The sequence below is a fragment of the Salminus brasiliensis genome, chromosome 6 (genome assembly GCF_030463535.1).
Source record: "Salminus brasiliensis chromosome 6, fSalBra1.hap2, whole genome shotgun sequence".
NCBI lineage: Eukaryota > Metazoa > Chordata > Actinopteri > Characiformes > Bryconidae > Salminus > Salminus brasiliensis.
In genome coordinates this window covers 21,943,666-22,015,754 of record NC_132883.1, presented here as the reverse complement: position 1 = coordinate 22,015,754, position 72,089 = coordinate 21,943,666, and the positions used below count along the sequence as shown (strand labels likewise).

General features: G+C 39.5%; 2 protein-coding genes across 2 annotated transcripts; one reads left to right on the top strand and one right to left on the bottom strand.

The window, feature by feature from the left end:
- Positions 1-24,962: 24,962 nt before the first annotated feature.
- On the bottom strand, positions 24,963-28,462 carry dgcr6 (DiGeorge syndrome critical region gene 6). The gene is made up of 5 exons (XM_072682028.1): positions 28,272-28,462; positions 27,878-28,038; positions 27,438-27,538; positions 26,205-26,345; positions 24,963-25,744 (listed from the first exon to the last, which is right to left on the bottom strand). Exons 1-5 carry the CDS (start codon positions 28,379-28,381, stop codon positions 25,664-25,666), a joined length of 594 nt encoding a protein of 197 aa, XP_072538129.1. The 5' UTR covers positions 28,382-28,462; the 3' UTR covers positions 24,963-25,663.
- A 1,206-nt stretch (positions 28,463-29,668) lies between these two features.
- Positions 29,669-67,261, top strand: LOC140557534 (rasGAP-activating-like protein 1). Its single transcript, XM_072682027.1, has 21 exons — positions 29,669-30,252; positions 30,440-30,496; positions 31,978-32,091; positions 34,755-34,816; positions 39,066-39,195; positions 42,149-42,230; positions 43,339-43,479; positions 47,379-47,470; positions 47,770-47,887; positions 50,490-50,643; positions 52,679-52,743; positions 52,865-52,977; positions 54,575-54,767; positions 55,882-56,019; positions 56,122-56,266; positions 58,608-58,780; positions 61,865-62,002; positions 62,301-62,436; positions 63,923-64,043; positions 64,893-64,969; positions 65,487-67,261. The coding sequence occupies exons 1-21, from the start codon at positions 30,188-30,190 to the stop codon at positions 65,636-65,638; spliced, it is 2,466 nt and encodes an 821-aa protein (XP_072538128.1). The 5' UTR covers positions 29,669-30,187; the 3' UTR covers positions 65,639-67,261.
- The last annotated feature ends 4,828 nt before the right edge of the window (positions 67,262-72,089 follow it).

The following is a 72,089-nucleotide window of genomic DNA, read 5'->3' as shown; positions in this document are numbered from 1 at the left end:
AAATTATTGCTTAAGATAATTTCTTCCAGTCCCATGGTGCACAGTAGCTTAATCAAGTGTCAGAAGACGTTTAGAGGACAGGCAAAAGTCACTACTGGTCACAGTAGGAATGTAGATTTGTTGCACTGCATATATACAGTGACAAGCAAAAGTTTGGGAACCCCAAAAGGCGTAAATCTAAAGATGAGATGCTCATCATTTTAACATCAGTATTGCAGCCTATTTATCAACCTATGAAAAATGTAGGTTATTATACAAGCGCATATAAGGCTGCCATTTGAAATTCAAGGGAGTCTTGCAAGGTTGTTGTGGTGCAAATACAAATTTCCTGCAACTCTAGGAAGTGTTTGGATGTTTTAGCATGCCATTTGCATACAGAGTAGCCAGACTCATCTGATGAATTGTTAATGCCACCCCTATGATGCACACAGGTTGCATTGTGGGCCTCTTGCTGCAGGGCGTGTCATTCCAGCACAGTGCATTTGCTTGACGCTCCAATTTCATAGAAAACCTCCCACTTTTGTCCTGGGGCCATGGATGACAAAATTGCTCTGTTCTGTCTTTCTGTATTTCCGTATGTATGCATGTAGTTGTTTATTTACTTTCTACTTTTTTTGTTCTGATATAAAACTTGCCAATACCGCACCTGTTTTGGTAGCTGCATACACAAGGGGCGCCACTCTTGGAGAGGAGTAAAGAATGTGCAATGATTACAAGTTTTTTATTTGTTTTTTGTTTTACTTTCTTTCTTTTTTATTTATTTTATTTTATTTGGAACCATTACTACTTTTACTATGCCAGTGAGTCAGACTCAGGCTTTATTGGTCAGATATAATTGCTCATACATCAAGTCAAGCCAAGAGGCTTTACTGTCATTTCAACTATATGCAGAGTACACAGTGAAACGAAACGTACAGAGTACACAGTGAAACGTTCCTCCAGGACCATGGTGCAACATAGACACAGTGCAGACAGAAACACAAGTGCAACACAGAACAAGTGCAGACAGACAGTACAGTACAACACACAGAGTGCAGACGAGAAAGGATACAATAAATCAATCAGACAGACTGAGCTTTGATTGAGATTGTAGTGCAAATAGAAGGTGCATACTAAGTTAATGTGGAGGATCAGCCAGAATACAGTAGAGTGTAGCGCAGGTTAGTGCGGTACTCTACACTGCAAAAATGCAATGTGCAGAAACTATGTGCAAAAGAGTCCGATGACGCATTGAGGTAGTATTTAGCTATATATAATGCTATATATTAATATATAATGCTTTCACATTGTCTGGGATTCACATCTTGGGTGAACGTGTGTGTGTGTGTGTGAGAGAGAGAGAGAGAGAGAGAAAGAGAGAGAGAGAGAGAGAGAGAGAGAGAGAGAGAGAGACGGATTGCTTGTGTGCAATTTGCAATTTTGCGTTTGGCTAAACAGTAGCTCACAGTGCACAGTAACTCACACACTTGTTTAGACACACCCAGACATGCCTGTGAGCATTTAAACATGCATACATTTGTTATTAAAAAAAGGAATTTCAAAGTACAGCAGCTGAAGAGGAGGTTTAATTAACCTAAGAGAATTAATAAGATATAATAAGTGAAATACATTAAAATTGAATGTGCAAGAGTTTATGTGCAGTATTAGTGCAGCCAGAGAAGAGTAAGAAAAGAAACTGGTTATTAATATGCATTACCACATTAACATTGAAGTTGATTGGCTGTTTCTGGTCATGGCTACTGTAGGGGTATGGAAAGAGCAGTGCGCTGAGGACCACCGCCATAATTTTATGAATAAGAGCTGATTATGGTGCAAACCTATTTGATATACCGCAGGTACCGCTGAAAATAATGAAATGCCCAGTACTTGGTATTCACATTTTCTAAGGCATTATCCCTCAAAACGTTAATCAAATTTGTCTGTTTGATGGTGTTTTTTCAAAAGTAGAAATTTCCAGAAATAACTACAACTGTATTTAGTCGTGTTTGCCAGCGGGCAGGAAGCTGAACGGTGTGCAGAGTGGGTGGGGTCTCTGATTATAAAATATAAGGTTGGGGTGAAAATGTCTAGTTTGCAATTATTCAGTTGGACAGCAGTACTAAAAATGTAAGGTATTGTGCAACAACAAAAAAGAAAGTATAAGCATAAACAGGGCATTGATTGTGTTCATGGAGAGTTTCTCAAGACATTACCACCACTGTAGAATGCAGTAACTGAATAATCTTATAATATTCTTGCATCTTTTTATTAGAAATATAAGATGTACTGCATACCTTCAGGACATTTGAAGTTTTAGCTTGCCCATTTATCATTTTGTGGCAGTGTAAAAGGAGGGCAACATTGGAATTAACTGAGCTGTAGTCTCAACTGAGATTTACGCACGTTCTCAAGAAGTCTCTCTGAAGCTGAAGTAGAGGAGAATGGCTTTCTAAAATGGGGCTAACAATATCTGTAGTCCTTTATTTTGGCAGTAAAATGGGAAAATGGATGGATTTGTAAAGAGAAGCCCCCTTGAAGGTCAAGGGCAGAAAAAATCACGACCAAATGGCGGGCGGAGTGTCCAAACTAGATAATTAGAGAGGACGCATTCTAATAACAGACACGCATGATTGGCTGGGGGGGGGGGCAGCCGGAGCTGGAGTGACACACAGATCCTTGAAGACAAGAGAGGTGACATTGTTCTCCATGGTTAGTGTTTTACATCTCACACGCAGAAAGAGATAGAGAGACTGAGTGTCAAGGACAAAGAGAAAGAGAGAAAGAAGGTGAAAGAGAGAGAGAGACATTTGAAAAACAGGTGAAAAAAATGAAAAAAAAAGAAAAGAAAATTCTGTCCACTTTCTTGAGAGCCTGGCAAATGAAAACTGAAGTAGTTAGAGTTTTTTTTTTATTGTGGAGCTGCAGCTTAATTTTCACAAGGCCATCTGTTTGGAAGTCTTGAAGAAGTAATTGCTTTCCGTCTGCACATAAGGAGACTGAGACATCACAGACAATCATGTACAATTAGAAGGCCGGCTGTTCCAGTTTTCAGTGTTGCTTCCAAATGCACAGCGGAGCTATTGTAAATTCTTTAAGTATTCAGCATGTTCTCAAACTTTATTCTGGTCTTCATGGAGTTGTAAATCGTAATAATTATATGTTTACCAGCACGGACAAACATGCCGCTTTACATTTTATTTCCAATATTTTTTTGCATCTTTTTACTTTTTGAAATCATTCAAATCTGACAGTTGTTCTGTACAATGTGTCAAGAAATACAAAGATTTTCAGATTGAGAGTTCTTGTGTGGCAACAACTGCAAAAGTTCCTGAAAATATAATGTAATATAATTTTTAGTGTTAAAAAAACTGAACAACTACATATAGCATTATGCAGAACACAAAAATCATGCTTGTACAGTAAAGCTGTGGTTATACTACTGTATCTCCTTTCCCCAGTATTTGTCATTGGCTGAATCTATGATTTATGTATTAATAGGGACTAAAACTTCATTTAGGCAGCTGCCAAATATTTGTTCATCATGATTATTTAGAGCTGTAACATACATAAAATGAGAAAATATAGATATTTAATGAAACTGGTGAAGTGGAAATCTCTCCACTCAATCACAACATAACAAACAGACAGCATCAAAATAAAAGCCATAAAATAAAAACAATGCAGTAACACAAAACATTTTTTTAATGATCATGCTACAAGTACTGTCTCCTATTCATCTACAAGTACCAGATGAATTGAGAGAAATGCAAAATGATCAACACCATGCAACATTTCACTGACATAAACTCACTAACAAACTTACGGTTACTTCACTGCTGATGTGAAATACTGAACAGAGATACAAGTCAGGAATATTAATTTATTTATATAATGCTGTTAATTGCATTATTTTTATCTAGTAATATTCTCACTATCTGTGTTTATTAAATTTATTTACTTCTCATGTTAACCTGGAATTAGTTAGCGAACAAGAACACAAGAACAGGACCTAGAAGACCAAAAGATTATAAAAGAGAATGTCCAGCTATTTGTTCAAGACCTCAGGCTGAAGCGCGCTTGGGTCCTGCAGCAGGACAATGATCCAAAACACACCAGCAAGTCCACCTCTAAATGGCTTAAGAAGACTTTGGAGTGGCATTGTCAAAGTCCTGACCTGAATCCGATTAAGATGCTGTGGCATGAAGAGTGAAATACAACAATTCTGCAAAGATGAGTGGGCCAAAATTCCTCCACAGTGCTGTAAAAGACTCCAGTAAAAGTGCCAGTTATCACAAATGCTTGATTGCAGGTGTTGCTGCTAAGGGTAGCACAACCAGTTATTAGGTTTAGGGGGCAATCACTTTTTCTCACAAGGCCATGTAGGTTTGGATCCCCCCCCTTAATAATAAAAACCTTCATTTAAAACTGCATTTTGTGTTTACTTGTGTAATCTTTGTGTAATATTTAAATGTACTTGATAATATTATACATTTAAGTGTGACAAGCAAGCAAAAAAACTGAGATATCAGGAAGGGGGCAAACACTTTTTTACACCTCTGTAAGTATCTCATCAGCTACACCTCACCGCTCAGAACCCAAATAACTACTTCACATACCAAATAACACCCAATCGCTCTGGAATCTGAGCCACTCACACAAGAGCTAAATTGTGATGGCTATGACTATTTTAACAATCTTTTTGTTTTCAGTCAGTGGTGCACCTGTGTATCTGTTGCCAAGATAGCAATATGGCAGACGTTTACCAGAACACACCTCATTTCAAAAACCACTTCCGTCAGTGTAGATATATTCGCAAGTACCGTTGCTATTTAAACGACGGTAATGAAAGGAAGGTAGTTTCTGGTATGGTACCTACCCAAAAATGACCCAATGGAGGCCTCACCTCACAACTTATAGGACATAAAAGATCTGCTGACATAAAGGATCTGGTGCCAGGTACCACAGGCTGCCTTCAGAAGTGATGTTGTGGCGACACAAGGAACATCTACTCAACATTAAGCAGTAATAAGTAGCTGATTGGGTGCCACTGTGCTGTGCTGCTGATTTTACCAAGTGTTTAGGTATTTCCTTAAATTTGTTATCAACATTGAATACAAAATATTATAGATATTCTATTTTTTATGTGGTTCTATTGTTTTTCACATGCATTTTGTCCATTTGTACTTGATATATGTTTAGTAGTTTTAAAGAAATTAAATATAGGTTGTATTATGTATCATGAAAATGTCCACAAGTACGATGATGCTCTCCTTTTCCCTGTTTCTCAGACGTAGAGACTGGCATTTGGAAGCTGCTTTTGCATGGGAAAGCTGGGGAAATGGCCTAGTAATGGGGAGAAATGCTTCAGGGTTGTAAATACACAACAGAGGCATCTTTCTTCACATTTCTGCGTTTTTGTCTCTTAAAGGCGCCTTGGGTCTCCAGAGAGTCCATTGTAGCAGACAACAGCTGTGTCTCCCTGATTCTTAATTTAGTTCACTTAGGCTCCGCCTGCATTCATCTGCGACGGACCAACAAGGTTACCTTACCGTGCATCTTCATTTGCAATTCCATAATGTACTTCAACTCTGTTAATTAAGCAGTTAATATTGAATAGAACAGGAATTAAAACAGGGCCCATAAGAAACCGTTCGTTTTGATGCGGGGGGTCCCTGGTGAGATTAGGGTGAATTCTAATGAGGTGAAAAGCAATTATTTCGGGTGCATTTCTTATGAAAGTCTGATATCTGTCAAGATCATTATTGAGTTTTATTCTCCTTGATTGTTGTTGTTATTGCGTTCGTCATCTCTGTAATGACATTAAGCGCATAACCAGTTCGCCCAACGTCAGAGCTGGTTTCCTTTCATTTTGTAATCTAACTTGCTTTTTCATCTCATCCTTTTTAATTATAAAAGTGAGAGGGCTTAATTGTGTTTTTGAAAGCGAGCTATCAGATTGGCGTCATTAAATGAAACACCAAAATTTCCAGGCCACTGATTAGACCCAAAATGTTCATAGGCTTCATAGTTTTAGGCTAGAAAAACATGAGTTCTCTGTTAGCTATAGCTGCAATTACCAGTCCACACTTCTGAAAGCACTTTAGTAATGAATCCGATCAAATAGCTTCTCTGTTTAACGCATGAAATCGAATTAAATTAACATATTCACTGCAAATGTACATACTAAAAGACATGATTCACTGGAAATGTGCATACTGACAGACATGATTCATTCAAAATGTGCATACTGACAGACATGATTAATTCAAAATGTGCATACTCACATATGTGATTCATTCAAAATGTGCAGACTAACAGACATGATTCATTCAAAATGTGCATACTGACAGACACGATTCACTGGAAATGTCTACACTGACAGACATGATTCATTCAAAATGTGCATACTGGCAGACATGATTCATTCAAAATGTGCATACTGGCAGACATGATTCATTCAAAATGTGCATACTGGCAGACATGATTCATTCAAAATGTGCATACTGGCTGAGATGATTTATTCAAAATGTGCATACTCACATATGTGATTCATTGGAAATGTGCAGACTGACAGACATGATTCATTCAAAATGCGCATACTGACAGATGTGATTCACTGGAAATGTGCATGCTGACTGACATGATTCATTCAAAATGTGCATACTGACAGATGTGATTCACTGGAAATGTGCATGCTGACTGACATGATTCATTCAAAATGCGCATACTGACAGATGTGATTCACTGGAAATGTGCATGCTAACTGACATGATTCATTCAAAATGTGCATACTGACAGATGTGATTCACTGGAAATGTCTTCACTGACAGACAAGATTCACTGGAAATGTGCATGCTGACAGACATGATTAATTCAAAATGTGCATACTCACGTATGTGATTCATTGGAAATGTGCATACTGACAGACATGATTCATTAAAAATGTGCATACTGACAGACATGATTCATTCAAAATGTGCATACTGACAAATGTGATTCACTGGAAATGTGCATACTCACGTATGTGATTCATTGGAAATGTGCATGCTGACAGACATGATTCATTGGAAATGTGCATGCTGACAGACATGATTCATTGGAAATGTGCATGCTGACAGACATGATTCATTTAAAATGTGCATACTGACAGACATGATTCATTCAAAATGTGCATACTGACAGACATGATTCATTCAAAATGTGCATACTGACAGACACGAGTCACTGGAAATGTCTTCACTGACAGACATGATTAATTAAAAATGTGCATACTGACAAATGTGATTCACTGTAAATGTGCATGCTGACTGACATGATTCATTCAAAATGTGCATACTGACAGACACGAGTCACTGGAAATGTCTTCACTGACAGACATGATTCACTGGAAATGTGCATACTGACAGACATGATTCATTCAAAATGTGCATACTGCCAGACGTGATTCACTGGAAATGGCTACACTGACAGACATGATTCACTGGAAATGTGCATGCTGACAGACATGATTCATTTAAAATGTGCATACTGACAGACATGATTCATTCAAAATGTGCATACTGACAGACATGATTCATTCAAAATGTGCATACTGACAGACACGAGTCACTGGAAATGTCTTCACTGACAGACATGATTAATTAAAAATGTGCATACTGACAAATGTGATTCACTGTAAATGTGCATGCTGACTGACATGATTCATTCAAAATGTGCATACTGACAGACACGAGTCACTGGAAATGTCTTCACTGACAGACATGATTCACTGGAAATGTGCATACTGACAGACATGATTCATTCAAAATGTGCATACTGCCAGACGTGATTCACTGGAAATGGCTACACTGACAGACATGATTCACTGGAAATGTGCATGCTGACAGACATGATTCATTCAAAATGTGCATTCTGACAAATGTGATTCACTGGAAATGTGCATACTGACAGACATGATTCACTGTTAATGTGCATGCTGACAGACATGATTAATTTAAAATGTGCATACTCACGTATGTGATTCATTGGAAATGTGCATGCTGACTTACATGATTCATTCAAAATGTGCATACTGCCAGACGTGATTCATTGGAAATGTGCATGCTGACAGACATGATCCATTCAAAATGGGCATACTGACAGATATGATTCACTGGAAATGTGCATGCTGACTGACATGATTCATTCAAAATGTGCATACTGACAGACATGATTCACTGGAAATGTCTACACTGACAGACATGATTCACTGGAAATGTGCATACTGACAGACATGATTCATTCAAAATGTGCATACTGACACGTGATTCATTCAAAATGTGCATACTGACAGATGTGATCCACTGGAAATGTGTATGCTGACAGACATGATTCATTTAAAATGTGCATACTGACAGATGTGATTCACTGGAAATTCACTATTGCATGCCTCTAATCACTAAGCAAGTTCATCTAAAGCAACACTTAACCTCAGAATAACTGGATAGGTTTTTAGCATGCTTCATTAACTCAGGCAAAAAGCTGGCAACAAGGAAGGGCAGCTGCCCTGTTCTATTTGTGCGCTTTTCTGGACGTGAGGCGTATTCTCAAAATGTCCTGAGTGGTGTATTTTGACATCAAGACAATCCCGCTTCCAGGAATGTCAAACTCAATTTAGTTGGCACTGACTTGGGTTTTTGGGGCGCAAAAAAAATGTATTGAATGACAGACAATTGATTTGGGTGAGGTGCCTTAACATAAGAGCAGAAATCAGAAAAGCATGGAAAGCATGAAGTTTATTCATATTTTAGTCTGGTTGATGTCACAATGCCTTTAGTACCATTATATGTTGCGTTTATTAAAGGTCATACAGCGTCGGTTTCCCCTGCACTAAGATTGTAAGAAGTGTGATAGAGAGAGAAATGATGGAAGGTGATTAAATGAGCATGTTTTTGGAAAGATATGGTTTGAAAGAGTTCGAATAATAATGCTATTATTAAGGCATGTTTCAATGTATAGCACACAATCATGCTGCAACTTTTCTTTACTGCAGTGAAGCAAAAGTGAATTACCCTCTCCACCTGTAAGGGGAGCCTAAGAGCAAAAATACAATTCTCCGTAATGCTGCTTTAAATAAAACTTTAGAAAGGTCTAAAGTGGGTCAATAATTATGAGTAATTTGAACTGATAGCAGTACAGGATGATTACTTCATCAATATATTTTTGGTAGTGTATTAATTACTGAAGGTAACTAAACTAAAAATAATATATATTATAATAATATAATATAATATATATAATAATATATTGTTTGTTTGTTTTTTTAATAGCAAGGCCCGCTGAGCTAACACTCATTGTATGGCATTTAAAAAAAAACATAACATATAATGTTACAAATAGCAGCATAATGCAAAACAAAAGAAAGTATTACTTAAAATAATAACTTTCCAACTTTATTTGTTTGTATCCCCATAGTGTTTCATTCCATGACACTTGTATTATGTGAATAAATTCATTATTTTATTACAAAGAGCCTCCCTATGCAATTACATGCTCACAGTTCACCTAGGCATTTCTCCTCCTGCACTGTTAAAAATAAAGGTGCTATATATGGGTTTTTGAGCGATGCCACAGAAAAACTATTTTGATTCCATTTTGATTCCAAAATGTTTTTTAAGGAACTAAACGTGGTTCTTCAGTAGCATCGCTCAAAGAACCTTTCTGTAGCACCTGTAGCGCGTCGCGATGCTCATTGCTATCTTACACCCTGCCAACAGTCTATTTTCACACCTTCTTCCTACGTTGTTTAAATAGCAACTGTGCTTGTGAATATATCTATGCCAATGGGGCCGTGGTGGTCTCCAAATGAGGTGTGTTCAGGTGAATTTCTGGCATATTGCTATCTTTGCAACGGAAAACATGGGTGCAAAAAAACAACCAAGGCAGACACATGCTATCTTAGCTGGCCAACATGTGTACACCCACACCTGGCTCTTAAAGGGAATGGCAAGTGACGCGCTGATTGGTTTATAGCATATTACGCCCAAAACACACCCATGATTAATTAAGAGACTTAGTACATGCCTTTTGCGCATTTTGAGCCACGCAAGGCATACTTTTCTCATCATTCCTATAGCAAAGACACACTGATACCTCCAAGCTGTACGGCTGACGGTTTGCCTTTGACCGCTAAAATAGAACCCTATGTCTTTTTTCCACCCTATGCCACCCTCTTCACCAAACAGATCTATCATATGTGTGAAATGAGAGATTACCCAATCATGACAAAATCATGTTACAATCCATGAATTAGTGAAAACTGTATTTTCATTTAGTGGATCCATAACGTCTGATGGAAATATGTAATGGAGCAGTCACTAGAGCTTTGCTTTTGGGAAATTTTGGAATGAATAAATTACAACTAAAATTACAATGATTATGTCAATGTCAACAACTTATATAAATTAGCCAGGCACTTGTTGTGGCTCACTAACCTACTCCCATTAATCTGTAAGTCATGTGATGTTGACATCACAGCTTGCGGCTTTTGATTTAGGACATTAAGGCAATCCGTGTTGCAAGTTCCTATGTTCTTGGGCTCTGAGTCTTTCTTTTGGTTTCCCTATGTGCTCTTCAGCACATGGCTCTGTTTTGTGTTCTTGTCTCCACCCCTGGCCCCGCCTAATCTTCAGTGTCCCCACACGTGTCTCTTTTTTGTAGCCCTACCCTCTCATTATCCTCCCCAGGTATTCCTGTTTGTGTCTTGCATTTTGGGTTCTTTGTTTTGGTCTCTGTGTTTTTAATTTTAATCTTTTTAATCTGGGTTTTGTTTTTACTATGGTTTTTCTGTTCTTCTGGATTCTGTGACCTGAAGATATTAGCTTTAGTAAATGGATAGTTTAGTAGGTTTAGTAAATGGATAGTTAAATGGATAGGTTTAGTAAACTTGCATTTGCATCCAAATCCTTAAGCCCAATTGTTACAGTTCTCTAAAATAATTTAGATTGGAGATTTAGTCTTATGTCAATTTATGCAGTTTTTTTGTCACAGTTTTTAGACTAAAAATATTTAAAAACTCACCATAATGTCCTGAAGTGGTTTACATTGTTTATATTGAGGCTTTAGTTCTCTAGTTCTTTTATAACATCTTATGGTTTTGGAATGGGCTTGTGTTTTAGGCCGTCCATGCACTGGACTCTCAATTTTCAACTGCGCCAAAGTAAGTACAGTTTTGTCTAAGCAGTACTTGATGTGAAAAAAAAAACCTACTCCTGTTATGTTGGTATGCATATCGGCCAGTATCAGCAATTCAGAAAGTACTACATTCTAAATTACAGTGAATAAAATAACCAGATAAATAATTTGCAATACTATTCAATTTAATAATCTCAAAGAATAAGTATTTCTGATACTATGACAACTTTGCAGAAGGAGGAAAACACTTTTGAATCCAGGTAATTTTAGAGTATTTCTATTCATCCACTCATCCAGAATTCTTCACACAATGTGCAAAGCAGCTACAGGGTTTAAACTATGAGGAAAACTGACTTTCACTGGACAGCAGCTATCTATACGATATATGTATAGAGTGTATGTGGTGTGTGTTCATACTCAGTTTAGTTGACAGCCTCAGTCTCGGCTCTTTCTGAAATGACAGAAAAGGTCAGAATTCCCAGCTCAGTAAGCACACTGGATTTCTTTGGAAAATGTGTGAAAATCACAGCATGCCAAATAAGTATGAGAATGTTGCCAGAATGTGACAGAGATGCCCTTAGTGCATTAAAATGCCTAACGTGCCTTATAATATTTAAACATCTGGAAATTTGATCATTCTAACAATATTGATGAAGGTAATATAACGAAATGAAAAAAACTGGACACCCCACATTTATTACAATTTTAAATACCTGAAATTAGAATCAGGTGCAGAACTTTAGCTGGAGATGATTAGAACATCATTTGATTGGTGATGTGAGTGTTCTTTACCATGATAAGATCCAAAGAGTTGTTTGAGCCATTCAGAAAGAAGGTTGTAGATGCATATGAGTCTGGGAAAGGATTCAAAAAGATCTCAGAACCCTTAGAAATCCTCGGTTTCACTGTCAGTAAAATCATTTCAAAATAATGAAATACTTAGTAAAAGTAAAACAACTGCCACCATGGCCAGGTCAGGCTGTCCTAGCAAGTTCAGACAAAGAGCAGACCACGAGATGTGTAAAGCAGTCTCCAACAACGAGGTCATCACAAGACCTACAGGTGGCCCAGGTGACCTACAGGTAACCATAGCTGTGGCCCTTGCATCTACCATTAGAAGGAGAGCACACTCATTTGGTTTCCATGGGAGATGTGCAGTGAGGAAACTCTTGCTGTCAAAGAAATATCAGGGTAAGGCCACCTAGACAAAGACCAGAGTGAAAACCAAACAGCATTTGAGCACAAGAACCCATTAGGGCATAGGGTGTCCTACCTTTACATTTACATTTCTATTTATTACATTAGATTATTTTATCTCCCTTTTATCCATTATTGTATTTCATCTCTCAATACTGTTAAAAAGAGAATCTAATGTACACGTTTCAATATGCTAAAATACATTTTTCTTGGGGTTTTCACAGGGTGTTCTAACTTCTTACATGACTGTCACTTATTGTATGTTCTATAGATGGTGGCTACAACAAAATCAGCAAATATTTCTTTTATATTGCAGCATATAAATATATTTTTCGGTATTCATTCATACTGTCTGATTTTCAGAGCTCTTGAGTTGATGCCTTTCCCAAACCTACTCTCTGGACCGCTGTCTGTTCTGATGACAGCTGTTCCCAAATTACTGAAAATACTGAAAGAGTTTTAATTTTAATGATTCCATCCCAAATCATGTGTGGAACATTAGCTTCTCTTGAGCTATGATATTTAATTTGAGAACTGAAGCATTAATGAGTTATAACTGTATGGGGCTATTTAAAATTAGTTGCACTCAATTGTCCATAGAGACGATTATGAACTCTGCTAATATAAATTGTTTTTAAATTCAAAAATGAATTCACTACAATAATCAGAAATTATTTCAATAAACAGAAATAATAAAAAAAATTAGGAGGTTAGGATCAATATTAATGCTACTTGACTGCATGGCTCAGCTGGTTCGTTACGCTGTTGAAAACATAGCGCTTTGCCAGACCTTCACAAAAAAAGCCACTGCATTTCCAGGCCTGCTCCAGCACCAATCATGTGGATTCACCGGGAGCCAACAGTGTGATTTGGTGGACTGGGGCAAAAAGCAAGCGAGGGAGAAAGTGAAATACGGCTCAAACATTTTCAATTTCCTCTTCATATTGGCCACTGACTCATCAATCAAATAAAGTAATTTAGTTTGTGAAGTTAACAACAGTGCCGACTAATCAAATTGGACAATGATATTGCATAATCTCGTAATCTCCTATCGCCCCTCCGTTAATGTTCGAGGGCCAGTTAATGGCTGGTATCAGTCATGAATTTTCCCTGTTTAATGAATGACCGCAATGAGATGGGAAAGAAGCCAGTTGGCTGGCTCGCTACACATGCCAGCCAATCAAGGCAAAGCTGAGAAAGCCCTGCCATGACATCATCTGGAGATTTTTTTTATTTTTTTTTCCCAGAGCCTGTGGATGGAAATGGATATGTAATGATATAGGCTGCTATGCCAATCTGTCCCCACATCAGCTTGCACAACCAGACAATCGAATAAACAGTCCTGACCTGTCTAGACCCGCATTCGAGTTGGTGATGGAACTTCCCTGTATTTCAGGCCTGGAACATTTTGGTCAGTACACTAATCACTATAGACTACTCAGATCATTGTAGCCACACAAATGAAAAGTGAAAAGCAATCAGCCTTGAGGAATGAAGCACAAGCAGGAGAGAAAGAAAATAAGAATGACAGGCAGACATGTCCTCACAGATTGTGATGGATGGCAATTACAATATGTACCCAGTGACACGGATTCATGCTTATCTTCTGCTGAGAGCATACTTCAATTATTAGTTACTCTTTTGTGAACAAGAAGTGGTGTTGTTTTTCTGGCTGAGATCCTTATGAGCCTATTTATGACAATTCATCCGAATGACAAATGCCTGGAGGATGAAAATGTAGGTTTCCAGCAATAATTCATCTACAGACACTACTATACCACATCATGTCATACTGTGCTTAATAAATTGTTGCTTATCAGTTATAGATATGAAACAGGTTTATTCTATATTTTCATCTTGAATAAAAGATGCATGATCGGTACTAAGTAATACTCGCTTTGCCAAAAGTCTTAGCTTGTAAATGTCTCTTGTAAGAGTCTCTCAATTCCTCTTTCAGGGATTTTCACCGCTTGTTCCTTGCCGGCTTCCAGTACCGTGAGATTCCTGGGTCATCTTGCTGCACTACTCTTTTGAGGGCTATACACAGATTTTCGATGATGTTCAGGTCAAGGGATCCGGAGGGCCATGCCACAACCTTCATCTTAAGCCTCTTCAAATAGTGTATTGTAAATTTTGGGGAAGTGTTTAGGATCATCATCCAAGTTTTTTTTATTGAATTCATTCTTTTCTGTACCAGTAAAATATTCTTTGGATGCACCAAAAGAATCGAAGCATTATGAATCCACTGCTGTGCTTTTTTTTTCTCTCTCTAAACGTACCAGGCATCAGCCTTGTTTAGATGTTCCTTAAAAAAAACGCCTCGTGCTGAATATTGTGGTGAGGATGCAGGAAAGGTTTTTCTTCTGATGATACTTTCATGATGGTCATATTTGTGCAGGTGCCACAGTAGAAGAGTGCAACACCACTCCAGAGTCTGCTAAATCTAACAGCCTTTTGCAGTCAAACAGGGATTTTGGTGTGCATTTCTCTCTAAAAGCTTTCTCTGTACTAGACCTTGGTTTGAGGTCCACCATTCCAGTTAACTGTTGTTTCTTAATTATGTGTGAAACGGTTGCACCTAAAAAGGCTTTACTGTTTGTTAGATTTTTTTAATTCTCCTGCTTCTAGACAGCTGCTTAAAAGAGCCCATGGCTGTTGATTGTTGGGACAATTTTATAATGTTTATGTATACATATATATATATATATATATATATATATATATATATATATATATATATATATATATATATATATATATATCATCATTCATCACAGAATTTGTTCTGTTCAGTATTTTCTCAATGTTCTTCTCAATATTTATAACAATATGTGTATATATATGTGTATATATGTGTATAGGAAATAAGTATTTGACCCCCCACTGACTTTAAAAGTTTTAATACAAAAAAATTAATGAAATGTCATGCCAGCTTTATTTTAACAGCGACACATAGAATATCAAAAGAACAACTGTCAAAAATAAAAATTTACTTGAATTTCATTGAAGGATATAAGTATTTGACCCCCTAGTAAAACATCATTTAATACTTGGTGGCAAAACCCTTGTTGGCAAGCACATCAGTCAGACGTTTCTTGTAGTTTTTTATAAGGTTTGCAAACGCTTCAGGAGTAATTTTTTCCCACTCCTCTCTGCAGATCATCTCCAAATCCTTAAGGTTTTTAGGCGTGCATTTGGAAACGTGAAGCTTCAGCTCTCTCCATAGATTTTCTATGGGATTGAGGTCAGGAGACTGGCTAGGCCCTTCCATGACATTGATATGCTTCTTATGGAGCCACTCCTTTGTTTCCTTGGCTGTGCGTTTCGGGTCGTTGTTATGCTGGAAGACCCATCCACGACCCATTTTCAGTGCCCTGGCAGAGGCAAGGAGGTTGTCACCCAGGACTTTGCGATACGTGGCCCTGTTCATCTTCTGTCAATGCGGTGAAGTTGGCCTGTGCCTTTAAAAGAAAAACACCCCCAAAACATAATACTTCCACCACCATGCTTGACTGTGGGGATGGTGTTCTTAGGGTCATGTTCTGTATTTTTCTTCCTCCAAACACGTCGAGTTGAGTTGAGGCCAAAGAGCTAAATTTTGGTCTCATCTGACCACAGCACCTTCTCCCAGTCTCTCTCTCTTCATTAGCGAACTTGAGGTGGGCCTGGACATGAGCCTTCTTGAGAAGAGGAACCTTGCGTGCACAGCAGGATTTTAAACCATTACGTCTCAGTGTATTACCAATTGTTTATTTGGAGACTGTGCTCCCAGCTGCCTTGAGATCATTAACCAGCTCCTCCCGTGTAGTTCTTGGCTGTTTATTAACCTTTCTCATGATCAATGAGGCTCTAGGCCTAGGTCGATTGACAGTAATGTTGTACTTCTTCCACTTCTGAATAATTGCACCAACAGTTGTCACCTCCTCATCCAGCTTCTTACTTATGGCTTTGTAGCCCATTCCAGCCTTGTGTAGGTCAACAGTTTTGTCCCTGACATCTTTAGACAGCTATTTAGTCTTGCCCATGGTGGAGATGTTGGAGTGTCACTGAGTCTCTTGGCAGGTGGCCTTTTACACAGGTGACAATTTGGTACAGGTGTCTCTCATGCAGGTAAAGACTTCACTGAGATTAGGGTGTGTCAGTGGTCTGTGGGAGCAAACATTAGTCATGGTTTTTAGGGGAATTTGTTTTCTTTTTTCTTCTTCTTTGTCAAAGTCACCTGACTACGTTGTTTTTTGGGGTTGTATGGTACTCCTTTTTCTATTTACAAAACAAAAATAATATACTAATCTTGCTTAAAACATCAAAAAGAGTGTTTAATCTTTAATACATTCATTACAGAATTTGTTCTGCTCAGTATATAACCACTGCTTTCAGAAAGATTTTCATAAGACGTTTTACAGGTGCAGGTAGCAAGCAAGTAGCATTGAGCTTATATAATGCATTGCCCTTAATAGGAACAAAAGTAATTCTCTGCAACTTACACTTAAGACAAAAGCTTATTGAGTTCAGTACATATAGAAATACGATTAGCAAATTACACTGAGAAAATGCAAGCTTCAACAGTCCAAACTCATGGCTACAGGGCTATTGTGTATGTTGGGCTTCTATTGATTTATTTCTGTAATTGACTGTCTGGAGAGTTCTCTAACCTGGATTTCCAAACCATAATCAGTTTGTGAGTGGTAATTACCAACACCTGCCTCCAAGGCCTTCCACTTTTCTCTGCATCTACTTACACAGATGCTGTTCACTCTTATATACACACATCATAATGCTCGACTTCTGCAGTTAGCAGGAGCAACTCCATGGCCATTATGCAAAGTGTCAATTATGAATGTGATCCGAATTGTAGTCCACTTTTCAGATATAGGTTGTTGTCCTAGTTATACTACGTGTTTTCAGACTGCTGGTGACCTTAGACTACATTAATATTTTCCAAAAATAAAGGGAACGATGTAATGCCTTAAGGGCTGCTGGTTAGAAAAGTAGTGGGACTAAATGGCAAATGGTTACCAGAGGGCAATATCCTGTGGTGTGAGGTTACTGTAACCTTGAACAAAACACTTAACCTCGAGTTGCTACCTAGACCTTGCTAAATGGCCTACACTTGGCTGCCTATGACAGGGTTATTTATGATCCCAAGCAGGGCTGGAATTTGTCATTTATGGGACATTTAGCTGTCCAAAATTAAACTACAGTGTGTTACTTTGCTTTTAACATCCAGGTACATCACCAGCAGCTCTCTTTTAAAATGTAGACTATTTCACAGCAATATGTAACAACATGAACGGTAATACATCAACACAATTATTAAGAAACGTAAGTAAACAGAGACAAATTTGTGTTCATGCAATCTATTTTATTCTATGTAATACATACTCTTCACCCAACTACAAAGACATTTGGAGTAGAGAAGTTGTTTCGTGGTCTTTCTCAACCTCTCTAGGGAACAATTAAAATACCTTTTCAGGATGTACAATGGGTAACTTACAGCAATAATGGTGTGCTTTGCGTTTCTCTTCAGACTGCTTTTAATCATAGTGCCTCGGAATTTGTTTATTTACAACTTTGCTGCAGAATTTGGGCATCTGAAGTGCCATGATGCAGTGCTTAGAGATTGGACCTTCAAATCTTCAAATCTTTGGTAAAGGGTATTGCTTGTACTTAAAGCCCTATGAGACAATGCTGTAAAGATTTAATGTCTTAAACTCATACATTATTTTAATTAGATATTAGATGTAAATAAAGTCTTTCAAGGTGATTTAATGTAAGACGAATAAATATAGAGAACCTTACCAACATTGAATTCTTAATATTGGTAGTAAAACCCTGGGGGCTGCAATGTCTGTAACACAGGAACTTTATTTGCCATCTGAACTTGCCCTGAAGGGCAATGCCCTCACAGTGCATCTCTTTGGTAACTTTTTAAAAAATATATGTTTTTGGCTAAAACAAAGATTTAATAACAATTTATTATAAATCAGGTGTATTTGTAGCCTTTTGTAAAATGGCATTAAAGGCATTAAATTCTTCAGATATCTGGTAACTATCACCATCACTGGGAACAATTCTGAATGTACATTTTCTAGAACAGCATTACATGAAAATCGTCAAACCAACCCTTTAAAAAGCCTATGTTGTTAAAGTGTTATTACAAACTTCTATTACCGAAAAATAACCCCACCAGTTTCTAAAGAAGTCCCCGTAATTACTGAATAATACACCTTAGTGTTAAATAAGCCTTAAGGCGTGTTAAGGGGTTAGCGAACACTTCAATTGATCAAATCAATTATCTGCTTTCTTGATTGATTGATTCCTCGGATTCTCTCACCACTGGTCAGCTACAGATTCATTTTGTTCTTCAATCTTAAAATGTTGAGCGCAGTCTGAAGATATGAAATGCATACAAGAAAGTGTGTAAAAGAGTGTGTTAAAGAGAAAGAGTGGGGTAGTCCAATCCTGTTTTATGTTTTATTTAAATCTAGGTGAACACAGATTAAAATAACATGGACTTATCTTTAATATACCAACATTTCAGACGGGTTAACCATGCAGTGCCATTGCAATGTTGCAATTCTGCTGAAATACCAACCTTGAGGATAAGCTGACTATCCAGTGTCATAGCATTTGTGAAGTTACGTTGACATGCCAACACTGGAGACGAGTTGACAACCTAATGTCATAGCAACGTTGAGACGATGTTGTCAATGTGGAGGTTTCAGACTGATTTCGACTGGGTTTTGTGACAACATCAGGTGCCAGCTGGGTTACCAGTTTGGCTTCCATTCTTCTTCCCTTAATTGGGAAAAGCAATCAATACTGTCTTACTGTTTACACAGAGCAGTGCCACATAGTGCGTAAACAAATAATATCCTGTTGAAATAACCTTGACCTTGCATGAATTTGAAAAAATTGGAGAAATGTGCTATGTAGAGAACAGTAACAGCAGACCCAAGCGTTGTTGTTTTGTGCCTTTTTTCGACACGACTGTTCTGCACCGGCACATTTGCTTGTTTTCTCATCCAGTCCATGTTTTCCTCCTTCTCTCCTTCTTTATTAACCTTGATGAAATAGCGTCTGTGGGCAGTGCATAAATTATGATTTATATTTTAATCAGAGGAAAGCCTGCTGAATTTATATGAAGGGAGTGTATGACATATGGATACGGACTGGCAGGAGTCCATGTTTGTGCAGCACCATAGTTTTATTTACCAGGGGGGAAAAAAAAAAAAGGTAGAACTGCAGATGCCTCTCTCTCTCTCCCTCCATGCTTTTGTTAGTACTACAGGTCAAAGCAGTGCTGCCAAGAATTTAACTATGACCCTCTGGTACCATCTGGTGGTGGGACTGTGCAATCTGTTACCTTATCAGAAACATTTTCCATATACAGATGGGGGGGGGGCACTTGGTGCAAGGCACTTAACCCTCTCTGCTCCAGGGACGTTGTAGCACGGCTGACCTTGTGCTCTGACCGTAGCTTTTTTTAAATCTGGGATATGCAAAGAGAAGAATTTCGCCGTACTGAACAGGTGAATCTGTATAATGACAATAAAAGGTACATTATTAGTTATTGGCTGCGCCACAAAAAGCCAGAACAGCTTCAGTGTGTTTTGGCATAGATTCTAAGTCTCTGGGGCTGTACTTGAGGGATGGAACATCAATCTATCAAAAGATCAAAAGTGGTGGAAAGCTCTGTCTAACACACTGGTCCAAATTCTCCAATTGATGTTCAACTGGTTTGAGATCTGCTGACTGCAAGTGATTGACACTGCTATAATTCCCTTTACATATATTTCATCATAGGTGAAAAGATGGTCGGTCAGAATAAGGGGACGGGGGGAATGGATCCGACAGCAGTACGGATCCATAACAGTTCTCCTCACTTTAGGGGTCAGGCAGTCATGCCTGTACTAATCGTTACATGTTACATGGATAGCGTGGTGAGTTCCCACTAATCTTTTTATTTTAGATTCAGTCTCTGAGAATGAATTTTTAGACTATTGTGGCTGGATTGTACTTGCTAAAACAGTCTGATCATGTACTGATCACTGCCCTAAGAAACAGATGCTGCTTTCCTACATATCACACTAAGGAACCACGATGCAACCACAATTTTCAACCCCATTTACCCCATGTGTCTTTCCCACTGATCTTCCTATTGAAACAGGAAGTCTTCATGTCTTTGCTACCGAAGCTCCTGCCACCCATGTCTCTCAAGTCCTTTCTTTCATCTTTTCATTTGCCATCTTTATCTAAAATTAAGGACAGCTGGAGCTGCTCTGCATTTTAATACTATATGCTACAGAGAACGGTGGGGCTTGTCCTGGTCAGAGCCCACCTGGAAACTTTGTGCACATGGCAGAAATACAACCCAGACAGGGTACCAGTCCATCACAGGGCAACACATCAATTTAGTCAGTCCACCTACTTGCATATTTTTGGGAGGAAACGCACATGGGCATAGAGCAACTGCATTTGTGGGGTACACACATTTCCTGCAGTGCACTTGACCGTGCTCCTGCCTTTTCCTTTTTAAACAAGCCAGATTATTTATTCATTTTTAATTCTAACTTTATAGTTGAACACACACCTTGCCACAAGGTGAAAGTAGCACCAGGGGTTCATACTAGAGGTTTGTTACAGGTGGTGTTGTGTAAGAAACATTTTAAGGGTGGAACAAGGACAGATAATTGACCCACCAAAAGTTCCATATGATTGCATTTTTTCTGTACCATTACTGACTTGTTTCACAATCCACAATATTTATCACAATGCATGTATTCACAGACTAAATTCAGTAGATTCAGTAGACCAGAACTACTACCCAGATACTCTCTCATACTGAATAGTGATTAAACCAGTCTACTTACACTGTTAGTAATGAAACCTGCAGCAGATTAGTGTTTATTAACATGAACAGTATCCTTGATATGCTTAGAAAAGCATAGTTATCACGATAACTCTTGTTACCATTCGTATTATCCGTCTTTGATTTGTCATCAATTTTCCTCCTGCAGCCACATCCAGGGATCTTAGATTTCTGAATAATGTGTGCAACTGTAGTCACAGGAACATCAAGCTGCTTGGAGATGGTCTTATAACCTTTACCTTTAACATGCTTGTCTATACATTTCTTTCTAATCTCCTGAGACAACTCTTCCCTTAGCTTCCTCTGGTCCATGTTGAGTGTGGTACACACCATGTCACCAAACAGCACAGGGACTACCTATAGCCCTATATATAGGCCCACTGAATGATTTCAAGATTGTAGACACCTGTGATGCGAATTAGTGGACACACCTTGATTTAACATGTCCCTTTGGTCACATTATTTTCAGGGGTACCATCATTTTTGTCCAGGCCTGTTTAATGAGTTTACTTTTTTTAATTATTCTGTTGAAGCATGGTTCAAAATCAATGTTTCATTTTCGTTTGTTCATTTTCATAGAAGTTTTATTTATTATTACTTTTGTCAAATTCAAGCTTTCTGTGACCATTGTGGGTTTTTCTTTCATTTACCGAGGGATACCAACAATTTTGTCTACGTGTGTACATGTTGCAGCCCATCCATTGTCACAGATTTGTCAACTGTCCTCTACTCACTGGTCAGTTTCTGCATATAGCATTAATAAAGGATATTGAGTTGGTGATTAGCCCTCAATGGACGCGACACTGACATGACAGTGTTTCTTTGTTGTTGTTTTGTTTTTTATCATTTGCCACTGTTAGTTTGAGAGTGGTCTGCCAACCAAAAAAAGAAATAAAAATCCTGCCGAGTTGTTCTGTGACCTGAAAACTGGCCACTGGTGGCTAGAGAATGGCTAGCAGGCAACAGATGTGCAACATTCTTTAACTGTACACCTGCAAGGTAGAGCTACATATTTATTCCAACATCTGTACAACTGACATCTACGTCAGTAATGGCATACTTTCCTTAGTCCAGCTGCAGGTTTCAGCTCCCAAATCGATCACACTCCATCGAGCCAATCAAAGACTTCTGAAGGCAGTCATTAGTTGGAACAGCTGGGGGGTGTCTAGGGTTAGATCCAAAATCTGTGGGAAAGTTACTCCACAGAAGGAGGGTTTGAGGAGTTAGACTGAAAAGGACTAGTAGTGCTGTGTGACTTAAGCCAGGCATACACTAGGCAATTCTGGAAATCTTGTTTTTGTGATACTCAAACTATAAAGCTGACAAACCTTTAGCTGTTTGCAATAAACCAACCAACAAGAATCATTTAAAAGCTTAATATCACAAGTGGTTTCTCTAAATTCAGCACAAAATGGCATTTTTAATGACGACTGTAGTCTTAGAATTATTCTACACCTTCAGGACAGGCATCTTTAGTACTTTAGTAGACCACCCTTTACTGTTATGACCTGCGGCAAACGTTAAGCATAACCAGACACCAGCTTCTGGCAGCATTCCTCAGGAATCTTAGCCCATTCCTCATGGGAAGTGGCCTCCAGCTCATTCATTTTCATGGATTTGCATGCTGCAACCTCTTTCTTTAAATCCCACCAAAGATTTTCTAAGGTGTTCAAGATTGTGATAATCACACCAGAACCTTCCAGGACTTCTTCTGAAACTTGTAGGTGTGCTTGGGATCACTGTCTTCCTCACAAAAGGCATGATGTTTTCTCATAGGCTTTCCTGATACTTGACTGAATCCACCTTGGCATCCACTCACTGCTTCACTAAAGGCAGGAGTTCTTTTCAGTATATGCTTTATTCCTCCTCCTCCCCACAAGTTTAGGCCAATGGATTAGCGGTATGTCTGGAAGAGGAAGAATACCTGACTGGCATTCCCCATGTGTGTTAGCCAAACAGAGAAATGGGGTTGAGCAATGGGGCACTGTCCAGGGCACTGTTTATCAAACAAGTTGTCAGGCATGTGCTAATGCCATTGCTAACTTTCATTGCATTCTTGTTTTATATTCTACAAATTGAAATAGAAAAAAAAAAAGAAAATTGACATATCGAAAGAACTACAGCACTGTCCTAGGTGGTCTTCTGGAAAGTATAGGTATGTGGTATTTTTAGATTTCAGAATATAAACATCTCTTCTCATTCATTATGATATACCTAGCACGGCAGCTCAGGTCAGTTCACAGATCATGACTAGACAGCTCATGACCTGACCAAATTACATAAATTATGCTTCTGAACACCATCTGCAGCTGACCTCATTTTCTTTACTAATCCTAAGGCCTTGGTTAATTTAAAGCTTATTTTCCAATAAATAAATTCAATGCATTCAATGAGGATGTGATTTAGCACTCTAGTAAACGTCTGCACTCCTCAACGTGAACAGACAGCACAGCCTATAGGTACAATTATGAGGGAGTTGATTGAACAGAGGCTGGTGCTCAATTCATACACTACATTGCCAAAAGTATTCACTCACCCATCCAAATCATTGAATTCAGGCATTCCAATCTAAGACTAAGCATCTAGGCATGCAGACTGCTTCTACAAACATTTGTTATAGAATGGGTCACTCATGAGCTCAGTAAATTCCAGAGTGGTACCGTGAGAATATGCCACCTGTGCAACAAGTCCAGTTGTGAATTTTCCTCGCTACTAAATGTTCCACAGTCAACAGTGGTATTATAACAAAGGGAAAGCGATTGGGAACGACAGCAACAGCCGCAAAGTGATAGGCTATGTAAAATGACAGAGCAGGGTCAGCGGATGCTGAGGTGCATTGCGCACAGAGGTCGGCAACTTTCTGTAGAGTCAATCCCTACAGACCTCTAAACTTCATGTGGCCTTCAGATTAGCTCAAAAACAGTGCACAGAGAGCTCCATGCTATTGGGGTTCTATGGCCGAGCAGCTGCGTACAAGCCTTACATCACCAAGTGCCGGCAGCAGTGGAGTAAAGCACGCCGCCACTGGACTCTAGAGCAAAGGGGACATGTTCTCTAGAGTGATGAAGCCAATGGACGAGTCTGGATTTAGCAGTTGCCAGGAGAACGGTACTTGTCTGACTGCATTGTGCCAAGTGTAAAGTTTGGGGAATGGGGTTGTTTTCAAGAGTTGAGTTTGGCTGCTTAGTTTCAGTGAAAGGAACTCTTCATGCTTCAACAGACCAAGAGATTTTGGTTAATTTCATGCTCCCAACTTTGCAGGAACAGTTTGGAGATCCCTTCCTGTTCCAACATGACTGAGCACCAGTGCACAAAGCAAGGTCCATATAGACATGGAAGAGCAAATGTGGTGTAGACGAACTTGATTGACCTGCACAGAGTACTGACCTCAACCCGAAAGAACACCTTTGGAATGAATTAGAGCAGAAACTGCAAGCAAGGGCTTCTCTTCAAACATCAGTGTCTGACCTCACAAATGCGCTTCTGAAAAATCCCATTAGCACACTCCTAAACCTTGTGGAAGCCTTCCCAGAAAAGTTTAAGCTGTTATAGCTGCAAAGGGTGGCCCGGCCTCATATTAAACCTTATGGATTAAGAACGGGATGTCATTCAAGTTCATATGCGTGCAAAAGCAGGTGAGCGAATACTTTTGGCAATATGGTATATATATATATATATATTATTGCGGTCATGCAATAACATTGTTTCCCCAAAACAGCAACAGTTGACATACAAGAAAAAAAACCTTTCTAACTTTTAATGTAATATTAATTCCAATTTTTCTTTTTTTTACAAAAACATAAGGGACGCACAAAAGTGTCAGATTCCAATTATGTCAAAAAGGGAATACATATACAAAAAATAAAAAGAAAACCTGAAAAACTGAGGCACAGTTTCTCTGTACTTTTCCCACCACTTCTAACTTCCAAGACATATAAACCTCTGTGCTCTTCTGAATGACATTTTGTTCAGCGATTTAATCTACATTTAAATAAACTCACTTTGTTTTCTATACATTCAGGCATTTAGGCCTTTATTTTCTAATTCTGCAATCTCAAATAATGATGGGGGGGGGGAAAAGAACTGTAAACATTTTAAAACAAAAATGTAAGAGTGCAAGTGTTTTAGAGACCGTATTTGTGTGTCAAGTCCCAGCAGTGCTGTGCACTGCCTGTGGCTGCAGAATTGTTTCAGAAAGTCTTTCTGAAAGGCTCCTCTCTCTACAACCACTATGTGTCTGTCTCATTTTCCATCAAACATCTGAACAGATATTAATGCAAGAGACATAGTACACATTGTCCCGCCAGTCTGGTCCATATGCATACATACATCTCCGTGCAAATTCAGATAAACACTCTCCGATGTCGACAGCTATTAGCTGCTTGTAGCACACAACCTAGACCCATGCAGGCCGGAGCATGAACAAACTACACCTGGTGTTACTCAAGGTAGGGTTCCTGACTGAGACTCTTTCTGCTGTAGCTTCAAGATCAACTCCAGTAGGTTCATCTGCATCGTCACTTCCTGTAAAGGTATGAGTGTGAAATGAGCATTAGTGTGCCGTGCCTTAGTTTGAGGGCACTCTGATATTTCTTTGCTTAGAGCCGTTTATTAATGCAAAACATCCAGCCAACAGTTGCTTACTAGAGGCCTGCTATGTGCAGTGATGCAGGTAACCAAGTGATGACCAATTACAGTCAGGGGAGGTTTAGAAACAATCATTACGACCAAAACAGTTGATTAGCAGCCACCACAACATTTTTCATTTTCATGCCCTTTTGGCCTCAAAATGTCATGTTCATCAACTATGCTGCCAGCTTAACTGTACCCTTATCAAGGTGCATCAATGACTTGGGCAGTCTGATGAAGTGGCTAGCAACTGTATATGCCATAAAAAATCTAAAAAAAAAAAAAAAACACCAACGATGGATAATAAAGCTACTAAGTAAACCAGAAACTCTGTACATAAATATATATTATATACTTGCGGGTTGGTTGTGATGTAGAAACCAGGCACTCCTGCTTTCTCAAGTGTGTTCTGTTGGTCTAAGACCTTTTGGTCTATCTCTGCTATGATCTTCTCATCCATCATTCGCTGCTCATCCTTGACACGCTGCTCCAGGGCCTGGAAAGTCATAAGAAAGAGGGTGTCTGAGTGTGCACACAAGCCACATCAGTCTCACGGATACAGCGTATCTCTCGGAACTGCGGCTAATGTGTCGCCACACAGCATTGTTGGTGCTTGAACACATGCTATGCTGGTTACCTACACTACTCGTCAAAAAGTTTTGTTGTTTTTTTGTTTTTGTTTTTTTTTTGGGGGGGGGGGGGGATTCCAATTGTTACTAAACTAAACAAATGTCAATAATTACATTATATAATATTTAATTATTTATGTAAAACAGCTGGTCTGCAGCAATGGGAATAAATAAGGTTTGATAACTGACGCAGTGTTGGACCAGACAACATTGTTCAATCGGATTGCTATCATAATGACTCGAAAAAGGGACTTAATGTACGAGACAGACCATTACAGCGCTTAACTGAATTTTCAACTTCCAAGACTTGGAACTGCAGGTCTGAGCAGCTGAGTGGCAGGAGGCTTGCCTGGGCCATGCAACACTGCCAGTGGACTGCTGAAGTGTTTTCTAAAACTTTTAACTGGTGATGTATACTATAAAGGCCAGTGTTGGCCAAAGAGAACTCATAGATTAGAAACTCCTGACACAGACAACAGTAATCAGTAATTACTGCATGTTTCATTAAGAATAGAAATGCATGCATAGACTTTGGAAAGTATATATATATATATATATATATATATATATATATATATATATATATATATATATATATATTATTTATTTATTTATAATGTGGCACAACTAGAGCTTCACAAACAAATGATACTGATACTGGTTATGATACTGGTTGGGCACTACAGGCTGCTTTAATATAATGGTTCAAAATACACAACAAATAAACGCATGGCCTTTCTGGTCTATCTGTAATATTTATGTACGGTAATTAAAAAGACAATGTAAAGTAATAGGCATGTAATGTTAATGTTGGTGTAACTTCTATTTTGAAACAATATCACAATCCTGAATTAATCAACTCTACCCAGCCTCAGACTAAGCATGCATGCATGTAGCCCGGACTGCCTTTACGTAAACCTAAAACTACATCATTAAATAAAGCAGCTTTTCCAGCTTACTTCCGTTTCTGCTTTCTGGTTTGTTTTCAGCACGGTCATGTTGTGAGATTTGCAGTTCTGCAGGGCCAGTTTGTGTTTGCGCATCAGGTCCTGTTTGAGTACTAGAGAGAGAGAGACAGAGACAGACCCCATTTCAGTCATAAAGGGAGTCGATAGTGAAGTCAACTTCTACACATACTAATAAAGGTGCAAAGGTGCACGTATTTGTAACTGTACAGTGTACAGCAAAATGTGTCCTCCGCATTTAACCCATCTGGTAGTGAACACACACTCACACACGGTGGGCAGCCAACTCCAGCGCCCGGGGAGCAGAGAGGGTAAAGGGCCTTGCTCAAGGGCCCAACAGTGGCAGCTTGCCGAGCCCGGGAATCGAACCCACAACCCTGTTATCGATATCCCGGCGCTCTAACCACTGAGCCACCACTGCCTCACGGTCTCACCTCGGTGCTCGCCGTGTAACTTCTGCCTTTGGTTGTACAGATTCTTCTCAGTCAGGTGCTGGATGTCCAGCAGACCCTGGACGATCTCATACACGGTTCCGTCTATGAGAGCCTGGGCCAGATCGCTGAGTGTGGTGTACGACAGACGCTGCTGAAAAGAACTGTAAAGTGGGGGCAGAGTTAATGGATTATTCAACACACACCAGATAACTAAGACACAGGCCTGAATGGCCTCCAGCCTATCTGCTTCTGCTGGCTTCGCTGGAATCACCTCAGCATTCACTCAAGCAGCTGCTAATGAATTGCGCGCCCCCGTTTAAACAGACCTCCAGACGGGGTGTATCGGCGGCTATCCAGCTAACTTAGCTCAGCTTAGCTTAGCTTAGCTATTTACCTGGGCAGGTCTTTGACCAGTGTTTGGAGCTCAGACAGAAGGTAGTAGTGCCTCTCCTGCTGTTTAGTAGCATCGGTGTGCTCGCCATATAAACCCGAGTACATCTCCATTTCTGCTAAAGAGGCTCAACAACAGCTAGAAAACCCGCCGCTACCGTTTAAAGCAAGCCGGTGCTGTCATGCTAAACAAACGAGGGGGTCCTAACGGTAACACGATAGCCGTCTTCGTATGTGCCTGTGGAAATTGTGGGATATAATTTGCATAATTTGTTTTTAATTGCAATGATATCTGTATCAGCTATATAATAATAATAATAATATTAATAATAATAATAATAATGCACATGAAATTCAAGCTGACTGTTGGTATGAGTGAGTCGACTACAATGTTGGCAAATGGACATGTTTTATGAAATAATAGCAATTACAAAATGATTAATGCTAGATATTAAAGATAGTAATACACTAATAAAAAATATATAAAATAAAGTTTTAAAAAAATAACCACATGTATGACATAAAATAAATGAATAACTAGCCATATATATTCACATGCGTATTATAATGTTATAGGGAGTCTAGATGTCATTTTATAGAGGTGTGTAGGGTAGGGGTGGGGTATGACAGGGGATGGAGAACGGGTTACAGGTAGGGTAGGCAGTGGTGGCCCAGAGGTTAGAGCACCGGGCTGTTGATGACAGGGTGTATGGGTTCGATACCTGGGCTCGGCAAGCTGCCACCGTCAGGCCCTAGAGCGAGGCTCTTCACCCTCTCCCACAATGGCTGCCCACCGCTCCGGGCATGTGTGCTCACTGTCACTGTGTGCGTTCGATCACTAGTGTGTATGTGTGTGTTTGCTGCACGGATGGGTTAAAGGCAGAGGCCAAATTCTTTCTTGTCTTGACTTTAATTATTACAAGACAAGAAAATCCATCCGTGCAGCAAACACATAAGTGATCAGTAGCGCGCAGAGAGGGTGAAGGGCCTTGAGCGAGGGGCCGACAGTGGCAGCTTGCCGAGCTCAGGTATCGGACCCACAACCCTGTGGTAGTGAGCTCCCACTGCCCCCACAAACAGAGACTTGAACCATGGACCCTCAGATTACAAGTCTGGTGCTCTACTGACTGAGCTGTCTGACTGTTTTTGTGTCACGACGAAACATTGACAAAACTCCAATTCCTCTAAATTAACTCTGAGGGACAATATTACATTAAAATGTACATTTTTATTTTATTTTAAGATAGAATTTTTTTTTTTTTTAAGTTTCTACAGGGAATAAGATATAAGAATAAGATCATATATATATATATATATATATTTTTTTTTTTTTTTTTCTTTTTTTTTTTTCTATCGTTTCACCAGTAGATGGCGAAAGACTTTCAGGGGAGTGAGTGTTTGTACTCATGCCTCTCGTGAGTCTCAGCCACGGACCGATGTCCTTCTCAGGTCTTTGGTGTATTGAAATGTGGCTTGAAGTGATCGCGAGCAGAATCTCCACGATCATGCCGGACTAAGGCCGGTACAGTGTCAGTAAGTGGACGAGCTTGGACCTCGCTGGGTTATCATCGACAATGGAAGCATCGCGACGACTAGACCTGTTTCACTGAGCTTGACCTGAAGTGCTGGATTTCTTGATGAGATGATGAGAGCCGCGCTGCTCGGGCTGAGTGTCAGTCAAGGCGCAGGTCACATCCACACTGTAAACACCATCTGTTGATCGGAGCGCATGTGGGTGTCCAGCGAGGACAAAAGGCGGAGATGTATATGTGCTTAGAGTGAGTTGAGGCTCCGCTCTCTCTGCATGCGTCTGCGCGCGCCTGGCCACAAGCAGCCCTCCACAGGATCTCCACTGGCCGACTGAAGAGTCGCGCGCTGGGCAATGAATCTGGAACCCTGCTGCAGTCGCCTTTCTCAAAAATGGCCAAAAACACCTCGCTTTATTTTCGGATAGTTGAAGGACGGAACCTGCCGGCTAAAGATGTGTGAGTTTCGATTTTTCGTTTTTTTTTTTTGTTTTTTTTTCTTTCTCCTTTGAGGTTGTTTAAATGGAGGCATTAGGGGACCGTTTAAAGAGGATACAGGACTTGGGTGTGTGTTTGATGTAGAGGTGGGGTTGAATCTTTGGGAGAAATGGTGTCTAAAAGTAGTGTCTTGATTTCTCTTGTCAAGTTCAGGGACCAGTGATCCCTACTGCATTGTCAAAGTTGACAACGAGGTCGTGGCCAGGTGAGTGTCAGCTTCTCACCTGTGTGTGTGTGTGTGTGTGTGTGTGTGGGCGTGAGCGAGCTAAATGACTGTGTGTGCATGAACATGTGTGATGGAAAAAAAAAAAAAAAAAAAAAAAAAAAAAATATATATATATATATATATATATATACATAATAAATAATATATGTAAAACAAAATATATATATATAATAAATAATATATGTAAAATATATATGTAAAAAAATATATATATAAATTATTATAAAAAGACAAGAAATTTTGGAGTATTTCTATTCATCTTGAGATTTTCATCCTATGTAAATGACAACTTTCAGATTATGTCAAAAAGCTGTCAAAAATGTAGTAGCGAAATATATATAATGTAATAATATAGTAATAATAATAATTATATATATATATATCATTGTTAGTAGTATGAGGAATCAATTTAGATCCAGCATTTTAACACGCACACTTATCCAGATAATGTTTTTTATAGAGCATGTATTAAGCAGCTCCTGTGTGTGTGTGTTCCATAGAGATGATGATGGTGATGAAGATATTAGCTGTCACCGCTATCAGTGCTACACACACACACACACTCGCATAAGTCCCCTTTGTTTGGCATAGTGCAGAAGTATTAAAGGCAAGGGAGGGCTTTTTCTTGTGTGATCTCTGAGGTGTCACATGCCCCCCATCCCCAAACCTCCCCTTCAGTCCGGTATCACAGAGAACCTGATCTGTTACTGCCCTTTAAGACACCAGCAGGTTACCATGGAGAGCAGCATAAATTATTGCACAGGACGGCCTTCTCTTCTTAGAAGCATGGCATGTGTTTGTGTGGAAGAGAGATGGATAGAGAGAAAGTGTGTGTGTGTGTGTGTGTGTGCGTTCTCTCGCTTCCAGATTACATATTGTAATAGTTCCGTGAGCAGCACACCTGGTGTGGTGTGTTGTGCATATTGAACACGTTTCATGCTTTTGAAATGGAAATGATCTTTCGTCCTTTAGAGATCGTTTGAATCGATTTATTGTTTAGCTGTTCTCCATCATCACCAGTTACGACCGCTTTCATTGTTTTTCCAACATCCAAACGGCTTCTCATTCTTTCTTTGCAGACATGTAACCCCATTCCACACCCATCCATGCACTGAGCTCGTTTGATCCTCCTGCATCTTTTTGCCCCTCACGATTTGTTGTGTATCCGCGTAAACCCTGAACACCTGGAGAACCTCAGCTAAACTCGTGCTGAACATTTACAGAATCTATGTAATGAGTGCTGTCAACAAAACCTCGTAACTTCATTTCCCCATTTGTGTGAACCTTTCAGGATTTGGCACCATGAGAGAGAAATGATCAAGAAAAAAACAATCTTGTAACTTTCAAATACATTAAAGGAAAGAATATTGTTTGTTAAAGATACAAGGTTTCGATATGACGCTGCTGATGTAAAATCAACACAGTCTGACCTCATGTTTGACTTCATATTGCCCCTGAAGGACGGCCACCGTGTGGAAGAACCTGAATCCGTTTTGGGGGGAGGAATACACTCTGCATTTGCCAATGGGCTTCCATACGCTCACCTTCTACGTCATGGACGAGGACACCATAGGGTGAGGTTAACTGAGTTTTAAGATACATTACATGTTGTTTATTATTATTATTATTATTATGGTCTGGTATTTATTATGTGTGTATTTTACAGAGATAATACAGATGCATATTGGTGTATAAAGACGCAACATATCGTCAATGTTGCACAAGAACCTTGTACTTCCATTTTTGCTGTTTCTCACTTTTTGAGTCTGATTCTGACTTGGAATGAAGTCTTTTCACATTGACTTTCATTGAAAGCTAAGGAGGTTTTTCCCTTCTGCAAAGTTGCTAATTTTGGCAACCTCCAGGGCCATAGTGCACAATTAAGCAACAGAACACTATGCAAGATGACAAATGTGGACAAGAAAGGACAAGAAATAATACCATGTGATATGAATATAGAAATGAATATACCTTCAGTCTTATTTGTATGTGTCTGATTGTGTATAGATTGTGTAGAAATTGTGGTACAGCATAACTAGGATCTTAGGATTTAGCGCAACATAATCAATAGGCCCCCTATATGACAGTAGTTACCATGGGACCCCTTGTATCACAGGCCCAAGAGTGATTGTGATTAGCCCTGCATGCCCTGCTGGTTTTTACACCACTGTGTGTGTGTGTGTGCTAATTAAATCAATGCAAACTTGTACAGTCAGTGTTCGCAGATTTGTGGCGAAAGAATTTCGGCACCGCAGATGTACTAAGCAGCATGTAGTAATTGGTCTTTGGTGGCAGGATGAGTGACGTGTCTCGTGTGAGGTGGACAGATGAATGGCGGGCGTTAGAGTAGGAGGACGTGGTCATGTTTGCACTGGCGTTGCCTTCACAACAAAGCCCTTCTGCTCATGAACTGAGCTTTTACAGCTTGTTAGCATCTCTTGTTTGCAAACGCCATGTTCCCTCTAACACACACGCATACACACAGATGGTGCAAGTGTTTAAGGAATTCATAACCACACTGTTTAATCTTAGCCTAGTTCTGCCTTCTGCAGTGTGTAAGTTTAGCGCTGATAGCATAGTTCCTGTTGCTTTGCGGTCTGAGTGTTTCCCCGCACAGAGGAAATCTAAACAAGAGAACATTGTTGAGTACAATCATTGATTTATTCGAGTTTAGTGTAAGAGTACTGTCTGTACCTGTTTCTATAGTGTACTACTGTGTTATGCGGCTGGATGCTAAATCTCCTTGAGGATCAATAAAGTATCTATCTATCTTTCTATCTATGTATCTATCTATCGATCTACAGTGGCTCGTAGTCTATACAAACTACACATCCCCCCCCCCCCCTTGGCAGCAGTAAATTTAACCAGTCCTTTCTAGAGCAGAACAAGGTTGAGATCTGGGCTTCAAAGGGCGTATTTAATTTTTTAATAAGCCATTCTGTTGTGGACTTACTCCAGTGTTTTGGGTCATTGTCCTGTTGCATAACCCAATTTCAACAGAGTTTCAGCTGACATACAGACACTTTCACATTATCCTTTTTTGATTACTGATAATTTTTTTATACAATTGAACTCATCTTCCTCTCAATTATTTTAAGCTGGTCAGGCCCTGATGCAGCAAAGCAGACCCAAATCATGATGTTCCTTCCACCATACTTTACGTTGGGATGATATTTTCATGATGATGTGCAGTGCCTTTTTTATGCTAGATGCAGCTCTACGTGTTCTTTCCAAATAGTTCAATCTTAGTTTCATCTGTCCATAAAATCTTTTTGCCAGTACTGTTGTGGAGTGTCAGTGTGCTCTTTCGCAAACTTTAGTGGTGCTGTAATGTTATTTTTAGGAAGCAGCGGCTTCCTTTGTTGGGTACTGCCATGATGTCCTGTTTTACGGACTGTAGACACATTAACACAGATGTTAGCCTGTACCAATGATGCCTTCAGATCTTCGGTGGTCACTCTGAGTTGTTTCTTTACCTCAGTGGTGAGTCTCCATTGTGCTCTTGGGGTCATTTTGACTGGTCACACACTTCTTGTCTTTGAAAGTTTTTGAAATCACTTTGTAACCCTTTCCAGCTTTATGCAAATCAACAATTTTTGAAAGCTCTTTTTGGTGAGGCATGGCTCACATATGCGCATCCTTCTTTCGTGCAGCAAACTCAAAACGTTTAAGCGTCTTTTATCAGTCAAAGTAGCTCTAGTCCACACCTCCAAACTTCTTAAATTCTTAAAAAGACTCCAGGTATGCTAACACCGGACTCCAATTAGCTTTTCTATCTATCTATCCATCTATCTATCTATCTATCTATCTATCTATCTATCTATCTATCTATCTATCTATCTATCTAACTAACTAACAGTCTATCTATCTATCTATCTATCTATCTATCTATCTATCTAACTAACTAACAGTCTATCTATCTATCTATCTGTATAACTAACAGTCTATCTATCTATCTATCTATCTATCTATCTATCTATCTATCCGTTTGTCTATCTATCTATCTATCTATCTATCAACAGTAACTCCATACATTCAGTGTAACACCATACCGATACCATACACCAGCTATGTGTGGTGTAATAATAGTAATAATGGTAATAATAAGTTGGCATAGTTTCAGTTTAAAAGGCAAACAAACTTTCTTTGTTCACATGTCATCTTTGCTTCTCATTGAAAGCTGAGTAAAGTGTTAAAACTAATTAAAACTAACTCTTTGTTTTGTCTCTTTTTTTAGTCATGATGATGTAATTGGGAAAATCTCTTTAAGTAAGGAAGTCATAGCGCATCAATCCAAAGGTAGGTAACAGTTTTAATCCTTTAATACGGTATAATCTTGAATCTCTAAATGTATCTTCCATCCGGGCTGGTTGGACGAGAAGATGTTTACTGTTTTCTGATTTCTGTACAGCATTCCCATGCCCTTGCACATTACTACTCCCGTTTAAGCTTCGGCTGAGTGATTAAATGGAGAATTGACTTTTAAGGTTATGCCATTAAGTGACTTAAAGGTTATGTTGACCTAAACCTAGGCCTCTCTCATAGCCTATGAGTCTATAAATTTAGCATTGCGTTTTTTTACTACCCACATCCATCACTGACTTTGTAGAAGGACAAACATTTACCTTTCGTGTCTTTGCCTGCCAGAGTCTGGCGAATGTGATGAAATTGACCTATTTATGCTCCACCCACAGATACTGCTGCTGGTGTATTATTTATTTCACATGGTCTTTGTGTTCATGTGTATGTGAAAGGCCTCACTTTTAAGGTAGATTGAATCTAGTTAACATGTTAACATGGCCGAAAATCAAACTTTCAGATTGTTCTTGTTGTTGTCGTTGGTCTACATAGATCCATTAACTTTACTAAAGAACTCTTAAAGGACTTTTAGAAGAGTGTATCAACCTTCTTTATATATTTTGACAGTGACAAACACTGAGCTGTTTTGTCATTTGGTTGAGAGACTTCTGTATAACCTGTCCAACCTTGGAAATAATGCATTTGTGGGATTGAATAGGTCATTGAATAGGTCAGTTGCAAAAATATCTCCATTACCGAGCTCCTTCTTATACTGAAGATGCTTTTGCAGGGATTGCAGGGATAGTTCAGTTAATCTTTCGCATCTCTCATTTTAAATGAATCACTTTACACTCCATTCAGGTTTCTATAACACAGTTGCACCGGATCTCTTCATTTCAACCTCTCTACGGCCACAGTGATAAGCGGAGCTATAAAACCTCAGGCAAGGCAACTAAAGCCAGTCTGCCAGACCTCCAGCATAAATTGATCTAATTGCAGGATCTGTGTGCATTTAATGGAGTGACAAAAGAGGTAAACACTGTCCCTAATGATGTTAAAGTGCTATTCATTAATTCAGCAAGCAGCAAAACAAACAAAAGTCTGCTGAAGCCATGAGTATGTAACTCTCGCCGAGTTCTGGGAGCTTGCACGTGATCTTTAATTGGACTTGAGGAGAGCCAGGCCGGTCTGTTGCGTGCATTGGCACAAGCTGATTCCATTGCCATGGCTCTGCCTGAGCAGGCGATATTGTCTCTTGGAAATTTGGGGCTTTGTTATTGGACTCTGCCTAGTGTGCTCCAAGCGAGTTTGCATTCTACCTGATTTTGTCCTTAATGCATAGAGTTAATGCATAGAGTTATGTGAAAAGTATTTCTTTAAGAGTTTCTCTATTATTGCATATAGTAGGAGACTTATTTTAGAACTATCAATGCTTTTAGAACTTTTTAGAACCATTTTTTGAAATAAAGAGAACTTTATTACCACTACTGACATCGATTGGAAATAATTTAAGTGAGAAATTATTTAACAAATATTTGAACATGACTTTTAAGATATATACACCATCATGGACCAAAATGATGAATACAAAAATGCTCACTTCATTAATGTTTTGCAGTGTGGTTAAATATATTTACATTTACATTTATGGCATTTATCAGACAATGTTACAAAAGTGCTTCACTGTTTACTCCGAAAATACCCTTAGCTAGTTTGTATAGACTATCATCCAAAAGATACCTCTAAGCTTAGATGCTACTAAACACAAAAGTCAGAATGGAGACCATAATACTCGACAGTAGGTTCTCTTGGAGTAAATATTGTCTGTACCTGCATTATTGGCAGTATGAAGCACTTACTGCTGCCTCCATGGCATTAATGTAGGCCTTGGTGAATTAATGACCAGCTCTGTGCTCGAACATGATCAAATCAACATCACCACAAACCTGCTTGCATGTGATCCTCTGTAGTACAGATCTAACCATGGCAACAGAAGGAGCCTGATGGATATAAATAGAGACATAGTTCATAAGAAACTGCAAGTGTTTAAACATTGAAAGACACAGACAGAAAAACATTTACTGTAAAGAGAAAAAAAACTTACTTTCAGGTGCATTTGGGACTGTATGAACATAATAAAGAGATGATGTCACTTAAAAGATTCAGATATTCAGAATTCGTACAGTCCATATATGGGGTAAAGCTGCTTGTTTAGCCCCGAGTGTTAAACTGCTTTTAGAATGAAGCACAATAGAGAGTGACCAGTCAGAGTACATTTACATTTAAGGCTCTTATCCAGCGTGTCTTACTGCACATAAGTGCTTCACTGTTTACTTTGTTTAGGCTAGAATACAAAAGATACCATAAACTAGATGCTGCAAAATACAAAAGTCAGTACAGATACCTAGATACACAATACTGAGCATGAACTACACTACGCCTAAGCACTCTTGAAAGAGGAGTGTCTTCCCTCTTCTTGTGTTTGAAGACAGAGCGACTCTGCGTTCAGACACCCAGGGAAAGTTCATTCCACCACTTCGGTGCCAGGACAGAAAAAAGTGTGGTTGCTTGTCTTCCATGCATCTTAAATGATGGTGGGTACCTTAGTCATTTACCAGTAATGTACCAATCTTAAAGATACAGTAAAAAAAAAACAGTCTACTTCATTCTCAGAGATAAATAGATAAATACGTATGACTGGCTTTGGTACATAAACCTTCATAAATTTTATAAGCAGATACACAGAATAATGCAGTGTATGGGTATAGTGCTGCCCTCTCTGTTCCACATTTGAAAAGCAATCAGATGTGATTAAGGTACACATTGCAGACCCCCCCCCCCCCCTCCATTAATGCACAGCAGCAACAAATGCATGATTTGGGTAAGCTTTCCTCTATGTTTGTTGGGCTCAGTGGGGTATATATCAATGAAGTAGGCTGTTTCTGGCATCAGGTGCATCCTCCAGCATTTTGGGCGGAATATCAGATGCTGTGAAAACCCCCAGCTACGTTCAGTGATGCTTCTTATTGCTTGCATTTTAAATAGACTCCTGTTCTATTCTCACTCTGCACTAATAGCCTCCTCCGTATGAGGGGGATCATGAGTCATGTGGGGGTGAAAATTGTGTGTCCGTGACATCACAGCAGCCCCCAAGGGCCCTCACATCATCCCGGCATGCACTGGGCTCACATGAATCACAGCAGCAGCCTGCCAGAGCTTAATCACCCTCACCCACAAGATCATGAGAATCTCATGGTTGGTTCTCTCTCCCACTCGCTTACTCAGTTTGGTTTGGCCAGTTGACTGCCGTGTTACTGTTCCACCTACTTCTACTGTACCTGCTGTCCAATCTGTCCCCCTGTTGGTTTTATCTGGTTCTGTCATGAGGAATTGAGGGACACAAGTAGGGCTGTCGCTTGTCATTTAATTATATAACTAATTAATGAATCTGCTAATTATTTTAAGGATTCATTGAAAAAAATGAAAACAAAATACAAAGTTACTATTCTTTTTTATCACAGAGAGCAAAATCACCTCCATAGCCAACCGGTAGGCATTTTTCTGGGCATGTTGCTTAAATACATGTGGCATGGTTCTGAGCTCCATATTGGCATATTGGCCTAATATCATTTATAGTTTTTAATTATTACCTAATGTAATAATCATGAATCATGAATGATATTAACCCTCAGGTCACTAAAGGACACTTTTTAAAGACCATCAGGCTCCAACAGAAAGCTTTTCCAACACGGTATTACATATTAAAACAAAGCCACATAAGCACGTCTATTTAAGATTACTAAAAAAAATCAATAAGTTGGTAAAACAAATGTAGACATGATGTCCTCCACATGCCTGCATAGGCTTCACCCTGGTGCTCTGGTTTCCTCCCACCTTTCAAAAACACCTGTGGTAGGTAACCTGGCTTTCCTATATTGCCTCTAGGTGCAAGTGTGTGGGTGTTAAGGTGTGTAGGATACCCTACATTGGACTGACGCCATGTACAGGGGGTATTGCTGTCTTCTGCCCAATGGTTTGGATTAGGTTCCAGACCCACCGTGACCCTGACCTGGAGAGCCATGCTAAATTACCTGCTAGTTATAGTAGCTTTGTAGCTTCATTGCAAAATTGAAGAATCAAACTTTTGGACATTTAGCTTGCCTAGGTTTTAATATGTGACACAAGCAAATCAAGTAGTTTTTTTTTTGCTGCATTGAGGAAGGGGGAGTTTGATGGCTTGTTTCTGCAGGTCTAGACAACTGGTTGAATCTGACGCGTGTGGATCCGGATGAGGAGGTTCAAGGAGAGATCCATGTGGCCCTGGAGTTACACAGAGATGCTCAGACAACCTGTGTGCGCTGTCACGTTATAGAGGCCCGGTAAGAGACACATACACATGGACACATACATGGACAGAAAAGTTTTGCGAGAGTTACTCTGGGTTTTTTTTATGACACAGAAGAATGATGCTTATTCACATTCATGAACATCATATCCTGAAAGTCTGTTGATTTGCTTATGGCTTCATTCATACACTAAGAGCAGTTTTGTAATATTAACGTGACTGTATGCAGTGTTTTTGGATGCAGTAGATAAGGGGCCACAACTACACAGGATCATTTATGCTCTCAGTTACGCTCTGAACTCGCTATTTCCTAGTTTCTCAAGCCAGATTTCCAGCTATCATCAGAGAGTTGCCATGTTTCAGCACTTAGTGTAGCCAGAAACGCCTATGCTGACCGGAAGGGACCGTTTCATTGACGCGTAGATTAGTAAAGGAAGGCTGTCAAAATAAAATGATGCATGTAAAATCTAATTGAAACCTACAACTCTTGTAGCTCTCCGGTTGATACTACTTTGTTTCTTAAAGTGTAAGGTTTTAATGATCAGTGAAATGTATTTGATATAGCATTTACATTTACTATGTGTCCTGCTTATTTTCCTTACATCTATATAAATGATGTATTTCAAATTTGAATCTTTGAGTACTTAAGAAACAAGGAAAAGCTTAAGAACTTAAAGAAAACTTAGGAACAAAGAAAATTTTATGAACCCAGCTGACTGCAGACAATTTAGGTACCTCCGTGGTACAGTGAGCATCTGAGGCTGAGACAAATAGTTTTCCAGAATTTATCTGACTTAATATTTAAATAGATATTTTTAAAAATGTATAAAGTGGTCCAAATTAGAGAGAAAATGGGTATAAAATCGGATGATATTAAAAAAAACAACAACATTGGCTTCTCTAAGCAACTATAATTTCAATTTAAAAGTAATCAATGCCCAAAAAAAAAGAGTTTGAGTTTGAATGTGGACAGATTTTTTTAAAATGGCAGTTTAGAGAGAATGTGGATGTTAAAATTAGATCTGGAAGTAAAAGAAAACTTTTTGAAAGAACTGCCTGAATGCTGATAAGAAATTCAAATCCCAATATGACTGCCAAGCACATTCATTAAAGTGAAAAATCTTGATTAAAGAGTTATTAGAAGGAAACAGCAACCTAACCACAAAGTTCAACATTTGAAATGTGCTACAAAACATCTAAAGAAGCCAGATGTGTTTACCTACTAAACCATATTGGGGCCAGATATTACTGCCCACCACAATCAACAAAAGTTGAGAAAAATCAAAAAACTACATTTCATAAATAAGTATTTGCCAACTTTACTTTGGAGTTGCTAGTGATATTGGCAGTATTACAGAGGTGGAGGGCAAATGGATTCCATAAAATATTAGCAGTAACTCTCCATTAGGATTAGCTGAATATATTGAGTTTTAATGTTTGATTAGCCTCTGAACTAAAAAGTTATGAATTAGATAAATCATAGAGAGCTGTTGATGCAGAGCCTAAATTGAAATGCAGAGTAAACTATAAGTCTATATGAGGGTAGCTGAGGACTTGTCAGTTCAGATTTAGTCTGAGTAGATGCTTAGAAAAACCACTCTGAGTTTACATTGCTTTCTGCACTCCTGCTGCTCTGCCCATGTTCATAGGGAAAGTTGTACAGGTAGCATGGATTACGTACTAACACGAGTTATGTATAAGGACAGCCCCAAATGAGATATACATTACATGTTTATTCATCACATGTCATTCATATTATACATAATAACAGTCCAATCCATGACTGAACATTTTATAATTATGATGTCATTTAATCTTAATCTTAGAAAGATGGCAGTGTTTCCATCTAAACAAAAGAAATGAGCCATGACCAAGAGTGTATGTGTGTGTGTGTGTGTGTGTGTTTTTGTGTTTGCATGTGTGTATCCATGACCAGTGTTGCATAACAAACCTGCAGCCTCTCCTCTGGTGGTTTTATATTATATAGTAATGGAAAAGCTGTCTGGATGCTTCCTGCATGAATGCTCTCTCAGCAGAGCATTGCTGAAGAGCGCTTCCACAGGTTCATGATCAGCAGTATTATATTGCATGGAGCCATAAGGAAATTTAATCTGAGGAGAGAAGCCAGCCAGGGTCAGCCAAGCTGACAATAAGAGCCAGCAATTTTTTTAGCCAAGGATTTCAGTTAAAATTCTGGAGAGTGTGGGAGTGTATAAGTGTGAGTGTATAAGTGTGAGTGTTTAAGCTTATAGATGATACAGATTATATCTATATTATATATAATGTTGTTGTTATTTATATATATATTATATATATATATATATATTGATTCTAGTGAAAATATTTTTACAGTAATATTTTTATACAGGCTTTATTCAGATTCTTACTGAAGGAGTCACTGTAAAACTGTGACACACTGACTTAAGTATAGTTGCTTAAATGTCTGTTAGTCTCAAATGAAAAACATTCTGCATAACGTGTTGATAAGTATTAACAGCTAACACACTCTCACATTATATTTATATGTTTATGTACATACAAAATAAATATATATACAATATATATATATATATATATATGTTTATGAAATGCATGAAATGTCCCAGGCTTTATTTTATATTTGCCCAGTAGGTACAGAGTGTCCCTTAGTAAATTGCAAAGTGAAAGTTGGTTACTCAAAACACATCACAAAGTTGTATTTTATGTATTTTAAAAGTTTCAAATAAAGGGGAAATATAAAGACTGTTGCATGAGAAATGTTATGTTGCGGAATGAGTCATGTCTTAGCTGATCAAGCTGAATAGGATCAGCAGTGAATCCTGAAGTATATGATTACTATTATTCATTTTTTACTGTATTGTTTTTATGTCATTTCATCAACTATGTGTCTGGATGTGTATCAAACTCATCTCAATTAATACAGAAGTAAAGGTAGTGTTGTACTGTGAACTCAGTTGAGTGTTTTTTGTTACTAATGTTTCTTGTAGAGACTTGGCCCCTCGGGATATCACTGGTACGTCAGATCCCTTCACCAGAATCATCTACAACAACCTCAGTGCTGAGACATCAGTAAGTAAGGCCAAGTATCCAAGGCATTGGCCATGGAGAGAGCAGCAGCCATAGAACTTTCAGTATCTTATAAGTATGTGAAATATGGGGCTCAAATTGGTCAAACCTGTCCAAATAAGAATACTGATATGGACTCAGCATTTGTCTTTTCTACAGAATTGAATACAGTTTAAAAAATGCTGCACTTCACTGAAAATGTGAATCGAAGTTGAATTTGAATTGATTTTTGAGTTGATTTAAATATGTACATCATTTCTCCATTAACAAAATATAGCAATCATTCACAAAGGTAAGCAAACTGAAAGATATAATTGTATTGATATGTATTGATACATATTTGAATCGAGTGCATTCAATTTCAGTGTAAAATTACATATACGGATCAGTGTTCTCACTCTGAGATGGTGGATTATGCATGTAAATATCACAATACAAGTAATGGGAATACATGCAAAACGTTATTTGGGCTCCAAATGTCTTGATGATCTGATCTGATGCTCTACCACTATGGCCTGAATGTCACAAAGTCGAATCCTGAGCCATGCCGCTTCGCATGTGTCAGAGGAGACTTGTTAAGTCCTTACCCTTTCCCGTGTTGAAAGCATTGCTAGTTCTAGGGGAAGCTACGAGTGAGTGACAAACAAATAAAAAATAAATCTGCTTCTTTTAAATATTTAAAGAAAACTGAAAAGTCTATTAAAAAATTGACTGCAACAAAAGAACGACGCTCCATAAAATAATAACTGCAAATCAAAGCAAGCATCTTTTTAAATTCTGCATGTTCTTAGTGGTGTAGTTTGATCATTTTGTAGTTGGTAGTGGTGGGCACTAATGTCTGGCCCCAATATGGTTTAGTAGGTAAACACTTGTATGATATTGTATGTAATAATGATCTAATAAGTATTTTAATGCACTATTTGAATACCACTCTTTACATTTTCATATTGAACAATCACCTTTCCACTAATTCATATATTCATAACTCTTTCACAGTCAGGTGTGCCAGATGTACACTGTGTAAAATGTATGTACATATAGTACATGTTATAACATACAACAAGTGTTGTGTTGATGTGCTGATGTGTGTATGTGTGTGTGTATGTTTAAGATCATAAAAAAGACCCGCTTCCCACACTGGAATGAGACCCTGGAGCTGTGTCTGGATGAAGCAGGCGAGTGTGAGTCAGGCTCTGTCACTCTGGAGGTGTGGGACTGGGACATGGTGGGAAAGAATGACTTCTTAGGCAAGGTAAGAGGTCCTCAGCATCTCACATTGGCAAACGTTCCACATTAGATAAATGGTTATTACCTGACACCCCACAGTGGCAAATTATCTACTGTATCTCATACCTCCAAAATCACACAATGTGCAAATGTATCAAACTGGTAAAAACATCAGAGGTGCTTTGCTACGAGCAGAAACTGCAGGAGCTGCTTAAAGAAGTGGTGCTCAAGGCCTTTTCCATGATGTTAATGGTGAGATGATCAGAGCCTTTGCATTAGGAACCCCCTGCATCCCCAGAAGGTATCCCAGGGTCAGCGCTACTACTACTGCATGTATGGGCTTAAATCAGCCACATCTCAAATATCATTATTTTGTCTTAGTGTTGAGTGTCATAGGTCAGTTTAGATTTGTTTGTGTGTTTGTTTGTTTTTTTCACTTGATGCAGACCACCCCAATTAGGAAGAAATCAGTGTCCATCCCTTTGTTTTATGGGGATGCTGATCTTATTTATCTCCAGTGTGAGGTTAAGGCTAGTAAATGGATGCTTCTCAGTGCTGCATTGGTTACTTCAGACCCTTGAGTTTTAGCTGCTGTGTTCCACTGGCACTGGCTTCTTGTTATTTACAAACTGTTGTGATCAGCCTTATTAGGATAATTAGATTTGTATTGGATTCATTCTCTCCTGGACCAAGGCAATGGCTTGTTCGCAAGTATTTCTTGAAAATGTGAAGCCCACTTTTGCTTTGCCAAATGTCCATTGCATTGACCATTCTAAAGGCAACTCTGGGTGCAATTTTTGCAGTATCTGCTACCAAGCTATGGGTTTTGTGATAAGGTAGAAGACTGTTTTGGGGATTTTAGACATGACTGTTGTGAATAGGTGCTAAATTACACTTGGCAACTCAATGGCACAGTGACAGCCGAGCCATTCTTTAGTGCAGTGCCTCTTGTCATAGATGACCGGTTTGTCTGACCTTACTGCTTTCGGATCCTCTATGAAGGGCTCGCCTGCAGTAAAACAGCATCCTATTTCTGTCACTGTGGTGTAGACACCTCATTACTTTCTTCTTGTTAGTGGTGCTTAATTATTAGTGTCCTGCTGTAGGTGTACATGGCAGCATGCTCGAATATGTGTGTCTGTTATTGACATTGACTCCTCAGAGAGGCCTGGTGTTTTCCTCTGCTACACAGACCTGTGTGCCTCAATCTGTGGGTTATGTCCAGGGTGACACTGTCCCAGGTCATCAATTCTTCCAATATTTCTGGAATTCGCAATCTTGAAAGTCAGATTAATATGCAACGTATGGTAGCTACAGTGCCTATAAAAAATATTCACCCCCTTGGATGTTTTTTTCCCATTTAATTGCTTAATGGAATTGTGGTTTCCCTTTTTTATAAGAATTTACCCCAAAAAAAACTCTTTAATGTGAAAGAGAAATTTTTCTACATCCATGTCAATTACATACAAATATAAAAAATATAGTGTAAAATAAAGTAAAAATAATATATTTACCCTCTTTAAAGTGACTGATCTAATTCAACTGAGGTCCTGGCAATTAGGCTAGTAGTCTCACGATTAATGACATGGAGATCACCTAAGTGCAGTGAATGGGTGTCAAGTGATGGTAGTATAAAAACACCTGTCTAGAAGGGCCAGCCACTGGTTAATCAGTATTCCTGACTACAAAAACACCATGAAGACAAAGGAACACTCCACACAGCTCAGAGAAAAGGATGTTGAAGAGTAGAAGTCAGGTAATCAATACATCCCCTGGACTTCAGTGAAATCCATCATTAAGAAATGGAAGAAATACGGCACAGATGTAATTCTGCCTACAACAGGCCGTCCTCACAAACGGAATGACTGTGACAGAATGACACCTACGCTTACCCTGAGGGAGTAAAAGCTTCAGCAGCTGAGATGGAAGAGACTCTGCATACGACGACTGTTGCCCTGTCCTTCACCAGTCAAAGCTTTATGGGAGAATTAAATCTCGACTACATTTCATCCAACAGCATGTGGGAGACTCTAAGGTCAACTGGAAGAAGGTGTCTCAGGTGTCTCGGTGGCCTCCCTCATTAGTCTCCTTCTTGCACAGTCACTCAGTCTGTGAGGACGGCCTGTTCTAGGCAGATTCACACATGTGCCATATTCCTTCCATTTTTCTTTGTGTGAAGTATTCTTTTGTCTTCATGGTGTATTTGTAGCCAGGGATTACTGATTAACTAGTGCCTGCACCTTCCAGAAAGTTCTCTTTTTACAACAGTTATGTGAAAAACATTCACTGCACTTAGGTCATCTCCATTTCAGTAATTGTGAGCACCAATTAGCACCAATTGCCTGGACCTCTGCTGAATTAGGTAACTTTCAACACTTATTTTACATTATATAGTTTTATTTACACATGTGGACAAAATTATTGGTACCCCACAATGGTCACAGAAATAACTTGAATCTGACAAAAGTAATAATAAATAAAAATGCTATGAAAATTAACCAATGAAAGTCAGACATTAAACCATGATTCAACAGAATTATTTTAAAAACTCATGAAACAGGCCTGGACAAAAATGATGGTACCCTTAACTTAATATTTTGAGGCACAACCTTTTGAGGCAATCACTGCAATCAAATGATTCCTGTAACTGTCAATGAGACTTCTGCACCTCTCAGCAGGTATTTTGGCCCACTCCTCATGCTCAATAGGATTTAGGTCAGGGCTCATAGAAGGCCACTTCAGAATAGTCTCTTTCCTCTTCCCTTCGCTTCCTCTGGTCCATGTTGAGTGTGGTACACACCATGTCACCAAACAGCACAGTGACTACCTGTAGCCCTATACATAGACCCACTGACTGATTACAAGATTGTAGACATCTGTGATGCTAATTAGTGGACACAGCTTGATTTAACATGTCCCTTTGGTCACATTATTTTCTGGGGTACCATCTTTTGTGTCCAAACCTGTTTCATGCGTTTATTTTTTTTTAAATAATTCTGTTGAAGCATGGTTCAAAATCAATGTCGAATTTTCATTTGTTCATTTTCATAGAATTTTTATTTATTATTATTAATTTTGTCAGATTCAAGATATTTCTGTGACCATTGTGGGTTTTTCTTTCATTGACATTAGTAGAAATCTGTTTCCACTTTCAAATGAGGGGTTCTTGTAAAAAATATATTGACCATGATTGCATTTATAAAAGCAAAGAAAGGGGAAAACATCCAAGGGGTTAATACTTTTATAGCTACTGTATACATTGATAATGCCCTAATGAATTGGTCTTGCTTTGGGCTCCACAACACACATCATCGCAGATTCTATGAAAAAGAATTTTGGCCATCTTTGGCTAGATGTGAGGATGCACTCACAGGCTCACAGGCTGCTGTTTATTTACAAGGCACTCATCAGCCATATGTCATCTTACATATCACATCTGTTTTCATTCTAAAGAAAGAAAAAGATCAGACTCGTTCCGGCGACTGGTTTACTTTCATGTTCATAGAGGTTTTACTGAACTGAAAGCCTTTACAGGAAACCTTAAAACTCGCTTGCTCGTGTAAACCTTCACTCAACCTGCAACTGTTTTATTCCATTTTGATTGCATTCAGTGCCTTGCTCTATCAAGAGCACTCTCATATCAGCAAATAACTGCTTTAATTTAAGCTGCCTGTAAGAGTAAATGTTTGAAACTATGTAATAATACATTTGCTGTCCTGTGACGCATGATCAGACTCTCTCTCTGCATAAAATGACTTGAAACGGCTTTCCGTTGCCGTTGTTTCCATTGAACCCCTGTCTGCCCAAATGCTATGGTCCCTATGATTGATGACTGTCCTTTAAACACAGAGCATCTCTATTCCTCCTTATGGACAGTTGACTCTTGTAGGTGTTTCAACATGTTTCCTTCGTGTCTCTGCTTAGGTGGAGATCCCTATGTCTTGTCTGCGCAGAACTCCTCTGCTCCAGGGTTGGTTTCGCCTGCTTCCGCTGGGAAACACAGAGGACGATGCCGGGTTAGAGAAAAGCAGGGGCTGTGTAGTGTGTGTTCCTGTGTTCTCTGTGTGTGTGTGTGTGTGTGTATGTGTATGTGAGGATGTGACATCAGAGATTTATTAGCAGATGAGTCACTGTGTGAGTGTGTGCGGATGCGTGAGTGATGGCGATAATGCCTCTGGGAATCTCTCATTAGTTTCTTCAGCATGCCGCTATTTCAGCACAGTTTTTAAGACTCATTACTTACTCTTGTTTCTTCTTCCTTTCTTACTCTCTTTCTATTGTTTTCTCTCTCTCTCTCTCTCTCTCTTGCGTCCAGTGGTAAGCTGGGGGCATTGCGACTGAAGGTGCGTTTGGCTGAGGAGAGAATTCTTCCCTCTCTGTACTATCAGCCTCTCATAGACATGCTGGTGGAATCTGTCATTTCACCTGCAGAGGTAAAAAACTGTACACTCTAATGTATCACCTCTTAACCAAGGTAAAACTTCGTTAGCTTAGCTTCTCATGGCTTATTGCTTTAGTATTGCTACATTCTATAGTTACAATTGGACCTTTTAACATACTGTCATAGGAAAAAATGAGCTCATTTTCTCACACCCATTGGAAACTTTTCCCTTTTTGTAGCATATTTAAACATATGGATGTTTGATCCTCATTTGCGAGTGTAATTTATTAAAATGTAATTTATAAAAATGTAGTATTCGTTTATTACTACTGAAAATGTCTAAAATTAGCAAAACTGGAGGATTCTGGAGGAGTCTGTCTTATTTAGTCTGGTTTGCTCTTGATTGTTGAAGTGAGTGGGATCGCCATGACCAGATCCAAATATTTCTCTGATGCCCTCAGAAAGAAGGTTGGGGATGTATTAAAAAAAATTTAAATCAGCCGTTCCACTGTCCACAAAAGAATTTACACGTGAAGGACATACAAAACAACTGCCAGTATGGCCAGGTCACACCATCCTGGCAAGTCCTAGTTTAAGTCAAGTTAGGAGTCAAGAGGCCTTTATTAGTCATTCCAGGACGAAGGTGCAACATGGAACAGATGTCCTCACTATTTGCTATTGGGTCTTGGGGTCCAGTGAACCAGACAGTGATGCAACTGCTCAGGACAGCTCTCCACAGTCCCTCTATAGAACATGATGAGGATAGAAGGGGGAAGGTGAGCTTTCCTAAGTCTCCTTGGGAAGTAGAGGCGTCGCTGGGCTCTTCTTTGCGATGTGAACACAGAGGAATTTGGGGTTGCTGACAATTTCCACTACAGACCAGATAGGTTGTTGGTTCAGCACCAGGCCGTGAGCAAGGCCATGGGAGCAAGGAGGAAATCCTTGCTGTCGAAAGAAACCTCACAGCAAGACTTGAGTGTGCCAAAGACCATCTAGAGAAAGACTAGGACTTCTGGAACAGTGTGATTTGGACAGATGAATCCGAAGTTGAATTATTTGGGCACAGAGGACACCATTTGAGCACAAGAACCCATTCCAACTGTGAAGCATGGAGGCGGAAATGTCATGGCTTAGGGCCGCTTTGCTGCAAAAGAGCTTGGCAAGCTCTCTGTCATACCTCTATGAATTCTTTATTATATCAGAGGGTGCTTTAGCCTACCAACTATGTTACAGTTTACATGGTCTATTTGCTATTATTATTATTACCACCATTAACTCTAATAACTTTCATTATTTTTACCATCTCCACTATAGAGATGTTATATTAGTCACATCATTATATGGTTATATCAGCACACCTGAGCAGAAGAACAGCCTTATGGTATTATGGTCTCGGTTCCTTCTTCCAGCTCTGAGGGAGATTTTCCTTGCCACTATCGCCTTTGACTGCTCACATTACTGATTCCTGTAAAGCTGCTTTGTGACCATGTCAGTTGTAAAAAGCGCTATACAAATACATTTGATTAGATTATTTGATTCAAAGGAAATGTGATGTGATTTAAGGAAAACACTGACGCTGAAACATACACACAGCTGAAAGAGTTCTGCATGGAGGAGTGGGAAAAACCTTTTTCTGACTGGTAGACGGTTATATGAAATGTCTAATTGAGGTTATTTCAGCCAAAGGGGGAAATACCAGCTATCACTATTGGGTGTCCTAACTTTTTCTTCACAAGATAATTACATTTCTATTAATTACATAAACATTTGTAATATATTTTTAATCTGTTTTATGTGTTATTGTATATGTATTAACTCCATCTATTAATATTAATATTCAAATGAAGATCAAATGTCCATATGCTTAAATATGCTAAAAACCAAGGTTTTTTATGGGGTGTCCTAACTTTTTTACGTGACTGTATAAACGTTTTTGCAATTTTGTGAAATATGTTGAAATATGTAAAATACTCTCTTTATGCCTAGCTCTGACTATGCATTCCTATAACTACATCCCAGCAGCGATTCAACTCTTTCTGAGCATGATCAGGTGTATTGAAGCATAGAATACATAACACATCATGAATTTGTAGTTAATGCTTCTCTGTGGTTTAGGATTCTCTATTTCTACCATATACATTCATATTTCAAGTTATAAAATATTAAATGAATCATTGTTTAAATATATCATAAGTGAATAAGTAAATATACATACATTTCATATGTATTATCGACTCACTAACAGCACATAGAATGAAACTTTTGTTTCGCAACAGGAAAATTCACAACAGGAAACCCTGTTAACCTTAATAATCCACAGCTGCGAATTTGAGAATTTTCCAAAAACAAAAACAAACACATTTTGCTAATATTACATGTATACTATGCTATGCATAATACCATACTATACCTACTACACTAATGAGTGCACTTGTAATGGTGGTGTACTAGTTTGATTGTCTTGCGTGTTAGAATAAAATAGTGTTTTGGACAGGCCATTATGGATTAGTGTTACCTTGCTATTCCTAAAGCTAAAGCTAAAGAATTTGCTCTAATCTAATGTAATGGTTGAAGTACATGATTATAAACCTTTGGGTGCCAGTGCTTTCTTTTGGGTGATTGCTTATGTCACTGTCCCTGTCTCTTGCTTTCAGGTAGAGGACCCAACTCCTCTGACCCTCCTGGAGGAGGTGACCACAGTAGACAGCCGGCAGGACATTGCCATGATGCTTGTGAAGATCTATCTTGGCCAGGGCCTAGTTGTGCCATTCCTGGACTACCTCAACACCAGAGAAGTTCATCACACAAGTATGTGTCTGTGTGTGTGTGTGTGTGTGTGTGTGTGTGTGTGTTAAATTTAAATTTGCATGATTGCACATAATTTCCACATAATTCCATATCATTACAATATTACAATGCAATTTAGTTCATTTCAGCTTATTGCCAGTAATCATCTTGATGTAATTTACTTTGATCATATGTAATAAATTATGTGCACATTTGAAACAAGTGCTTTTAATGTCTCCCATTTTCGAGTGTATGTAAATGATCGCCATCAAAACATTTTCTCCAGCTTTCAATGTGTGTGTGTGTCTGTCTGCGGTACTTATTTGATTACTAGCTGCCTTCAGCAGAAGCTGTTCTGAGTGTAGGCGACATATCACCCCAGCCCTGCTATATTTATCCTCCGCCGGCCGCCCAATTACCCTCCTCTCATACAGTCATCTCACAACTCCTGCTCATTAATTAACTTTCTTGCATTTTCGCTACTCTCAACTCTGAGTGTGTGTGTGTGTGTGTGTGTGTATGTGTGCGTCTAAGTGCATGTGTGTGTGTGTGTGTGAGCAAGTGCGCAAAACTCTTATGTTGGGTTAGCATCAAGCTGCTGACAAACAAAGTGCCGAAGTTTCCATAGCAACTCCACAGGAAGCGACTAAAAGGGAGCGGGTTGATCATAAGATCAGAGTAACCGCTAGGGAGCAAGGGGCGAGAGAGAGAAAGGAAGAGAGAGAGAGAAAGAGAGAGAGAGAGAGAAAGATAAAGGGGAGGGGGGTGCACAAACAGTCAAGACAATAAATAAGGCATGATAAATAAGTTCATTATTAGGTTAATTATGAAATGATGAGGTCAATTAAAACTTGAGAATCAGCTGTACTGTTCTGATGAAGTAAAAAATGTTAAAAGTGAGAGGGAAAGGCGTGAAGGGGGCACAAATGAAAATGTAAACTTTGCATGATTGCACATAATTTTATAATTTCCACATAATTTCCACATACATACAATATTACAATGCTGTTTAGTATTTCAGCTTATTGAACTGTTATTTTGAACTGTTAGTGAACAATACAGCCAAAAGCAGTGGAAGTGCAAACAGTAACAGTGTGTTAAACCTGCCCCGGCATCTGGAGGCTGTATTTTAACTTGATCAGCTCTCATTGGGAGCTGTTTAAATCATTCCAATGTTTGATAGCTGCTCAGATTTGCCGGAATGCGTTACTATGCAAATATGAAAAGCATTAATTGGCTCCTGATTTCCGAAAGGCACCAAAAACCCTTAAAAAAAAGGCCTCATTACTATGGCCTGTGTGTTATTACAAATTTAATAGAATAGAATAGAATAGAATAGAATAAAATTTACAAATAGAATAGCCCCACCAATTTGTACAGAAGTCCCTGTAGTTACTGAATAATACACCTTAGTGTGTAATCAGCCTTGGGGAGTTAGGGGTTAAGGGATTCACAGTTTTTGGCTGGTGTCATGCTAACAGTGGTGCTGTAGCAGCTGTAGACTGACATATGAAGCTTGTGACAAGGATACTCGAAGCATGTAACTGCTTGTAATTGATACATTAATGTATATGAATAATTTATAATTATAATGAATAATTTTCTTTTAGTAATGATTTGTACATTAATCAAAAGTAAAGTTTTGCTTCTGTTCTGTTTGATATAAAGAGCAGCGCTTTAGTGCTAATACTAACCAGGACAATGAACTAGTATTGGTCTAAGCTGTTCAGGGAAATGTTAGCTATGTAAATGAATATATTGAAGACCTTTACAATGTGACATTGTAAAATTGAGCGTATGTGCTTTTCCTAAGTGCCTGGATGTAGTTTGAAATTGACATTCATTTAACTAAATATGAAACAGTGCAGTAAACCTTTGACTTCAGATTACTTCAGTTTGCTGCATTAGCTTTTTTTATTATTATCTAAAAATTCAAACCAGAGCCTAATATTTCAGATGTTAAATATTTAAAAAAAAAAAAATCCTGGTGGCAAATTCCAGAAATAATTTCATTTTTTCAATATTTTCCCTTTTCTCTGTGTTTTCTCCCTGATAGCGGATCCTAATACACTATTTCGCTCCAATTCCCTGGCCTCCAAAGCCATGGAGCAGTTTATGAAGGTGTGTATTCACTTTTTGTACTATATGCAAATTGGCATCGCAAAATCTGGTAAACTCTGCAATGAAATTGCATTATTGTTTTGTGTGTGTGTGGGTGGGTGATTTTTCATTTTGTTGCTAGGCTGTTGGAATGATATATCTGCATGAGGTCTTGAAGCCCATAATTAACCGCATCTTTGAGGAGAAGAAATACATTGAGCTCGACCCCTGCAAGATAGACCTCAATCGCTGCAGGTAAACAATTCATACACAATCATAAACACACACACACATACTAACTCACACATTAGCTGCATTACGGTCTAGCTTGTGGCTAGTGTGCAGGCATCGGTATAGAATAGATTCTGCATACAAATATAAAAGAAAAATACAAAAAAGAAAAATATGTAGGGAGGAGCTGTTGCCTAGCAACAAAAGTACTTTGGCATGTGCAAACCTCTGGAGTCCCCTTACACTGTGGTACAGGCAATGGTGCAGATTCAAGGAATAAGCCCCAGTTAAGGGATGATATTGAGCACCACACAAAGCATAAAGCTTTAGCTGCAGACCGATCCAGTCGTATCAGTAAGAACAAAAAGTACTGTGGTAAAAAGTTCCTCACCAGAATATTAGTCTTAAAATGTTGCTTCAAGTTTAGTTGGTGTGTTTTGTTGCTTTTACAAAATACACAGTGCAAATGTTCCATATATTACATTGATGATCTATTTTTTATTATTTATTTTCTTTTTACTTATTATTGATGATAATCACAATGAATGTAACTCTTCCACGTTTCAAGTACCAGAAGTAGCCTGTGGTTGCCAAGCAACATAATGGTCAAAGATTCTTCCATAAATAGCAGAAGGTTTTAAAAAAGATCAGTATTAATACAGAACTCAGCTGACGTGCGCAGACATATATGTGTGTGTATATCCAGTACATTACAGTAGCTTTGAGCGTGGCTAAGCCAATCAGATATTTAGAACACTCAATACATACTGGCCTGGGGCCAGATTCACAAAAGTGTCTTAAGATAGAAATTCTTGTTAGATGTTTTTTTTTTTCTTTTATGCTTAAGAACATATTAATGTTCATATTCTTCAATAAGAAATAGGAGTCTTGCCCAAGGACTCTTATTGGTGTAGCACAGCATACAGTCACCCAGAACCCCAGTCTCCCACATGGTGCGGTAGTTCACTGACAGGTAGTGGTGTTATCCTTTGATTCTTAGCCTTACAGTTGTCAGAAGGTAATTTATCATAAATGATCAGTATAAACAGTATAAAGAGTTGAATTACTAGAATTAATGTCTAATTTAACTGGATTAAAAGTGGAGTTTGTTCTTAAAGTACTGTCAGTGTCTGAAAATTCACTTCTAGGTCTTGTTTACATTTAAGCATTTAGCTGACGCTCCTATCCAGAGCAACTTAGAAAGGTGCTCATATTACAGAAGTGGGCCAATGCAGTGTTAGGAGTCTTGCCCAATGACTCTTATTGGTGTAGCGTTTTAGCTGACGCTCCTATCCAGAGCAACTTACAAGGTCTCTCGTATTACGGAGGTTACAGAGGGCCAATGCTGTGTTAGGAGTCTTGCCCAATGACTCTTATTGGTGTTTCACAGCACAGTCACCCAAACCGGGAACGAACCCTGGTCTCCCACAGGGTGTAGTAGCTCACTGGCAGGTAGTGGTAGGTAGTGGTGTTATCTGTTGCGTCACACCAACCACGTTTAAACACATAGTTTGATTCTATTTTTCCTCCGTTTTTAGAAAAGCTTTTGTGAATCTGAATTTTGCCAAAAATTTCACCTGTCCAGCTACTTCTGACACTCTCTCTGTTTCTGTCTCTCCAGGCGTATCTCGTTTAAGGGGTCAGTGTCTGAGGCAGAGGTGAGAGAGAGCAGTCTGGGCTTGTTACAGATGTATCTAAACAGCATCATGGAGGCCATCATCAACTCGGTTTCCCAGTGCCCTCCTGCCATGAGAGTCGTCTTCAAGCAGCTCCATAAACGGGTGGAGGAGCAGTTCCCTGAGCCAGAAAACGAGGTAGACAATCACACGTAGTCTGATTTTCTACAGCAAGTCTATTTGACAGTCTGCTAAATTGGACTACCTGTCTGACTAACTGAGGAGGTAAAATATGCAAAAAAGCTGCTCTGCATTTGTCATTGCAACCCTCCGACATTGTCCTATATGTGAGCTTTATTGAACAGATGGAGGAGAAAAACAGCTGCGCCTCATTCATAAGCTACATCCTGTCTCAGACTGTCACCAACAAAATTGTTTTTTGGTTCCAGAGCTGCCAGGGCCTCCTGTTCACACACACTTCTCGACACTCTTTTTTGTAAATATTACAGTAAAGAAAGGGGAAAGGGAGAAATCATCTGTGAAAACAGGGAAAGGGTATGATAATGCAAAATGTCTACCTTTAAAAGGCGCTGTCACTGTGACCAGAGGATCACTGGTTCGAATCCCGTTCACGCTGCTAGTCATCGGCAGCCGGGGCCCCTGAGAAAGCACAATTGGCTTTGCTCTCTCTAGGGTGGGTAGATGGCGCTCTCCCCCCACATCACACTAGTGCGGCGCTGGCCATCACTGGCGTCTGTTAGCGCCGGTGCGTCAGAGCCAGGCACGTTGGTTGCCTGGTGATGTTGCATCGTTATCGTCAGTTAGAAAAAGAGGTGTGGCTGGCTGGTCTCGCCCTCAGTAGTGTCGGGAGCATTGCATGTGATGGGGGGGAAGGTAGAGAATATGTGCAGGTTGGGTAATTGGCAATCTAATTTGGGGAAAAATGGGGAAAATTAATTAAAATAAATAAATACATAAAATCCTTCTCTGTGAATCAGTAATGATAAATGTAAATGTAAATGTAAATGAATCATCAGAAATGCTTCAGAAAGGGCACCCAATGGAAGTTGAGTTCAGTTGGCAATACTGGTTCAGTTCATTATTCAGTTCTCACCTCATAGCTAGCTCTCCCCATCGCACAGTGCTACCGAGCCAGGCCTGTAATGTGCCTATTCTAAAACATGAGAGGTACCACTGCGTCTTCTCTAATTCAGTGCTATTGTACATTTAATTACACTTGGAACACTGTCGATTCTGTTATGTAAGCAAACAGACGATGTCTCCCCTGACTTTCTCTCTTTTTTTTCTGCAGGACGTGAAATATTTGGCCATCAGCGGCTTTTTTTTCCTCCGTTTCTTTGCACCTGCCATCCTGACACCCAAACTCTTCCACCTGAGGGACCACCATGCAGACACACGTACTAGCCGAACACTGTTGTTGCTCGCCAAGGTATACCTTCTCGTATGTACACTCTTTTCTTAAAGACAGAGCTGTCCATGGTGCTGATATTGTCCTCCTCTCTCTCTGTCTCTCTCTATCCCTTCGTCTCAGGCTTTGCAGAGTATAGGGAATCTTGGGTTGCAGTTGGGACATGGCAAGGAGCAATGGATGGCTCCTCTCCACCCCATCATCCTCTGCAGTGTGGCATCCATTAAAGACTTTTTGGATAAGCTGATAGATGTAGACCATGATAGCGGTGAGTCACCACGGCTAGACTGACTCAAGAAATGGGGAACCATGGTAACACATACTGATGACAACAATAGGCTGGTGCCAAATGTACAGTGAATATACACTGTTTAATAGGTGAACAGTATCATCAGTTCAGCTGGGAATCACTAGTATTTTTTATAGCATTCTTGTCGTAAGTATGAAAAGTTTAGAGGAACAGCCATATGGGAAGTGCTAGCATTCCTACGGCCGACTCCCATGCAATATTCTAAGTAACGGAGGTTATTCGATATTCCCATTCCACCCCTTTGACTGGACAATATCCAGTGTTAGAAATGCTCAGAAATGCCTGATATATCCTAAGCCCCATAAATCCTCCTGTTGTGTCCATGTATATGGTTTGCTATGAGCTTAAGATACACTATATGGACCAAAGTATTGGGACACCAGCTCATTTATATATTACTTGCAGATCAATGGTATTAAAAAGAGTTTATACTGCTTTTGTTGATGTAACTAGAGTCTCTACTGTCCAGGGAGGACATTCTACTAGATTTTGGAGCATTGCAGTGAGGATCTGATTGCGTTTAGGGGCTTTATTCCCCTCTAGTCTACACCTGGCGTTAGACATGGTGCCAATATGTTCATATTCATCTGCTTCAGAGAGTCTTATTCTATTGGCAGTATTTCTCTATAGGGATTAGACGAGCTATGTGTTTGTGTGTGTGCATTTACACATCTGTATAAGCAATGGGTGCAACTATAAGTAGCTGAATGCATCATTACAAGGGGTAATGAGATAAGAGCAGAAAAGGGATAGCAAGATACTCAGATGCAAAAAAGATAATATTACCACTATATACACAATATAAATAATAGAAGTAAAAAAGCAATAACAGTAAATATATGCTGTTACATATATACTGTTATTACAATAAATATATATTATTTATATTATATATATTTATTGTGAAACAAACAAGAAATAAGACAAAAAAAAATCCAGAAAACTCAATACTTAGTCAATACTTTGTTACGCAACCTTTCGCAGTAATTACATCTGCAAGTCTCTTGGGGCATGTCTCTATAAGACTGGAACATCTATCGACCAGGATTTTTGGCTCATTCTTCAAGGCAAAACTGCTCCAGTTTCTTTAAGTTGGACGGGTTCCGTTGGCGTACAGCAATCTTTAAGCCGTACCACAGATTCTCAGTTAGATTGAGGTCTGGGCTTTGATCTGGCCATTTACATGTTTCCTCTTAAACTTATGCTCAGGGTCAATGTTTTCCTCAAGAATTGCCCTGTATTTAGCACCATCCATCATTGCTTCAATTTTGATCATTTTTCCAATCCCTGATGATGAGAAACATCCCCATAGCACGATGCTGCCACCACCATGCTTCACTGTGGGGATGGTGTTCTCTTTCTTTGATGACTAGAGACTTCCAAACCCAGCTCTGTGGTCCTTAGGGTTTTTCTTTGGCTTCTTTCTTGCCTTTCGGATGAATGCCCTCCTTGCCTGGTCTGAGAGTTTTGGTGGTCGGCCCTTTCTTGGTTTGTCTGGGTGGCATATTCTTTCGGTTTCGTAATGATGGATTTAATGGCGCTCTGTGTGATCTGTACTTCTCCACAACATTGTCCCTGACCTGTTTGGGGTGCTCCTTGGTCTTCATGGTGCCACTTGCTTGGTGGTGCCCCTTGCGTAGTTTTGGCCTTTCAGATCAGGTGTATATACTTTATACTGAGATCACGTGACAGATCATGTTACACTTACAAACAGGTGGACTAATTATGTGACTTCTAAAGGTAATGGTTAGGGGTTGTAGTGCAACAAAACAGGAAAAACTCAAAGAGGGGGGTGGGTGAATACTTTCGCCACAAGGCACTGTAGATGATCATATACCCATATGTGCCCTGTGACCGTGTCAAACACAGTCTTCTAAATACAGCTTAAATATTTAATGACTACACTAGTCAGTATCTTACACCAGTGGTTGCACTGTTGCATGCTTAATGACAGTAGTTCTGTTGTACCACATGTAAATGTATGTGTGTGTGTGTGTGTGTGTTTGTGGGCCTATATAAAGAAATGGCAATAGTAGGTGGTACATAATTGTAGAAAGAAGAGGAAAATACTCAGTCAAGTAACTCTAGTCCTCTACTGTGCCATGTCAGGCATGACCACAGCTCCACCTAGTGTCAATTTGTGAGCAACACAAGACATTTGACAATCACATGATCAAGTTGAATTGATATAGCACCTTTTATCAAATGCTTCATTTTAGCTGATGGAATCTAAATACTTCCCTACTGCTCTCTCTCTCTCTCTCTCTCTCTCTCTCTCTCTCTCTTTGTCTCATTGCAGGATGTGACGTTCCTCAGCGCGCAGTGTATTTGCCATCAGTGACAGTCAAAGAGGGGTTCCTGCAGAAACACAAGGCTGAAGGACCACAGCTGCTCAAACGCTTTGCCTTTAAGAAACGCTACTTTTGGCTCAGCTCAGAGACACTATCCTATGCCAAAACCTCTGACTGGCAGGTGGGACACGAGCACACACACACACACAAACACACACACACACACATATACCTCATATGACCGATAATCAGACTTTTCATTTGTTTGTGGGGGTCTGTCTGTCCTAATCATTTGAACTCCAGCCTCCAGTTCTCAGAATTTCATCTTCCTTGCCATATTATTGTTATTTATTATTTATTATATTATATGTATTATTAAATATTGTTTTTATTATATCAGATGTTTTTTGAAACACAAAAAACTAATCACACATCTACTTTGTTTTAAGGTTGTGACCTATTACATACATGTAAAATAAATATCATGTGAAATATAATAATAATAATAATAATAATAATAATAATAATAATTCAGTGTCTTAATGTAGGTATGTTGTCAAATATGCATTGAAAGTTCATAGTTTGTTTAGTTAAGGTGATTTTTGCCACCGTTCTGTAAAGTCGTCCAATCTCGCAGCGCTTATGAAAGAACACAATTGTGATTTATTTCATCAGAACAAAAAGCCTTAAATTCCACTTTAAAACGCAGTGTTTTCTTATGTGGGATTTTTCAGTTGATCTATTTTCTAGTTAATAATTAGCTGCAAATTCAAACACACCACGAATCTCGCATGAGACCAAATTTAAGAACATTCATAGGAAGAAATAGGTGGATGAGGCCCATCGCTCCCTTTTGCTCAACTCACCACTTTGCCCTCTCCACCATCGAATGGTAATAATGAGTTTCAGCTTGACGTGTATTTGCTTTATGAATGAGAGCGCATTTAGTGAAGGGGGGGTAATTAGCATTTTGTGCCTTTTGATGTCTGAAGACTTCGAAAATGAGAGGAACAGAGAATAGAGGAGGGTGGAAGGCAGTGACAGATCAGTGGCTGAGAGAGCGAGAGAGAGAGACTTGTAAGGGGAAGTAGAGAGGAAGGAGATGGAGCAGGAATAAGGCTTGACGGCTGCTGGAAGGATTTGTGAGCTGTCACCTTCCTTTGTGTGAGCCTAAATAAAGGCCTGCTTAATAAAGGAGCCAATCTGCCTGGAGACAATACTCTCTCTCTCTCTCTCTCTCGCTCTCTCGCTCTCTCTTTACTTTCTCCCCCCCTCCCCCCACCACCATTCTAATTGACTGATTTGCACATTAAAGCTCAGTCTCCTAGTTTCATCACCTGTATGGCCTAAATGCTTTACCCTGCTATGTGTGTGTGTGTGTGTGTGCGTGCAGATGTACACTTGTGAGCATCAGCAGAGTTCTGTGCATGACCTCGGCTTGATTTAAAGATGCTAGAGGCCCCTAGAGCAACCTCAGGTGATGTTTCCGGCTCTGACAGGATGTAATCTCTGACACCCAGGCAATCTGCCAGGGTATTTTGCAGAAGTGTCAGGCTGCGGTTTGACAGAGCGCATGACTTTTTAGTTTGACTGTATATAGATCAAGTGCACAAGTTTCACAAGTTTCACAAAATGTATTTTAACTCAAAGGGCTAAACATTTCATTTTGGGAATTCCACCATTTTTTATCTGTTGGTTTTTTTTTTTGTTTGTTTGTTTTCTTTAAAACCTCCGCATAATCCCGTGGTTAAGTTACAGCACAATTTGTGTCACAGTTTTCCATTTGTTTTTAAATGACCTCACAGAGAGAAAGTTTAATGTGATGCTCACTTTCCCATTTAACAATTCTATATGTGCTTCTGGGAAACCCAGCCCAGAGTGTTTTGGTGTGAAATTAATCATTATAGAAAAAACTTAAGATTTCTGATTTGTTTTTGCAGTGGTGGGAGTTCAGGAACCAGGGGTGGCAGTGTTCACAACACCGTTCACAGACATAGCCATTTTCAGTTGTTAAAGGTTTTTAATGTTGATGGTAAAATTGTGTTAAATTTCAAAGATTTTGCTTTGGATGCTATTTTTTTGCTTACAGTGCCCTGTTTGTACCTGTATGCTATTAATTTATTAAAAAGATACACCATAAAGTACCATTAAGCAGGCGTCAGACAGCATATTCCTAACCATTTTATGTGAGGTAGCTTTAGGAGGCATCTTCAGACATCTGGCCTATCACCACCAGTATGGACAGTTCTGATTCAGTAGAATAGACAATTTCTCAAATATCTCTGCATGACTGTGGTAATATTTTTTAATGAGGAAATGATGCAGACAGGTTGAGAAATTGGGGAAATTTACCATTATTATTTCTAGTCCCGCAGTTTTCGGCCTGATTGTGTGATGCGAGCTTGTATACAGCTTTTTGATTGGATGCACGGATTCCAAGTAGCGAAGGAATTCAGCAGAATTTTTGTCCCATAGAGAATGAATGGGCGGAATGTTGGCAACATGCCACACGTGATGTCACAATGGGCCCTTAACTCACACACACACATTCAAACGCACGCACGGAGCCCAATCTCTCACATGCTCGCAGCCTAACGCTCCATCATGCAGCATCAGCACACACAGTGGAACTGCTTTTAAGGTGGACTTGCGCTTAAGTAGCGCTGAATTTTAAGGTGGAACTTTACTTAACATAGCACTAAAATGAAGGTGGCACAGAACTTAAGGTAAACACACAACAAACAATAAACATACCTCACCCCACACACCCTAAGCACACTAATTATTAAAAATTACATTTGGCTTCTCACCAAAAACAGTTAAAAAAAGTATGCCCACATAATTTGTTGTTTTTATTCCAGTAGTTGTATTTGACAATAGCATCCACCATCAGCGACACCAATGCAATCAGCCAGCAACACCAGAGAAACCACCACAGAAACTAGCAACAACCCAAAATGCACTTTTGTAGTTAGTCTTATCACTTTGCATAACGTTGGTTCTGATCCCATGGTTGGTGTTAGTCCAGGATATTTTGTCTTCTGTTGGGGTTTGGTTTTTCAGTGGTTTATTCATGATTAGTTATCTGATTATAACCTATTCGTGCTGTTGCTGGCTGACCTCCTCAGTTTGGTTGGGTGGGCCTCAAGCTTGATTTGGTCAAGGATCCATTTGTTTGTTTTCTGTTAGGTATATATGACCTTGTATCCTGACAACCCTATAAAACCAAACGTTGGTGTGTTTGTGTGTTTGATTGATTCTATAGACACGCTCCTCCATTCCTATTCGGTGTGTTTGTGCAGTGGAGAGAGTGGATGAAAATGCCTTTCAGCTCCAGAACGTCATGCAGGTTATAACCCAAGACCCAGAGAGCCAACTGCACACCATGTACCTGCAGTGCAAGGTGCGGTACATAATACACACACATACACACACACACACACACAAGCTATACGGTATCCGAATAAAGCCACTTACAGCTACTCCATACACACAGGCATGTACACACACATGGAGCATCTCTGAATGTTTTTGGTGTGATCCCATTTAAACTCAAAGGGCCTGTATGTGCTCTTCACTTCTTCACTTCAGCACAGTTAGCAAACTATTCATATTAGTTGTTAGTAAGTGTTAAAATGATGGACTGAATAATAAAAAGCCAGCGTTTCAGTTAATAGTGTGTTTTTTCCTCCTTGTGACAGAATGTGAATGAGCTTAATCAGTGGCTATCAGCTATAAGGAAGGCCAGCATTTACAATGAACACATGCTGCCTTCCTTCCACCCTGGAGCCCACCGCGGAAACAAGTGGACCTGCTGTTTACACCCGGATCGCACAGGTGTGTATGCGTGCGTGTGTTCTTTTGGGTTTATTATACTTGAGAATGTTACAGATGGGACACCTTAAACACTTTATATATGAGCACAGGATCCAATATCGTAGTAATTCCAAATAATAATTCCAAATAAAAATTCCAAATAAATTTATCATTTTATTGTCCTTTTTGCCAATTTCTTAACTGAGAAACACAGTTAAAAGGGTTTTAATTACCACATAATAATATAATAATATACTTGTAATCTATAATTCAGGTAACAGGGTAGTACTTTGAAAGTGATACATCAGCCCACATCACAGTGATTTTAAAAGTGGAATGATTGTTGGGTGCCAGATGGGCTGCTTTAAGTATTTCTAGAATTGCTATCTAGAATCTAAAAAAATCTAAAATCTAAATTTTCAAACAGTCTACAATTTACTCTGAATGTTGCAATACAACAAAACAACGGGACAGGACAGAAATGCCTTGTAGATGAGAAAAGTCAACAGAGAATGGCCAGAGGTGGTCTGAGCTGACAGAAAGGCTACAGTAACTTAGTCAACCACTTTGAACATTTCTTTGAGGTGTATGTTCTACAACAGCAGAAGATCGTGTCAGGGCCATTTTTGTCAGCCAAGAACAGAAAGCTGAGGCTGCAGTGGGCACAGGCTCACTAAAACTTTGAGACAAAAACACTTGTAGAATGCTAGGCGCCAACAGTTTTCAGTAAATACAAGGACCCAGCCTGCCCACAGTCCCGGCTGGTGGAACTGGTGTAATGGTATGGAGTATCTTTTCTTGGCACTTTTTGGTCATTTTAATACCAGTCAGTTGTTGCTTAAATGCCACAGTCTTTTGAGTATTGTTGCTGACCATGTGCATCCCTTGATAGCCACAATACACCATTTTCTAATAGATACCTCAGCATGATGATGCTCAGCAAGTAACCCAGCAAGTAAAAGTCTCTTCTCAATCTCAGACGTTTTTGTTTGTTTCACAGACTCAAATTAAATAAAATGAAATCCAATCAGGTTTATTGTTATATGACAATAACACAGAAAAATGTAGGTGCATTGTCCCTCACAGTATAAAGAAAATATGCAAATATATACAAAATTAAAAAATACATAATTCATATACCTATTACCTTTGTAACTAGGTAAATTATTCTGTTCTATTAACTATTCACTATTCAAATGTTTACATTACTATTTACATGACCCTGAGTTTAGTGTTCTTCATTAGCCAGTGTTCTATCCAATATTTCACACTTTCTAAAGAATTTAAGGTACATTTCAAGTTGTAGTTACAGTGGGCTGGAACAGGCACAATGCTGTTCACTATGTTAAAAATGCTAAAATGCTTTACATACATAATAGAAGTGATGTCAGTATATTAGTGGGTCACAAATAGCACCTCAGTCCAGAAAGCACCCAGCTGTCTTTCACATTCCGACCTGCACTTAAATGCAAACTCATCTCTGTTTTGCTTTCTCTCTCTTTCTTAGCACTGGGATGTAGTCGTACTCATTCTGCAGTGACTCTCGGAGACTGGAGTGATCCTTTAGACCCAGACGCTGAGGCTCAGACTATTTACAAAGAACTGCTGCAAGGCAGAGACAAACTCAGGTGTGTGTGTTTGTGTTTATATGGCTATATTATCTGTTGTCAGCTCACAGGTTAAGCGGCACTGTTGCAATACTTCATTGCACCACTAGATGTCTGTACTGGTGTTCAATGTTGGATGCGTTTGGGCTACAGATCTGCATTTTGAAGCTCAGGCTGATATGATTTTGGAGGATGACATGATAGACCAGTAAGAGCAGACAGGCAAAGACATTCTGGGATTCATAGAGATGAGGCTGAAAGAGGTTCTTAGAGCACTGAACAGGGACTGACTCAAAGGAGCCAAATTATGCACAAAATAAATGCAGTATAAACCGGAGCGCCAAATCTCCAAGAGTCCAAAAAGTCAAGCACTCCTTTTAAGTGACGAGTGCCACAGAGGAACCACTTTTGGTTCCATAAAGAGCCTTCATTTGATGTCTTTACCATTTTATAGGTTCTTCATTCAGCTCTATTATAATCTTGGTTCATCATGCAACCAAACCTGATTCGTCTACAGCATAGTGTTTGAAACTCATAACTCAGGTTTTGGAAAATATTCCATATTACAAAGAGTCTGTAAATACTTGGAATAAACAACTAAGCGAATTTGGACCACGCATTTGGCATACAGTTGTAGAATAAGAAGAGACTTCAGTGTAGAGAGGGGTAGAACTCTGAGAACCTCTGGGCGTCTTGGGAACGCCTGGGACAGCTTTAGGCTAAAAGTCTGGACATCACCTTCATGAACAGAGGTAGGACTGAGAAAGGACGGAGGAAATGTTCCGTATCCTCCACTTCGCTGAACTTGTGCTGAGCCTGTGGCCTCGCCGTGACTTCTGCTTCTCTGTTTCGGCCTCTTTTGAGAAACAGGAAGCAGTACCTGGAGACACAGGAAACAGAAGCTGCCACACCAGAAGAGAGCATGGTGAAGCAGAGAAGACCTTCAGGTCAGAGTGAGAACTGAGAGTAAAGCAATGCAAGCATAGCAAAACCTCACACACACACACACACACACACACACACAGGACGTGGAGTCATGCATATGTCCAATGTGTAATCTACAGTGTATAATGTGTGTAGGTATATGCCAACGTTTGAGCACCCCTTAGTTTTGTTCATTTCGAGAGAACACATTTCCACACATTCTAAGGTAGAACTACTGTTTAGCAGCTTGAGTTAAGGTTGTGTGAGTTGATGGTACTTCAGCACAGGTGTCTGTTAGCTGTTGTATTGGAGCTGGGGGTGGGCACGCTTTTCTCTGAGCTCGCTGGCTGCCTAGAGATGCTGCATCAGGTGGTGGCTGGCTTTACGGGTGTCAGAAAAGACATGTGCATGTCACAATCCTAGTGTTGCAGGCATTGCTAGTGATAGGGGGAGTATACATAAATGGAGATGGGATAAAATGGGACAAATTCTTTTTGTTTGTTTGTCTACAAAGCTCTCTCTAATTTCTCTCCCTCTTAGACAGGGTCGGGCCGTCCATGCAGGGACGGCACGAGCGTGCCCGCGCTGTAGCGGCTCGGCTGATGGACGTGGTTTTGGATTTGGAACGTGCTCACACCTCCTTCCAGCACAGAGAAAGAGAAGAGGCCAGCAGCCTGATCCTGCCTTCATAGATTGCACTACACACACTGCCCTTAAAACACACTCCACACTCCACACCTACAGCCTAAACAACCTGGCATTTTAACCTGCTTAACACTCCTAAAAATAAAGGTGCTACACACGGTTCTTCAAGCGATGCCACCGAAGAACCACTTTTAATTCCATAAAGTACCATGTCTGCAACAGATGTGTGAGAGCGAAGAACCTTTAAATTAGTGAGCACCTTTAACATCATGTGAAGGTTCTTTAGACCACTGAAAAGTTCTTCACACCCACATTGCAAACATGGTTTGCCAAAAGTGGCTTTCCTATGCCATCGCTCAAAGTGAAACCGCATGAAGCAGCTTTATTGTGTAAGAGAGAACACTTAAAACCCTTAACACACTTAGATTAGTACCCCTTTTGCCACCTTCACCCCTTACTCACATCATGCAGCCCTTCCCGACTATAACTTTCGGGTCTTTTGTCCCGTAAAGAGACAATTATGCAATCTTTATTAAATCAATGAAATACTCATTTTTCATTTTATGAAGATTGTCAAGCTTTTAAATCAGACAAATGAGATTCGCGAAATATCACTTGACTTTTTTTTCTATGTATTTGTATTTCCAACCAACTTGAACTGACGCTTTGTGTTGATTTTATAGCCAGCAGCCAAACTGTAGCTTTTAAAAACATGAATGTGTGTATTTGTATACTCGCGTATCATTCAGTGTGCATGACAAGATGCTAGAAAACACACATGCTCACACGAACGCACACCAGAGGTATCATGCCTGCATCTGGGTTGCTACTCTGTTTACTAAGTAGACGACATTTCAGTGGCTGACCGAGGCGTTTATGGTGCAAATTTTCCAGTCCAGCTGAACGTGATGCTCATCTTCCCAGCAGTGCTTTTACAAAAGATGAATAGCGTTAGTATTTTTCTATTAAAAAAAACAAAGGATATCATTATATAGGTGTGTCTGGATAAATTTTTTGCTGTGATATGTTGCGAATCGTACAGGAACGTGTTACAGCTGATTTGATCAGTACTCCAGAATAAACATATCGCATTTGTAACGGCCATCAGGATATGTCCTGCCGATGTGCTATATTTGCAGTTGCCATGGGTGTATCCAGGCTACGCTGTATCCAGGTTACAGGTATAACCCTAAATCAGAGCGGCCGCTGTAGAAAAGCTTTTCAGTGGAGCATGGCTGGCTGAGTCATTATAGCTTGTGAAGTGGGCGGCTGTTGGATATTTTTGAACAATAAATGGTTTTATTGTTATGTTTTGTTTTTTTAATTCTTTGTAATATTTAGCTGTAGGTTGTTTTAGGGCTGGGGGTTGGTTGGTGTGTACAATTTGGTCATGGAAATCCTTTCCTACAATATGTATTTGAGCATGATTGTTCCTTTTATCTAACCGAATAGCCTAATCAATAACAGTTTTGCTGATAAGTGCCAGTTATGTTTTTTGGATTTTGTGCATTGAGGTGTGAGAAAGGAAAAAAATGGATGGGTGTTGCATGCCAAACTCTTTGTTGGCGTTTTTTTGTTTGTTTGTTTTTTTGCCAAATTATATTTCTATTCAGATTTTGATTCAGACAAATGTTTCAGTGTAGTAAAAAATGCTTTTGTTGGTTTAATACACGTTTGACAAAAAAGCTCTTTGTGTGTTGAGCCCTTATTGAGCGGAAATCAGTTGGTACAAATCACTAGGAAAGGATCAATTACCACTCTCTCTCTCTCTCTCTCTCTCTCTCTCTCTCTCTCTCTCTCTCCTGCAATCTCTCTCTCTCCCTCACGCAAACACATGCACAGGCATGCGCACTAAGAAGTACACCCTTAAGCATGCAGGCAGAGAGGATCAATCCAAACTATCCGCTGAGACTTTAACAGAGAAGCCTGTTAAAACCTCAGATGCTAATTCAAATGTGAGTCATGTTTTACATAATAGAAAGAAGTGGACTGTAGGGGCTGGTAGGCCTGTAGGTTCAGTGCACTTCCACCTGACAAATGGCGTCTTCTTCTGGAAGCAAGATTGGGAATGATCGGTCGTAACATCAAGAAGAATAATTCATTCCAGCCTCCTTGCTTTGCTGACTTCACATGTCGCCCACAGCCGTGCTGTACCACTGGAGAGAGGAGGATGGAGAACAACACAGGATAGAGCAAAAATGTAAGGATTAGGGAACTTTCAGCAGCTACAATGTTATAAAAGACTCGGTACAGCAGTGAAAAGTGCCCTTTGTGAACGCTGAATGCAAATTATGCAAATTGATGTCACTTTATGACGATATTCCCTGTTTAAAATGATGAATATGGGATTCACTGGAGTTATTATAGATTTGATTACCTTTTCATTTTTGGGAGGGAAGGGGGAAGGGGTCTGTTGCCAGAATACCCAAACACACACACACACATTCACATATACACAGTCATTTCAGAATATAATGACCACTTACCTAATAGTGGGAATAACCACCCTTGGTTCAGTAGGTGTTCATTCTAGAGGTTAACTGGTCTACAGTGGCGCGTTGATTACGTTGATTGCTGTGTACCATCGTTCGTTCCCCTCTGGCATCAATAGCCCGTGGGGCACCAGTGTTATGCCGTCGAAAAACACTCAATGTGCGAGAAGTCCATTCTCAGATGCTACCACCCTGGTACCCTATTTGTCAAATCGCGTCCTTTGCCCATGACGATTGTTTTGAGCTCTGCTACAACTGACTGGTGTGCTTGCTCATTTCCATGGCAGTTGTGACATCCCGGCAAAATTCATTCCAAACCGGGGGTGGTCATAATATTCTGAAATGACTGTGACACTGGATGATGGGTGGTAGCACCTCGAAAAACGTTAACTTCGTGGGATGTGCTCCAGCCGCCATAGGGAAGGTGTACCGAGAGTGGCCACCTAGGTCATTAAAATCAGAGGGTAAGTACGACTCTTACAATTACTACAAATACTACTGTGGATTCCTCTAGAATAAACACCTTCCTTACGAAACAGAACTAGTTCTAAGTTCTAGTTAGACTCCCTCTGGATGTCTCACGAAGGCGAAGAGGCTGGATGTAAATGCAAAAAGCCTTTATTCAAACACAGGCAGGCAGACCAAATTTAAACCAAAAGACAAGGCAAAACAGGCAGGACCACACGCAACCTTTCCCGACAAGAGCCTGTTACTGCAGCAAAGACTAAAGAAACACTCGGTTAATAGCCTTGATTACAGAAAAAACAGTGGTTAGTAGTAGTTGTCTTTTAGATTTATTCCACGAACATACTTCACTACTCTGCTCCACTTTACAGTGATAGTGTGCCAACCCGCTATTATGCACCCGTAGCCGGTTTACTGATTTACTGTTATGAGCCACGATCGACGTTCACCAAAAGAGAATGAATCCACTGCCATTAAGTTCGGTATGACCTCAGTGTTCTCACAGTTCATTAGCAACCATGTAAAAGATCAATCAGGGACGAAGCAGTCCAACAGGTAACAGAGGGCGAAGGAAAAAAAAGCCAAATTGCCTTTGGTTAAGGAGCGGCATTTATTTCACAGGAAACACAAACATGCAACAAGGTTATAACAGTTCTGACATGTATCATAAAAGCCCTTTTATTGTTTCATCAAACAATGTTACTAAACGGTAGCCTGAAATCAGTAATAGATCTACATTGTAATGTACATGTTAAGACATCCTTCTCTTGCCTTCACGACATGAAAAGATAGCGAGAAGCTACATGTGCCTTTGACATCATAACACAGAGAGGACACGGGCCCTATTCAGATAGCATTGATCTGTCGTATGAGGCACAAAAAAGAAAGACAAAGTGTGGGAAGGCAAGGAAGGACAGATGCAAAAAACAATCTCTCTCTCTAGTTCTGTATCCCACAAGCAAGCGAAGAGACGTCACAATTCAAGTCTCTTTAAACTATTGCATTTATTGGAGAATGCTGGCCTTCCTAAACGTACGTGAGCCTCGTTAGCTTCAAAATATTATGTTACACCCCTAGCCAGGATCACTCCACCTGCTATATGCCATAGATATTTCAGAAAGCTTATTTCCTAAACTGCTACTGGACCTCACACAGCCTCTCCACAATAATAAAATAATTAGCTCTGGATGCTCTTCGCAGGACACGTGAAAGATGGCATCCTGGCTTTGGCTTGGTAAAAAGCCTGAAGGGTCGTCAGCAGGTGCTCGAGGGCCATATGGTCCGCACACACCTGAATGATCACACTGAGCTCCAGTATGGCTCCACACCAGAAAGCGGACTGCAGCATATTTTTGCCGCTATGAAACCAAGCCAGGAGCCTCGACAACGTCCACATTCACACAGACGCGATCCGAAACAAATAAAACAAAAGGTTCAGTCTTTCTAAGACATCTTCAAATACATCTTCGAGCCCAACAACATGCAGCAAAGAGGTCTATGGGTTTCAAATATCACTGCAAAATGGCACAATATACAAACACACTGCACATTTAGTCCAAAGGCTACAAAGAGTGCAATATTTATCGAATGAACTGCATGGGCGAGTGATGCATGAACTAATTGGGTTTAACGGGCCCCCTTAAAAAAAATGACCTGACATGCAAGCCGGAGGTCAGATTAACACACCGAATCCATTTCTAAACATAAAGCTACAACATCTCTACCACAGCCTTTTCTTCAAACCTCAACACGCACTCTTTCTTTTAAGGAAACTGCACAAAAGGCCGGGTCTTTCTAATATTTTCGGCTATATGTCAAAAAGTATTCAGACACCCCTTTTAATTAGCCAATTACCAATGGAATAAAATGCTCTAAAATCGCTACGCAGGAGCCTAAGGTCAACATGCCCAATGCCAAGTGTCAGCTGGTGGGCATTAGGCTGTGGTGCAGTGTAGTGATGGAGCATCATCTAATACCTTTGATGGTATGAGCCAGAATCAGCCATCCAACCTGACCCCACTAATGCTCTTATGGCTGAATGCAATCAGAGCCTCACTGCATTGTTTTCAACAGAGAACTGGAAGCTGTTACTGCAGCAAAAGGTGAAAAACTTCCTATTAATACCCTTGGTTTCAAAAGAAAAGTTGGGTAAGCAGGTGTCTACACACTTTTGGACACAGTGTATCTCAGCAGGATGTCTATTACTCTCTCTCTCTCTATCAGCTCAGACTTTTTTTTTCTGTTCTGTGCTGAACATCCAATCTATCTGCTGTGTAGTATATCGCCCTCTTATGATACTTTCTGTACATCAACTATAAAATCACTCTAAACAGCATGCAGTGATGACCTCAGTCCTGAGTGTAATGTAATGTAATGTAATGGAATCCTGCTTAGGCAGACAGCCCACATCCGTTTGAGGAGTAAATACAAGGTGACTTTTAATGCTAGCTGTTCAAATGGCATTAGCTTGCATGTAGGTACTTCTGTGAGTTATTAGATGAATTCATCTAATAACCAATTCATTATTATCCATCTTGATTCATATTCATATTGCTCGCTTGAAGGGAACGTCTGGATGACTAATGATTGTCAAGTGATTCTTGACAGCCTCCCTTGCTGTCACTCACTACTAATCTGTAAAATCCAGGTACCATGAATAATCAGTACTCCTCATAGGGATATGGAGAGGGATTGTTGTGGCTGCCAAGTCACGTGAATAAAGTCTTCATTGACATCCCATGTAAAACCAAACTGACATCTAAACTGACTGAAAAAGTAAATGGAATATATCATTGTGAAAAGGTCTGAAAAAGCAACGGCAGCAGAGACTTAAGAGACTGTTTACACCTTGCATTGGATAGTATCTGGATATACTTTGGCCTGATTCCTATTATACGTTTCACTAAAAATGTGACCCCGGTGTGAGCTGATGTGTTCTGAGTTTACTTTCCTGCCACAGCAAAGGAACGCACTCTGTAATACTGCCAGCTGTGGACCATCATCTAACCAGTTTCTATACAATTTTCTACACAAAGTACGGCCCACTCTCACTGTGAGCTAAGACAAGGGATAGGAAATTGAAAAACTTGGGCTGGGCGGCTTCAGCTTCACCCTCCACTTTGCTGAGCAAGAGAAGAAGGAGCTGGGGTGGTGGTGGGGTGTGCAAATTTGGTGCAAAAAGGTGAGAGAAGAGGAGCATTTTACAGGGTGTGTAACGGACATACACATTTTCGCTTGCCAAACTGTATCCATTAAATGTGGTCCAGATCATCATAATCTACTGGCAATAGGATCCTGGCAAGTTTACATCTGGCATGCCATGATCGAGTAAAATCTGAACAAGATCTGATCACTGGAACACATTTTAATGCAAAGCGTAAACAGCATCAGCGAGTCTGTCTCCTCTGTCCTTGAAGGAAACCTTGCACTAAAACAAAGGAGTGGAAGACCGCATAGCCTCGCACTCCTGTCATCCATCTCTGTCAACACCCTTCCTTTTTCACAAAGACCAACAAAAATGATCTGAATGGAGACTGAAGGT

Coding starts and splice junctions, on each gene's coding strand:
- dgcr6 (XM_072682028.1), bottom strand. CDS start 28,381: ATGGAGATGTACTCGGGTTTATATGGCGAGCACACCGATGCTACTAAA. Junction 28,039..28,271: donor CTGGTCAAAGACCTGCCCAG/GTAAATAGCTAA, acceptor CCCACTTTACAG/TTCTTTTCAGCAGCGTCTGT. Junction 27,539..27,877: donor GTTACACGGCGAGCACCGAG/GTGAGACCGTGA, acceptor CTCTCTCTCTAG/TACTCAAACAGGACCTGATG.
- LOC140557534 (XM_072682027.1), top strand. CDS start 30,188: ATGGCCAAAAACACCTCGCTTTATTTTCGGATAGTTGAAGGACGGAAC. Junction 30,497..31,977: donor GACAACGAGGTCGTGGCCAG/GTGAGTGTCAGC, acceptor TTGCCCCTGAAG/GACGGCCACCGTGTGGAAGA. Junction 62,003..62,300: donor CCATGTACCTGCAGTGCAAG/GTGCGGTACATA, acceptor TCCTTGTGACAG/AATGTGAATGAGCTTAATCA.